The sequence below is a fragment of the Cupressus sempervirens genome, chromosome 6 (genome assembly GCF_028749045.1).
Source record: "Cupressus sempervirens isolate cs-2001-9-10 chromosome 6, ASM2874904v1, whole genome shotgun sequence".
Taxonomy (NCBI): Eukaryota; Viridiplantae; Streptophyta; class Pinopsida; order Cupressales; family Cupressaceae; genus Cupressus; species Cupressus sempervirens.
The window spans coordinates 553,319,402-553,391,490 of record NC_143123.1 but is presented as its reverse complement, the minus strand read 5'-3'; positions in this window follow the sequence as shown (position 1 = coordinate 553,391,490).

Genomic DNA, 72,089 nt, shown 5'->3' with positions numbered 1-72,089 from the left:
TTTGGCTCAACAATTTCAAGAATTGCGAAATTTGGTCCTTAACATGAACAACAAAGGGGTGAAGGATGTCTCTTTTGAGGAAATTTGTCCTTTTCCATTTGATAAATCCATTAATATGGTGCCATTTCCAACCGGTTTTGAAATACCTGAATTTGACAAGTATACGGGAGAGACATGCCCCATCACCCATCTCAAGGAATTTTCCATTTTGTGCCAAGAGCTAACCTACAGTGATGACTATCTTAAGAGACTCTTTGCATGGAGTCTTGGAGTCCTCGCACTTGAGTGGTTAATGAATTTACCTAAGGGCTCCTTTACTTTGTTCAATGATTTGACAAGCAAGTTTATAGCACAATACTCTTACAATGTTGAACATCATGCATCATTGAATGACTTGTGCAACACAAAACAACGAAATGGAGAAAATTTTGCCAACTTCCTACAAAGGTGGAGACATCTTGCTAATCGTATGCCATATAAAATTGAGATTCCCATCTTGTGGGTATATTTATCAAGAATTTGATACCAGAAATTTCCTTCCACATGAAAGTGGCTAGCCCCGAAGACTTTTCCACTTTAGTCAAAAAGGGCAAGAATATTGAAAATGAACTTTTGGAAAAAGGTACCATCAAACATTATAATTCATCATCCTCCAGCAATGAGTCAAAAAAAAATAGAAAACGCAAATTATGGTCCAAGAATAAGGGTGTTATACATGATGGTGTTACTGATGTCAAAAACCCCCAAGGAGGGAACAACAACAACTACCGCAATCAAAACAACAACAATTCAAATCATGACAATCAAAGCAATCAACAATCTAGAAATCAAACACAATTATTTCCACGTAACAACTACAATTGTGACTATGATCGAAATAGAAAATTCACTAACTTTCATGAACCTTTGGAGACCATCTTTCAAAAATTAGTGGATCACAACCTGATGGTATTTCCTAACACATGTCCTTCTGATGAAAATCAACCAAAATCAAAGTGGTATAGGGAAAATGAATATTGTAAATACCACCGTATCAAAGGACATGACACCAACAAATGTATCAAGCTCAAAGTTTTTATCCAAAATCTTGTTGATGATGGCGAAATTGAAGTAGAAGGAGGTCCAACTTCTAAAAATGCTAAATTGAAGATATTTCAAAAACCATTTCCCAATCACAACAATGATAATAACAATACCAATAATGTGAATCAAGCATCCACATCAAATGCATTACCTTATGATTATTCTACTAACCACATCTTAGGGTTTGACTCCTTATGTGGTCATATTGAAGAAGTAGATGGCCATGTGAATACCCTTGTCTTGCAAGCGGCTAATTGTGATGCCACCACTCGACGGGGAAGACTCACTTTGCAAGCTGCCACTCCCAATAACACTAATCCAACAATGCCACATGTGCCTATTGCACCATCCACCTCACAAAGGCCTGCTTCTCACTATGATGTGTTGTCCCAGCTAGGTAAGAATCCTGCACAAATCTCCATTCTTGATCTTCTTACCACATCACCCATCCACAAAGAGATCTTGGAGAAAGCCCTTTTAGAGTCCCGTGTTCTTGAAAATATTAATGCTTCCCAATTTACTCCTATGATTGGAAACCTTGCCGCTCAACAACACCTTGTCTTTACAGATAAAGATTTCTATGGTTCTAATCCCCACCATAATTTGTCACTCCACATTGAAGTCCTTATACAATGACATAAGATTAAAAGAGTCCTTATAGACAATGGATCTGGTTTGAACCTTTGTACATTAAAAATGATTTGTTTCTTGGGACTACCAGAGGATCTCCTATATGTTAATAAAAGGATCACAATAAAAGAATATGATGAAAGAGAAAGAGAATCAAGAGGAGTCATCATGTTGCCTCTAAAGGTTGGACCAGCCATCATAAATACTGAATGCCATGTCTTAGACTTGGATTTTCCATATAACATCTTGCTTGGTAGACCATGGATACATACACTAAAGGCGGTCCCATCCACCTATCATCAATGCTTGAAATTCTCCCACCAAGGAAGAGAAATCACAATCCCAGGGGATCCCACTCCTTTTGAATTTTGTAAAAGATTGGAAGGTGCACCAATGAATTTTTGTCCAATAAGTGAGTTTGCCAAAGTTGTACCTAAACCTCTCACCATAACATAACCACCTTCCACAACAGTACCAGAATTAGCTAATGAGGATTCAAGCTCCCACAAGGGAAAAGAGAAGGTTGTAGATACTAAAATTAACACCACAGGAAAGAAGGTCACTTTTGCTGATTTAGGAATGGGAGAGTATAAGTTTGAAAATGCCTTGTGTGTGGGACAATTACCACTCTCCCCTCGTTCCTTTGGAAAACCTTCTCAATTGTCACCTTCTACTAATAAAGAAACCATGCAAGTTAGCAAGACAACATTTGAGCACATGGAAGATAATATCCTAGATTGGCTATATTATGATGGAAAAGATGAACTTGTGGAGTTTCCTAAAGATAAATATGTTAAGGCACCTCCCATTATTGAAAACATGGGATATCATGGTACCGGCCTTGGATCGAAAGAAGATGGAATTAGACAACCCTTAGAAGCTAATAGGTATCCTAAAGGACGAGGATTGGGCTCCATTAAACCTAAGGTATCCTTTGCTGAAAACTATTGTACGGTTGAACCTGATTTTGAGATTGAAGAGGAGGAATTCTTTGAAGTACCTTATCAATACATTGAAGATGACCTAGATAATTATGTCCATGCCATTACCATAGATTACCTTTCATCCATTAACCTACCTCTCACCAATATCAACATGATAGACTAGGACCTTCAAGATACACCACCAGCTCTCGATATCTGTAAGTCTGATGAAGCAGTGATGGCACCTTTCGGCCTTAAGAATCTTCGAGAATACGAACATGAGATCCAATACAATGAGGAAGCCTACTTTGGTAGCCAAGTCAATTCTCTTAGTCACAAAAGTGAAAAAGAAAATAAAAATGGAAAAACAAAAGACACATCCTCTAGTGAAAACCCCCCTAGGGTGCTTTTGGATGAAGAAAAGGATAAAATAAAGGACGCATCTTCTGGTGAAAATGTCTTAGAGGTGCCAAAGGAGGGAGAGCTTGACTTTCCATTTAGATCCTTGCCACTAGAAAAATCACCTATTTTGAATGAAGACACAATTCTAGTCAACTTGGGAACAAAGGATAGTCCACAAATCACCTACATTACTGCTACCTTAAGTCTTGAGGAACAAAAAGCCATGACTGAATTCTTAAAAAAGGGAAAAATCAATTTTGCATGAACATACAAAGACATGTCTGGCTTAGATATAGATTTGGTTGTGCATCATTTGACAGTTGATCCTAAGATGAAACCAATAAAGAAAAAGTTGCGCAAAATGCACCCTAAGGCAACACTCCTAGTCAAAGCGAAGTTACAGAAAATGTTAGAGGCAAAATTCATCCATCCTATTGACTATCCTGAGTGGGTCTCCAACATTGTTCCTGTAGGGAAAGCATCTGGGGGCATCCGTGTTTGTTCAGATTTTTGAGATTTAAATCTCGCATGTCCTAAGTTTGATTTTCCACTTCCTAACATAGACATCATAGTGGATTTGACTGCTGGACATGAGATGTTGTCTTTGATGGATGGGTTTTTTGGTTATAACCAAATTAGGATTGTAGAAGAGGATCAACATAAAATGGAATTCACCACCCCATGGGGAACCTTTTGTTATCAAGTCATGCCTTTTGGCTTGAAAAATGCCGACGCCACTTATCAACGCGCAATGACTACCATATTCCATGATCTTCTACATGTCATAATGGAGGACTATGTTGATGATATTCTAGGAAAATCCAAGAAAAGAGAATCTCACATTGATGTCCTTACCATTATTTTTGATAGGTTGGAGAAATATAAAGTATGCCTTAATCCTAAGAAGTGTGTATTTGGGGTCAAATCAAGCAAACTGTTAGGCTGCATTGTGTCCAAAAGAGGTATTGAAGTAGATCCAGCAAAAGTGAAGGCCATCATGGATATGCCTCCACTTACCACATTGAAAAAACTCCATAGTTTTCAAGGAAAGTTACAATCTATTAGGAGATTTGTGTCACAACTAGCAGATAAAGTCCATCCACTTCAGCATTTGCTTCGCAAGGGAAATAAGTTTCAATGGGATTGCCTATGCCAAAAAGCATTTGAACAAATTAAGACATATTTGGCTAATCCTCCAGTTTTAGTACCTCTAGTTGAAGGATGACCATTGATTCTATACATTTTAGCTACTTCAGTTGCCTTAGGAGCACTTTTGGATAGTTAGATGATAAAGGGAATGAGCAAGCCATATATTACCTTAGTCGAACATTAGTTGGCTATGAGTTAAACTACACTGCTATTGAGAGAGCATGTTTGGCTGTAGTCTTTTGTACACAAAAAATACGTCATTATATGCTTAATCATACTACATATCTCATTGCCAAGATAGATCCACTCAAGTATTTGTTATCAAAAGCCGCCCTCACTGGCCGAGCACCAAAATGGGTCTTAATTTTGAGTGAATTCGACATTGTTTATAAGGATCGTAAGACCATTAAAGGACAAGTAATTGTAGATCAGCTTGCTGAAGCTCCTCTTCAAGGGAACCATCCCATTATAGCCAATTTTCCAGATGATACAATTATGACCCTAGCCCCTACTACACCATCAAAATTATTTTTTGATGGATCCTTTACACAAAAGGGATCGGGGGTAGGAATTTTGTTTGTGACACCACAAGGGGATCTCATTCCAAAGTCTTATAAAATATCATTCCCTTGCACGAACAATATAGCTGAGTATGAAGGTTTAGTCACAAGACTACTCAAGCTATAAGATGGAATGTCAAAAACATTATTGTCTTTGGAGACTCAAAATTGGTCATTAAACAAGTCATAGATGAATACCACACCAAGGATGATAAATTGTTGCCCTATTGTAGAATAGTTAAGGATCTTAAGCAACATTTTAAAGAGATTATTTTTCAGCAGATTCCAAGGGCTAATAATAAAGCAGTAGATTCCATGGCTACTATTGCCTCTATGATTACCAAGCCAGAATATAGTCCTAAACGTGAGTTTCTTGTTAAGAATTTTTTTACTCTCGCTTATGAGCAAATTGATTCAAAGTTGGCCTGTGAGATTGTTGGTCTTGAGTCTCCATGGTATGCTGACATCTTTGCCTATTTACATCACAAAACCATTCCCATAGCCCTCACCCCAAACCAAAGCAAAACCTTTGTCCGTCGAACTGCCCGCTATACCATCCTAGGTGATACACTTTTTCAAAAACACTTTGATGGAACCCTCCTTCGATGTCTCAGTGCAGATGAAGCCCAAACGATGTTAGAAGAGGTTCACCAAGGGATTTGTGGTGCCCACTCTAGCGGCCTTATGTTAGCGAAAAAAACTTCTTAGGATAGGTTACTATTGGCCCACTATGGAAGTAGATGCATATTAGTTTGTGAAAAGATGTGTTCCATGTTAGCAGCATGGTGATTTAATACATGCTCCCACCCAAGACCTTCAACCCACCATCACTCCATGGCCCTTTTCCCTCTAGGGATTCGATCTTGTTGGTCAAGTATACCCAAATTTCTCAAATGGCCACAAGTACATTATTTCTGCCACTGAGTACTTCACAAAGTGGGTTGAAGCTATTCCATTAACCTACATCACTAGAAAATAGATTTCCAAGTTCATCCTGAATTACATTATTTGTCATTTCGGTATACCTCAAGATATCATGACTGATAATGGAACCCCCTTCAAAAATCAAGAGGTTGCCACACTATGTAGGAAATTTGACATCACCCAGCATTTTTCCACCAGATACTACCCCCAAGGCAATGGCCAAGCTGAAGCTACCAATAAAACCATCCTAAAAATCCTAAAGAAAATCGTTGATGCAGCTGGCTGTGATTGGCACATCCAAATTGCTCCCGCCCTTTGGGCTTACCGTACCTCCATATGTACCCCCATAGGAGCCACCCCATTTTCCCTTGTTTATGGTTTCGAAGCTGTCTTGCCCATCGAAATTGAGCTCTTTTCCTTTAGAATCTCTCTCAAGAATTTGATATTCGAAGAAGATTACCGAGTTGCTCGCTTGCAAGAGCTGACACTCCTTGATGAGAGATGACTGAATGCCCTAAACCACCTCCACATGTATCAAAATTGCCTTCAACTTCAATATCATAAGAAAGTCAAGCCACGGGAATTTGAAGTGTGTGACTTAGTTTTGCAACATAACATGAAGAACCTCCAGAACCATGAAAAGAACGGAAAATTTGAGGCAAATTGGCTAGGTCTGTTTATCATTACAGCCAAATATGGTTCTGGGGCCTATCAGATTGCTACTCCACAGGGAGATCCGCTCCCTGAGCCTGTAAATATCCAACATCTCAAGCAGTTCTATGCTTGAGCCTTAGTAGTTTCTGTACAGTGTTTATAGTCCCGAAAAAATCCAAAAAAAATTAGAAAATCAAAAAAATCCAAAAAAAAAATTTCTCAAAATGTTCTTGAAAAAAGCCCTAAAAAGCATAAAATCCTGAAAAAAGTATGGATTCATCCATTTTCTATAAGGCTTGTTTTGCTTCATTCCATTCCACCATTCCACTTCCCTTATGTAAAGTCTTATCTAGCCTTCTGTGTTTCATGCATCTAATAAAAGACCTCTTGTCTGTGAGGCTCCATTTCACTTCCATCTTTTGAAAGACCTCTAGTTTGCGAGGCATTTTCTATCGAGTGATTGTCATCCCATTACACTGAGCTTTTTCACAACAGTGACCACCCTTGGACTTACATAAAATCACCATTTGAGACTTAATGCTTCAAGAAACTTGTTTGCTTCACAGCCCTTGCCAAAAACAAACAATTTTATGATCATTTGACATTTCAACTTGACACACTTTCATAGGATGCATCCTTCCTATAGGTGACATTGTGACATTCACTTCTAGACCTAAGGTTCTTGGCAGGAACTGTGGACTAAATGACTACTTGGTCATGAGGTTTATTTTTGGTTGATGTTATTTGTGTGTTCATGATAGCCTTTTATGGTGCACCTTGATCTTCCATATTTTGGTTGTACCAGAATAGCTGTCATTAACTACACATGTTTTTGTGGTATGATCTATTTTTGAGACTTTACTTCATATGTGTCAGTTTCAGGTTATGTTAATGCATTGCGTAATGGCGGCAACAGGTTAGCACACGTCCCACCAAAGATCCCTAAAAGACTTTGGGTGTGCCCAGACCTCTCCATTGCATATATGACATTTGATCCATCATGACTATGTAAACTACACCTATTGTCCTAAAGTCTCTATGGTTTTGTATGTCTAGTCCACACAAAAGAGTCATGACATTTATGCTTCTATAGCATATAATGCATACACTCATTTTGCAAAATCAACTTAAGGTGTGCTCTCCATATAAACACAATGAAATCTCTTGATATCATATAGTTAGGATGCATGTAGTCTAGGGTTTCATTTGAGTCATGTTTGAGACAAGGTCCTATTTATATCCCCCCTCCTATGGTAGGCTAGTGGGTTTCTATGAGTGACAATTATGACAGATATTCATTTAGTTCATTTCCATCAAGTTGCATTAACTTACCATTATTGCATTCATTCATTTTCCATTTCATTAGTGTTCATTTGATTCATCTCATTTAGTGTTCCTTAGACTTTTTTTAGTTCATTGCATTAGTTCATTAATTTCATTCATTTTAGTCATTACATCTAGGGGCATATACATCGTAATCACATCTAACATATATATCATGCATCCATAAAACAATGCATACATCTCATAATTGCTCACTAATCTGCATCACACACATGTTAGGCATCATGTCCATATGCATACATCATAAGAAATATCACATAGCATCACATCCTACATCACAAGCATTAGTATCCACATCATAAATCCATACATATGCCTCACATACATCCATACACATAGAATCATCAAATCATGCCATGTATATATCTCAAAAAATAATGTTTGTATAGTTCATATACATCATGTAGAATCATGTAGTACAAATGCATCATCAAAATAGCTACATCTGCACATATCTATCAAAAATACTAATCACCCTATACAATCAAGTAGCTGGCTGTGAGGGCCTTGCCACCCCTGTATCCCCCCTCGAGGAGGTCTCTGCTGTCCTACGGACTGCTCTGATCTGGCTCTGCCACCTAAGATCCATAAGTTGGCTCCCCTCTCAAAATTTGGCTACTGCTGGTCAGCAGGCATGACCTCCCTGTAAAGTGACCTATAATAGGCTGCCTCTCATATGGCCCATGTCTCTGCTTGGCTCACTATGAGGGCCTCATGCATCACTGCGACGGCTGCCCCAGGCTGTACCATTTGTATGGCTATATCTTGCTGCCTGTGGTATTCATCCAGCTGTGCCTGATGGGTGGCCTGCTCGACCTGTAGGGCAGCTACCTCTTCTCGGAGCCTCTCTGCTTGGAGCCTCTCTACCTCTGCCTGATCCTCCACCATTGTCTGGGTGCCCATCCCTGCAAACTCCCCAGCATCCACCCGTGCCTGTAAGGCTGCTAAGGCCTCCTGTGCACTATCCCCCCTGACCCTCTGCACCTGCAGCTCTGCCTGTATGGCCCCCATGGCCTGCTCTAAGCTGTCTGCTTATGCCTGCTGCACCTATGCTACCCCTTATAGACGGGTTACCTCTGTTCGCAAGCTATCCCTCTCAACACTAACCATGTTTGGGTCCTCCCCCTATACCTGTCCCTACGAAGGTGCCTACAGTGGTGCCTGCGATGGTGCTTATGCCTGTGCCCGCACCTGTACCTGTACCTGTACCTGGGGTGCTATCTGTGGTGGCCCCTGTGCTAGTACTGGCCCTGGCCCTCTCTGCGCTCAAACTCTGCGCCCATGTGGTCCCTCCTATGCCCCCTGAGTTGGTGGTGGCATCATGGCTGCCTTCCCACCATCCCCTACTCCATCCCCCTCTCCCTGTGCTTGCTCTGCTAGCGGCGGTGCCCCTGGCACTGTCAGCCTAACCTGTTGGTGGGCTGCCAACCACTGTGTGTACGCTGGTGTCATACCTGCATCTCCCCTATCCTGGCCATGCATCCATAGCACTGCTACCATCCCCATCTAAGAAGCTTGGGCCAATCGTACAATGGTCCCGTGTCCCCACAGCTGGCCATACTCTCGTGACACCACATGATAAAAGAATCTGTCTACCACTGTATCTTGTACCCTGCCAAACTACTGTCGCACTCGAGAGGGCATTTAATGCATGATCACGTGCATGGATCAGCCAATGATCCAATAGTCTGTCTGTGTGTACGAGAGGTACATCTGATCCTCCATGTCATCCTCACCCTTGCTGCCAGTGTTTGCCTCCATCGCTCTACCCCATCATATGGAGTCCACTCAAACATGATGATCTCGTCTATACATCGATGCCAGAACCCCATAGACTCCGTCAAGGTAGACTGGATAGGAGGCTAGTATCTGCAGGCATATGGCTCCCCAGGCTGCCTGGTCTCTCATCGAGTGATCGGTCATGTGACTTTGATGTGCTCCCATGACCAAACCATCAGTAGTGTCAGTCTTGGTCCTACCGTGCACTGGGTCTAATATGCACACATGTGCAGATCGTGATATAGCTCGACTAGGATAGTCTGTCCCCAGTAGTAGACTGCTCCCTCCTCCTGTAGTAGAGTGCTCAACACTCGTGCCCACTCGATCGACCACCTGTATCCTGCGTGATCTAGTAGCATCCACCATATCAGTGAGGCTAGGTATATTGCCAGCCTCAGTAGCCTTTGCTCTAGTGCACCCCTCCATGACAACCATGATCGCTAGATGGGCAATCTCCATCGCGATCAGCCAAAGCACTCCCTTAGAAATGGATTTGACACCTCCAGTACATACTCTGGGTACGCACCTCTGATCGGCACTCGCAGGATCTGCCACACATCCAAGAGTGTGACTGTGGTCTCCCTTGTCAAAAGATGGAAAATCCTAGTGGTGTGTGCCATCCCTCTATGAGAGCCAATAGCTACGCTGAATGGGCCCTCAGATTTGGCCACTCATGAACGTGCTCTAGCCCACATAGTTGTACGTGTCCCCAATCTGCATCCGTCAGCCTCTCTTGTATCATCATGGTTGGAGGATAGTGCTCTCTTGACCTAAACACCACCGTCTCCTCCTGCAACATAGACATGTAGAGCATTAGTTTTGCTAGCCTTATGTCCCTACAGTGGGGCATCTTCCCTTGCGTCCCCCTATTCTACCCTCATTGGCGTGGTCATTTTTGGTGTAGATGCTAATTTACCTAAATACCGATTAGTGGAGATGCTGATCCGCGTAGACGCCAGTTCCATGTTCTGTCATCTTCGGAGACGACGATGTCTATTTTGTCATCTTTTCTTGCCTTTTTTGTCTGCGCAGATGACACGTTATATCCTGTCATCTCCGCGAGTGGTTTCCCTCGTTTGGCATCTACGTAGACGATAGGATGTATCCTATCGTCTTCACAGATGTCGAGATCCCTCCTTTGTCATCTGTGTAAACGACAAGGTAGAGACTGTCGTCTCTGCTTGGACCTCTTTTTAGCACATTTATGGCCTCATAAATGCGCCTAGCCTACCTTAACCTACCAAAACACGAAGAGGATCAGATGACTTATCGATGGGCCCATCTCGGCTGCTCGCTGGTACTCTCGCACGCGTTCACCAAGCTGCAATCGTTCAATGGGGTCCATATCAGCTCTATGTGCTCTACTCGTGGTGTGACAATGACCTTCTTTGGGCCCCTTGGAGGCTTATATAGGCCCCTTGTGGACACCATTTGAGCCCCCTCTTCTCAGAGCCGTATCTGTCCCTTGTTTACTCACAAGTCATGCAAATGTTGTCATTTATTTCCTTTTTTCTTCTTTTCCCTCTTTCTTAAGACCTTTTTCGCAAAAATTGTCAAGAATTTATTTTTTGCACAATTTATGCGAGGGGGCACCCTCCTCCTCTGTTGTCACCATAGGACTCCTTCCTTCTCTAGGGAAACCTATATTTTCTTTTCTTTGATATGATGTTGTTCCAACATCACATCAAAGAGGGGCAAAATGTAGATGCTTAAAATCATCCCTAAACACTATATTAATTAATTTTAATATTTTTTGTGACATTGTAATTAATTATTAATTGATTATATTATTCACATTCTTCTACTTATTTAATTATATTAATTAATTAAATAAGTTCATTCTCTTAGGTATTTAAATTTTAAATACTTCTAGCCTTAATGTGTTAAATTAATTTAACACAGGATCCTCCATCTTTTCCCCCTTCTTAAATAAATTTTATTTATTTAAATCTTCATATCCTATTAATTTCTCTAAACCCATGATTAAATTAAATATCATTTAATTTAGTCTTAAACCTAACCTAGAGCCTAGTCTACACCCATCATTTTCATCCTCTTAAGCCTAATCCCACTTAATCATTCTTAATTATCTCCCTAATCCCCCTCATTAGCCTAAGAGTGTGCTCACACATGTGTGAGATGGCATGCCTACACACTCTTGTCTCCCACTCTTCTTCTCAAGTTTGCTCACACATGTGTGAGCAAACTTTGAATTTTTGACCATTTGCATGGCTTGCATGTCACCTTATGTGGCACTTACTTGGATGCCACCTCACCAAGCCCTCCCTCAAGCCTATAAATAGAGGCCTTGTCTCAAGCATCTGCATCTCCCATTGTTTTGCATTGTTATCATGTTGGTTTGAGATTTGAGTTTGCATTCATAGTTTGAGCTTTTATGGTAGTTTGAGTTTGCATTAGTAGAGTCTTATAGTGATTTTGTAGATTCATACTAACAATTTGGCAGCTGATCTAGTTTATATTATGCATTGTTAATCTAGTTTTTACATGCATTTGTAGCTTCATTTTAGCTTGCATTTTTATCATAGTTTTCATATTTAGTTAGTTCTTTCATTACATATCATCTTCATCTTTGAATGCCTTCAAGAATGGCTCTGTTTATAGCCATTTCTTGAGGTGTTCTTCATCTCGTTCAGTCTAGATTCATACCTTGCATACACACTTGCACTCACTCACTCAAGAGATTCATTTATTGTTGTGTTTGGGAGAGCACATCAAACACCCTCCCATCTTAAAACACCAACAAGGCTTCTCATGGATGTCCTTGTTGAGCTGTAGAGGTGGCTGGAAGGTTGGATTTGTTGGTTGCTTAGGGTTGCAAAACCCAAGCAAGCATTAGTTGGTATTTTATTCTTTTCATTTTGATAAGTCTTTGACGCAATTTCAAGATTTTAAACTAGTGTTTGTTTGTTAACCCATGCTTCTTGCAGGTCAGATTTTCTAGCACACAAGTGGTTCGGAATTATGGGAGCTATTTCATATAGTTCCTTAAATTCACCTACTTGAGAGTAGGTGGGTTCAAGATGAGCCAATGAAGCTCCCACATTATGCACTCGATTGTTTTGTTTTGGCTGAAGTTTACAAGCAATTGTTTTCTGTCATTAAAGATAATCTAGCTCAAAAGAATCAGGAGTCAATGTTTCCTATCAAACTTGGTTCTTTGACTTGTGTTAGCATGATGAATGCCTCAATCATAGGAAGTAATTTTCTTTGTTTTGGTTTTGGGACTTACTAAGGAAGAAGGGATTTTGATAGTAAAAGATTTGCAGTTCAAGTTCTTGGTCTAAAGGGTCGGTCATCCATAATTCCACACTTGGAAGACTTGCGGTAGGATTGTAAAGATGAAGAAGAAGTATTAAAAAGAGACCACTCAAGATTAACATTTCAACAAATGAATTCCCTCAAATTGAAATTTCAACTAGGAGTAGTTGAAGATGGTTTAGACATTGTTGAACCAAGGTGGGAGGAGGCTAGTGAGTCAAAGCAATTGAAAGTGGATTGGAATTAGGAAGAAGAAGATGAAATAAATCTAAGAACTAGATCCATCCTCACCCATATAGATAATTGGCTAAGGAGACAAAGCATGAGAGTGGTCAATGAACCATCATCTAGAAAATCTCCAAAAATGGTTTCTTTTTCTGAACCATTGAATTTTGACACCTAGGTTTCATCTCATGTTGTAGGTGGTGTATCAACTCCTAGTAGATAGAAAGGAATGCCACCTCATAAACAGAACATGACTCCTCAAACTAGGTCTAAAACCAAGTCTAAAGCTCTCATGCAAAAATAAGTTTAGAAGGAAAAGATGCTAACCTAGGGATATGATTTAGGCAACAACCTCAATTTCTTAAACAATACTGATGGTTATGTGCAAGTTATTGAAGCTCCTAGGGTAGGTCAACCTAAATTCATGACCCCTACTAGAGATACTCAAGCAATCTCCACTAGTCCCATTGTTCCATCCTGCTTATCTAACTTAGTCAATAAGAAGAGGAATTTATAGCCAGCATGTACACCTGTGAAAGATATTGTGACTAAGTATACCACTCATGGTTCCAAGGTTAAAAAGCTAAAAATTGATGCTCATTTAGTTAAAGATCCAGTAACTAGGAAAAGCATAGTGGAATTGGCTACATATAAAGAAGAAACTAAATCTGGAGAAATTGACAGTGAAAGCTTCAAGGTTGGTTTAGCTAAACTTGGGACCATCAACAGGAGGACAGGTAATAACTTCTTCAAGTTTTCTACTAATCATATGTTGACCCAGTGGGAGAAAGATAATAGAGAGAAGAAGGAACTCAAAGCCTTAGTGGTGACCATGGCCGCTTATATAGATTTGCTGATGAATCTTAGGGCCCAAACAGTTGTTCAAACTCCTCAATCTTTCGATCCTAATTTCATAGATAGCCAACAACTAGTTAAAAAAATAAAAAAAGGAAAGTTTCTTTTGGATGCAATGCAGGATTGGGTGAATTCCATCATTAAAAAAGGTAAAAATTTCATCGTAGATTTTACCACTGTGTGTGTTGAAGGGGAAATGCTCTTGGGTGAAATTCAAACCCTTACTTTAGGGTGGGAAGTTGATCAAAGTCAATGCTAAGCTATTATGTTCTAGGTCACCAATGTTGAGAAGTATGGGGTACTCAGGTTTCTAGGTGAGAATCCTATGAAAACAATAGACTCTTGTATGTTGTTTATCCTAAAGAATAATATGAGCTAGAAAGAATCAATCTATAGTGAAGCTATTAAAGAGATGCAATCCATTGAAAATAAGATTGATGAGATGCATGAAGAGCTTCTCAAAGATATGAATGTGGTAAATCCTATAGGAATTCCATAGCTCGATAATGGCAATATGGATTTTGAAGCACTGACAAAAAGCTTCAATGATGCTATTGCAAAGATTAAAGACAATGAAACACCTACTGCTACTGATTTCACTACACTAGCAAATATTGAATCCATGCTATATTTGAATAGAAACCTTATGCCATGGTAGAGTCTGTGGATCAAAGAATTTAAATGGAAAAAGGATGCCTATAGGTCCAAGCTGCTAAGTTTAAAGAACCCTCACTCTCATGTGATGTAGGAATTTACCAACACCTTCAGGAGTTGGAAGCTGGTGAGACAAATTGTGGGCAAAGAAGAGAAAATTGACAATGAATTTTGATCAAAGTAGTTACTTTCTATTGTTTCTTTTTGAAATTATTTTAAATAATATTTTTATTTATTGTAACTGTTTCAACCGAAATGGCTAGGTTTTAGTGGAGGCCTTTTGGATATGTAAAAAAACTATAAATGCTGGGGCATTGAACTGTTTAGGGGTTAGAATTAGAAATTAGATAATACTCTGATAAAAATAGGTTCTTTTGTAATAGAAATTGACAAATAGTATGTGTGTGTGTGTGTGCGTGCGTGTGCGTGTGTGTGTGCGTGTGTGTGTGTGTGTGCGTGTGTGTGCGTGTGTGTGTGCTCTTTGGATGACTGTGTGTAGAAAAGAAGCTTCTATATATATATAGATATATATGTATGTATGTATGTATGTATATATTACCTTTTGATCATGCTTTAAAACTTGGCATTTGAAGTGATTTAATCATTGTTACTTTGTGAGCATATGATTTATTAAGTGGGATATCTATTGTTGTTTTCTTACAATTTATACTATTCAATTTTCTTGGATGTTTATTCTAAAGATGTTGTGGTACTCATTTTAATTTGAATAAGTTCATTTTAGTGAAAATACTATGGGCTTTTCATTTCTTTTTGTATAAATGAATCTTCACCTCACTACCTAAGAGTATGTGAGAGTACCTTATGTGCTTTTTGGAAAAAGTGCACTATTGATTTCTAAATTCATTGGTAAATCTCATAAAAGAAGTTGTACTTATAAATACAGAGAGAAAAGTAATAATATGAAGTTTTCTCAACTGTTGTGAACATAATTATATTTTCTAAATCTTGGACATAGAGTAAGTTATCATTGTATAATTAGAAAGACAATCTGTTCACCAATAGATTTTTGGCGACTCTACTAGGGAGAGAGTCCCTGTGAAACAGAACCTAACTTTTGAAAAAGCAATGAATTATGATGGTTCTCCCACATAATGATGTGTTCCTTGTGTTGTAGCCTAATTTTAGATTTGAAGATACACAGGAAGATATAGTCTTAGATTTAATTGCAACTACCTGGACATTGCATTGAAATAACCAACAATTTTAACAAATGTTGGGTGTCATAGAAAGAGAAGAAGATTGGGCTGAACTATTAAGGGGTATGCTTGAAGTTCAAGAAGAAGAGGTTGTCAATAGGCTTGTCCAAGCACCTACAAGACCCTAAATAAAGAAGTGAGAGGTAGAGCTAGCTGCTAGGAAATATACAAGAGGAGAGGGAAAATAGGATCCTAGACAAAAACTTTGAACCTTTAAAGAATTTGAGTTTCCTGCCTGATTTTAATAATCCCAAAAAGAAGAAAACTAAGTCTTATAGTAGACCTAGTTCCCCACCAAAACAATCCCCTTTCTCACCTTTATTGTAGTCTTTACTCCCATTGAAAACTCTTGTTCCTTCTCATTTGAATATCCAACCTCTACAAGTTATATTACCAAACATTGCTATCAACCAACCATGGGGGCATAATATAGGTCCATTGTACCTTGGTGTGAATCCTACAACATTACCTAAAGGTGCCATAGAAGTCCTGTCTAAATTTAGTGGAGATGGTAAAGTTTTAACAGATGATCTCTTGAGTGCTTTTCATATAGCTTGTGGCATTATAAGTATCCCTACCCAAGAAATTGTTGTTAGACTATTTATTTGAATGCTAACTAATGTTGTTTCTGATTGGTTCAATCACATACCCCAACATTCTATCACTAGTTGGAATGATATGAAAACTACATTCAAAAATAGATTCAAAGCTCTTGATAATGAGAGCTCCTTATTACTTGAGCTTAGTCAAATGAAAAAGGAAATGCACAAATCTATGAGAGAATTTGTGGAAAAATTCAATAGGTTAATTCAAAGAATTCTCATAGCATCTAGACCTAATGAAGAAAACCAAAAGATATTCTTTGTCAATGCTATCTCTTTGGATATAAGTTTTCACCTCATTAAAGATGCAGTTGCCAATTTAGCCACTACCCAAAGGCTAGCTATTAAATTGGAAGATGCACTTATTACTGCCAGAAAATGGAGAAGAGAAGTTCAAACTTTTGAGATCACTCCATCCTCTACTCCTATAGATCCTGTCATGCAAAAGTTGATGAATGATGTGGAAATGATGAAAAGATAGCAAAATAAATCTCATGGCCCTTACGAATCTCCTTATTAGGACATTCATAGGTGTCAACAACCTCAAAATTATGGCAAAGCCCCCACATTGACCGCCGCTCAAAAAATGTTGCAAATTGAAGGGGTCCCTAAAGAGACAATATGTTCTTTTCATATGACCATGGATCATGAAGAATGAACTTGTATTGATTGGTTAAATTGTGTTCAATTAGTGAAGGATGCTCTCGCAACAGAACAATCACTTGAAAGTGAAAAATTAGAAAGAAAAAGTGCAGGTGCTTATTTTCTTGAATATGAACCTAATACAGAAAGGGAAGGTGATGTTTTCATGAAACTTCAAGACCCTACTTTTATAGTAATGACCAAGGGTAAAAGAAATAAAAAACCCTATGTAGGGACTGGTCCAACCCTGTCAAATGCTAAAGGAAAAGAACACATACAAGCTGATTCTACAAAAAATGTAGAACCCAGAATATTACCCAGAACAGAATCAGTAGCTAGTACGTTGGCTTTTGATATTGTAAAATTCTATAAGTCTTCTTCTATATCTATTTCCCCAACCAAATATTTGAGGTTGAATCCTAAGGAATTAGACAAGTTAGTCCAATATGTAAAGGGAGGTTCTGTTACTAATGCTCAGTTTACCGATACTATGATTGAAAACCCAAAAGCTTCAAGTGAACCTATTTTTATATCTGAAGGATTAAAAAAAATGCTCCTTATATGGAACCAGTTGTCAATGTTGGTGATGGGAAAATAGAAGAGAGGAAACCCAATACTTTCTATGTATCCTTATTATTAAATAGACATAAACTTAGCAACTACATCATTGACTCTAGAGCATCTGATAATATTATACCAATTCCTATTGAAAAATCCCTTAGCCTAGATCTTACTCAAAATTTTGGGTGTTGTTATTCTATGTATGGGAAACAAGTACCCCTGGTTGGCCAAGTGAAAGATGTGCAAGTTGTTCTTTATGTTAGGATAAACCACAAACAAAAATAAAAAACTACATGCAAATATAACCAATAATTAAAAAATAATAGATCACACAAAAATGAACACAAAGCACCAAGATTTAACGTGGTTCACCCAATCCCTGGGCTATGTCCACCAAACAACAAGTTTGATCTTATTACAATCCAATGATTACAACCTAATTATAGTTCCTAATCCCTTATAGCTCAATACCATCGCAAGAAGCAATTTCACATCACAACATAATGAAAATACCTAACCCTTAACCCTTTTATACAAGTATTTTATCCGTTTTAAGGTTACAACATGTCAACCATATGTCAACCATAATATGTCGGCTACAACGTCGGCCATGGCCCAAATTTTTTTTACACCACTAATTATGAAGTATGTACAGTACTTTCCTGATCAGTCACCATAATCTAACAATGTCCCACTTGGGGACTAATCAGGCTCCACACTAAACAACAATCTCCCACTTGGAGACTAATCCTATAGCAATACCACTACCACATGGAGCTCCCACTAGATCAAAACTACCCTAGACTCTACTATTCTTTTATTCATGTTTAGTCTAGAAGACCAACTGAAATTGAAGAGGAGTTCAACTTCTCTCTTGTTACAACCTTTGTCAACATATCTGATTGATTGTCATTTGTATGGATCTTCTCTAGCTTTAACTGTCCATCCTCCAAAATTGAATGAATGAAATGGTACCGCAACTATATGTGTTTGGTCTTAGAATGCAGAGTTGAATGACACTCTGACTATTTGTGAACAAATAATTATCCTTCTGAGGATGTCCCAATTCTTCCAAGAAGAACTAAAGCCATATTATCTCCTTGTCTACCTTTACAGTAGCAACATACTCTACCTCTATAGTGGATAGAGCATTAATCTTTTGTAACTTAGAAACCTAGCTCATGGCTGCCCCACCAACAATAAAGACATAACCTATAGTGCTCCACCTGGTATTGATATCCCCTGCCAAATTTGAGTCAACATAGCCTTGTAAATTAGTAGTAGAGCCCCCAAAGTGTAAACACTTATTGGATGTTCCTCTCAAATATATGAAAATACACTTGACATTATTCTAATGCTCAAATCCTAGATGACTCATATACCTGCTAATGACTCCCACTGCATGTGCAATATCTAGCCTAGTACATACCACATCATACATTAAGCTTCCTGTAGCTAAAACATAGGGTACCTTGGACATCTTATCCTGCTCTTCTTGTGTCTTAGGACACATATCCTTAGTCAACTTCAAATGACTAGGTAAAGGTGTGCTGATAGCTTTAGCATTCTCCATAGAGAAACGTTGCAACACCTTCTCAACATAATCAGCTTAAGATAGCATTAGTGTTCTATTCTTCCTATCTCTACAAATCTTCATACCAAGGATTTTTTTTGCTTCCCCCAAATCCTTCATAGCAAATGCATGTGCTAATTGGCATTATAGCCCCTTAATATGATCCATGTTAGACCCAACTACAAGCATATCATCAAAATATAAACATAAAATAATGTAGCTATCATTTTCCAACCTGTTAAAATAAACACAGTAATCTAAATGACACTTATTATATCCATGCTCATGCATAAAACTGTCAAATTTTAGATACCATTGCTGAGGTACTTGCTTCAAGCCATGTAAACTTTTCTTCAATTTGTACACTAAGTTCTCCTTACCTTTGACCTCAAAACCCTATGATTGAGCCATATATATTTCTTCATCCAAATCACCATGAAGAAAGGCTATTTTAACATCCAATTGCTCTAAATGCAAATCTTTAGTAGCCACAAGACTTAAAATAGTACGAATAGAAGTCATTTTAACAACCGAAGAAAATATCTCATCAAAATCAATTCCCTTTTTCTGTGTAAATCCTTTTACAACTAACCTGGCCTTAAATCTTTTCTGACCTCCTTCCTCTTCTTTCAACTTGTAAACCCACTTATTCTATAAAGCCTTTTTACCTGCAGGCAACCTGCATAGATCCCATGTCTTATTCTTTAGCAAAGAGTCCATTTCATCTTTCATTGCAGACTCCCACTAAATCTTAGTATCCACCTACACAACTTCATCATAACTTTCAGGTTCACCAACATTAGTAAGTAAAATAGAATATAAAGACAGAGAAAATCTTTGTGGAGGTCTAATTTTCCTGGTTGATCGTCTAACATTCACTGGTGTGTGTGGTATTTTTTTTTGCAATTGTTACACATCATGAGGAATGGCTAGAACATTAGCTTTTAGAGTATCGTCCAACACTACATAATCATCTTCTTTCTTCTCATGTTGCCGCAATAGATCTTTGTACAACACTTTCTCATTGAATATGACATCCTGAATTCTTAAAATTTTATGATTTTCAAAATCCCAAAGCTTATAACCAAATTCCTTAATGCCATATCCAACAAAGACACATTTCTTTTATTTAGCTTCTAGCTTGGTTCTATTTTCAGAGTCTATATGAGCAAAAGCTTCACAACCGAAGGTCTTGAGAAAAGAATAACTCACCTTCTTACCAGTCCATGCTTCCTTTGGAATACCACAACCCAACGGAGTAGAGGGACCTCTATTAATAAAATATATTGTAGTATTGATAGCCTCTTCCCACATGTGTAAGGGAAACCCAACATGCAACCTCATGCTCCTTGCGTGCTCCATTATAGTCTTGTTCATGTGTTCAGCCACTACATTTTCCTGTGGAGTCCTTAGAATAGTTTTCTATCTATGAATACCATTAGTGGAGCAATAATCTTCAAATTCATGACTGCAATACTCATCACCATTATCAGATCTGAGACATTTTAATTTCTTACTAGTCTCATTTTCAACCAAGCATTTCCATTTCTTAAAAGTTTGAAATACATCAGATTTTTGTCTAAGGAAATAAACCCATACTTTTCTAGTTGTGTCATCAATAAATGTAACACAATAATGAGAGCCACCAAGTGAAGATACCTGAGCTGGTCCCCATACATCTGTATACACAAGCTCTAATTTCTCTTTTTTATTTTCCTTCCCAGTCTTTACAAAACTCACTCTCTTTTGTTTTCCATACACACAACTTTCATAAAAATCCATATTAACACATTTCAAACCTGGTAAAAATTTCTTTGAATGAAGTACTTTCATACCTTTCTCACTCATGTGCCCAAGTCTATTGTGCTATAGTGTTGTATCAGAATCTACAACAGCTATTTGTTCTCCCTGTTCAACTGTAACAATTGTTCCTAAACATTCATTTTTTCTCTGAAACAATCAAAGAAGAAGGAACAATATGACCTGTACAAAGATATAAGGTACCTACTTTCACACCTTTTGCTACTACAAGGGAACCTTTTGAAACCTTCTAATTTTTATCATTAAAAGTAACTACACAACCCTCATCACCGAGTTTCCCAGCTGAAATTAAATTCCTACTCAACCTTGGAACATGTCTTACCTCATGTAGTAGCCAATGATTCCCATTCTACAACTTAATCTTAAATTTTCCCGTTCCAACAATCTGACAGGGTTCATTATCCCCCAAATAAACAAGCCCAAAATCCCCTTGGACATAATCAATGAAATAACCTCTATAAGGTGTAGCATGAAATGAAGCACCTGAATCTAAAACCCATGAATCATCAACACTTTCTAAAGACAGAAGAAAAGCATCCTCTTCAGATTTGTTACTTACCATATTTGCCTCCTTGTCTCAATCTAATTTATCTCCTTCATTTTTTCTTTTAATTCCAACAATCTTTCTTTTTGTGCCCTAGTTTCCCATAGTACCAACAGTCGTTTGGTCCTCTCGATTGAGACCTCTTCCCCTTTGACTTTCCTCTTGATTTCCCATGATTTCTAGAGTTACTTCCTCTCTCAGTCATTTTGCCCCTACTTTTTTCATTCAAAGCACTTCTTGATGTAGATCCACCTGAGGATTTTGTATGAGTTTCCTCACTCAAAACAACACCGATCACATCATCATATTTTAGGGTACTAGATCTAGAAACATAATTACTCACCACCATTACCAAGCCGTTCCAGCTTTCAGGCAAAGAACACAAAATCAAGAGAGCCCTAATTTATTCATCAAAATTTATACCCACATAAGATAACTGACTAGTAATAGTATTAAAGTCATTTAAATGATCTACAACAGATCCACCTTCTTCCATTTTCATATTAAATAAACGCTTCGTGAGAAATACCTTGTTTGAAGTGGAGGGCTTTTCATACAGTGTTGCTAGGGTTTTCATCAATTCTTCTGTCATCTTTTCTTTTGTAATATTAAATGCCACCAATGGTGCCAAGCATAACCAAATGCTTCTGAGTGCCTTTCTATCCAAAAGATCCCATTCAGCATCTAACATAGATCCATGATTCTTGGCTTTGCCTTCTAATGCTTTCCATAAATCCTTTTGATACATATAGTCTTCCATTTTCATCTTCCATAACTAGAAGTTGTGCCCATTAAACCTATCAAACCTCAGTTTACCCTCATCTACCATTGCTCCCACTCAACTGTGAGACTCCCACTCAACTGTGAAACTTTCCTGCAAAGGATAACTAAAAAAACAACTAGGCTCTAATACCACTTGTTAGGATAAACCACGGAAAGAAATAAAAAACTACATGCAAATATAACCAATAACAAAAAAATAATAGATCACATAGAAATGAACACAAAGCACCAAGATTTAATGTGGTTCACCCAATCCCTGGGCTACGTCCATCAAATAGCAAGTCTGATCTTATTACAGTCCAGTGATTACAACCTGATTATAGTTTGTAATCCCTTATAGCTCAATACCACCACAAGAAGCAATTTTGCATCACAACATAATGAAAATACCTAACCCTAAACCCTTTTATAGAAGTATTTTATCCATTTTAGGGTTACAACATGTTGGCCATAATATGTCGGCTACAACGTCAGTCACGACCGAACCCCACTAATTATAAAGCATGTACAATACTTTCCTGATTGGTCACCATAATCTAACACTTTATGCTTGCCTAGAGAAAAGGCTAAAACTTACTATCCTGGTAGTTGACATACCAGCTAGTTATGGAATGCTTCTCAATAGGACTTTCTGTAAAGATATGGGTGGAGAAATCAAGATGGATTGGTCTGAAGCTTACATCCCAGTAGGGAAGAAAAAGATAAAATTGGTTTCAAAACTAAAGAGTAAATACACAGTTGTACCTTCAAATAATCCTAAAGCTCAGATACTATATGAGGAGTGTCAATTTGGAAACTATGTAATATTACTTGAAAAATAGTGTGAAGGAAATAAAAAACAAATTGTGAAGAAGCCTTGTGGACTCTAGAGTTTGATGGAAGCTATTCAAATTCAGGGTCAGGTGAGGGTGTTTTTCTAATTTCATCTTTAGGAGACATATTTCTATTTTCCTTTAAATTAAATTTTCATAATACAAACAACATTGTAGAGTACAAAGCATTGCTCCTAGGTTTGTAGGAAGCCAAAGCAAAGGGGGTGAAGAAACTGAAGGTGAGAGCTGATGCTGAACTCATTGTAAAATAGGTAAGGAAATAATTTTCTATACAAAATGATATGCTAAAACATTATAGAAATCTAGTTTGGGATGAGATTGAATCTTTTGAAGCTTTTTCTATTGAATTTGTACCTCACTCTCAAAATACTAAAGTAGACTGCATAGCCGTTTTAGCTTCCTTGTTGTTACCACACCTAGAGTTCAAAAGTGATACCTACAGAATTGAAATGATTTATAGACCTAGAGTCCTTGATAATGTGAATCACTGGTAGGTTTTCAATAGTGATGCATAGTTGAAGGATTTCATTGAACCTGTTGAAAATTTTGTTGAAACTTTCTTTGAAGGATCAAACCATGAGGGTAAACTTGCTAGAGAAGAATCAATCGAATCAGGAGAAGTTGTTTAATTGAAAGGTAATCAGATCCCAAGGGGGTTGGTGTCTTTAGAACATCTCTTTGGAAGAAAAGATGATAGCACCAAAAAAAGGAGAATTGACCTTGATAAAAGTGCAGAGGAACATGAAAAAATAAATATTGAGAATGAAGAAAACCCCAAATGGATTTCCATTGGCCAAAATTGCTCTGAGAAAGAGAAGGATAAGTTCTCTAAACTCCTTGCCTAGTATCATGATGTCTTTGCCTAGGGATATGAAGACTTGAAGAATATTAGAAATGGAGAGTTTGTACATCATATACCTTTAAAGTCGGAAGCTACTACCTTTAGAAAAAAACTCAAAAATTATAATCCTAAGGTATCTAAGGCTATTTTTAAAGAAGTGGAGAAGATGTTGAGAGCCCACATAATATACCCAATTCATCACTCAACTTGGGTACTGAATACTTTCCTTGTGAGAAAGAAAAATGGTGAAATCAAAATTTCTATGGATTTTAGAAATCTAAATCAAGCCAGTCTCAAGGACAATTATGCACTTCCCACTATGGATCATGTTTTGTAGATGGTTGCTAGGTTTGAAGTTATGTCAATGCTCGATGGGTACTCAGGATACAATCAGATTAGTGTTGCACAGGAGGATCAACATAAGACAACCTTCATCACTCCGTGGGGTGCTTTTGCTTACAATTGGATGCCATTTGGTCTGATCAATGTAGGAGCAACTTTTTAGAGAGAAATGAAGTCTTCTTTTAAAGATTTGAGGGATAGAATAATTATAATGTATCTTGATGACTTGAATATATACTCTAAGAGGAGGAAACATCACTTGAGAGATCTAGAAGTGGTGTTGGGCCGATGCAAACAACACGAGATATCCCTCAATCCCAAAAAGTTTGTATTCTTTGTAGAAGAAGGCAAATTGCTTGAACTTATTTTTTTCTAAATATGGTATAAAGATCAACCTAGAAAGGGTGAAGGCAATTTAAAAACTAGAAATTTCCCACTAATAGAAGTGATTTGAAGTCTTTCATTGGTCAAATCATTTTGTTAAGAAGCTTTATTTTTGAATTTTCTAAAAAAGTAAAGCATCTGTTGAACATGATGAGCAAAAAACACCCCTTCAAATGGAAAGAGTAGGGGAAGAAAGATTTTTAGGATATGAAAACAACCATTTCAAATGCTCCCATGATAGTGAGTCTAAATTTTGAAAAGGATTTCATCTTTTACTAGTATGCTTTGAAACATTCTCTGTTTGGTATTTTGACCCAAAGGAATGATAAAGACAATGAAGCCCCAATTGCTTTCATGAGAATTCCCTTGAAGAAGCATGAGTTAAACTATACCCAAATGGAGAAACATGCATTTGATGTGGTGAAGGCATTGAATAAATTTAGGTATTACATTCTACAGTCCCATTCAATTGTCTATGTACCAGAAATAATAGTAAAAAGTATATTAACTCAGTAGGAAATTGGGGTGAATAAAAGAGCTGTATGGGTAACTAAGGTTTGGGAATATGATTTAACCATTGAACCTACTTATTTAGTAAGAGGATGAAATTTATGCAAATTTATGGCCAAAAATAAAGATTCATCTCCTAACAATACTAAAGAAACACCCACTATTTTGTTAGTAAGTTCAACGGACCCTTGGTTCTCCAATGTAGCATACTTCTTGGCATATGGTGAATGCCCTACACATATGAGTTATAAAGAAAAATGAAATATTAGATTGAAGGCTTCAAATTATGTGATTTACAATGATATTTTTTATACAAGAGGGATGGGTGGAACCTTTTTGAGATGTGTAGATGCAGAACAACAGGAAAAGTTGTTAAGAGCATATCATTCAGATGTATGTGGAGGGCATTTCTCATCTACAGTGACTACTTTTAAAATTCTTAAGAATTTTTTCTACTAGCCAGGTATGTTTAAAGATGCTTACAAGTTTGTAAAAAATTGTGAAAAATGTCAACTTTTCACTAGGTGCCCTCAACTGGCAGCCTTACCCCTTAGGCCAGTAGTGATTGATGAATCCTTCCACCAATGGGGTATCAATTTCATTGGACCTCTAAGTCCAACATCAAGTGTTGGGAATGTATACATATTAACAACCACTGATTATTTCACCAAGTGGGTGGAAGCTATCCCAACCAAGAAGGCCAACTCTCAAGTGGTGTGTGAGTTCTTACTTGAATATATATTTGTCAGGTTTGGGGTTCCTCAAAAGATAGTCTCAGACAATGCAACCTATTTTTCATCTAAAGAGATTTCTCTTTTCTACTATGAGCATGGTGTATCCCTAGCTCATTCCTCAAACTATTTTCCTCAAGGGAATGGATAAGAAGAATCTAGTAAGAAGATCTTGGTTGCTACAGTGAAAAAATTAGTAGCCGATAATCCTCGAAATTGGCACAAAAAGCTATATAAAGTATTGTGGGCTGATTGTATTACTCCTAGAAGGGCCATTGGCATGGCTTCATTTGAGCTAGTATATGGAATTAGTGCTTAGGTATCCCTACCTATAGAGTTGTTTGCTTCAAAATTACAATCTGAGATTGAGGATCATTTTTTTCGAGACTCCCTAGAGAAGAGAATAATGTATTTGAACAAATTAGAAGAAGAGAGGGAAAAAATTGTTGATCATATTATTGAACATTAGATGAAGGTGAAGCAAATTTTTGATATGAGAGCTAGGCCTCATAATTTCCTTAAAAATGATGAAGTTATTTTGTGGGACAAGAGGAGAGAACCTAAAGGAGCACATGGAAAATTTGACTCCCTCTGGAAAGGGCCATTTATCATCTTTGAAGCTGTTGGTCCAAAAAATTTCCATCTAAGCTACCCAGATGGCACAATTTTGCCCTTTACTTATAATGGGAAGGATTTTAATTTAATAAAGATCTAATGTCTTAAAGGTTACGATCATGTACATACCTTTTATTCTTGGCTTTGTTTTCCATTTTCTTTCCTCTCCCCATTGTTTTCGACTTTGGTTCTAGCATTGTTTTTGTTTCTAGTTTTTTGAGTTCTCTATGTACTTCACATACCCAGTCCCCAGTCAGAGCCCCTATTAGCCATATTGTGAGTTGCCATATTTTTAACTTTTCCTATATTGTCCATCTAGTTATTAAATCTTCCTATCATCACTTCATATTCTCCTAGTCATCGAAAATATTGTACAAAGCCTGTCGAAGCTTCCCATCATTCCTTGTGTTTGTCTAAACCTCTTTAAACCAATTTGAACCTTAGTTCAAAGTAGTTCAATCAAAGGGTTCTATGCTAACCATTTCTTCCTACAAGCAATTAAAGCAAAGACTACGAAGTGTTCTTTTGAATTACTTCAAACTCCATTGAATCTTGGTTTAAAGCAATTCTACCACTAAGGGTCCTTGATAGAAATTGATTATTGTGGGTTGTTAAAAGCCTCCATTTTCCAAGGCATTAATTACCATGTCAAGAGGTAACAATTTAAAGGAGTTCCTTAATTTCAAGCATGGGAAATCATGATGATGATTTAAAAGTGGGATATCTTTCACCAAAAAAAAGGGATTGGGTGCCAGACAAAGTTAATCATTGTCAGTATAGCCACAAAGAGAAGTATGTAATAAAAAGGTCATGTCAAAAGATTTCAAACATGTGAACCTAGCCGTAGTTGATTTGTTATGAATACCTCATTCTGAGGCTGCACTTTCACATGTATGTTCTCTTTCCCTTAAAAAGAAAATAGATTTTATTTTTTGTTTATTATGCAAAAAAAGGATTTGAAGGAGCTACTAAGAGTCAAGGAAAGAGGTCTTTTTTATCAAAAATTCATAGGTGAGAACATAGAAAAACCTTCTTTTTGTTCTATCGTCTGTGTCCATTTCAAGATAGAATTAGTTTGAGCCTTGCTTTCTTTGTTTAAGATGAAATTTGTGTTACATTTCTTTGGGAATGTTTCAAATTTAGAATGCATGAGACCTATCATTAGTGATATCAATTTAGAAGGTGTTAGACTAGAAAAGTTGTAGTCAAATTTCCTTAAGCGAGCCAAAAAATTGAATGGTTGTATGGAAATTTTGACTAGTGGTTTGATTGAAGCCATAGCTTTCCCTCCTGCTGTGTTAAGCCTTGAATTGCTCTAACTTTGTATTGATCATTATGATGTGAGGAGTAAAAGTATCTTAAACAAAGATGGAGAAACTATGCTATCAATCTTGAGGGAAACTATTGGCTTGGTGTTACATCTACCAAAATGCACATTTGTTGCATTTTCTCCCATTTAATCCCTAGCCGAGTATTAAGAAGCCCCAAGTAAATACCATAACATCCTAGCTAGGAAGTGGAAAAAACTAATTATGGTGGAGGTTCAAGGCTACCTAAGATAGTCATAAAAGATCATCTAAAACCTCATATTCATGATCTTTTAGTACTACTACACTGAGTTAAGGGTTCAGTCGATGTCTTCCTTTTTGAAGAATGGATGTTTCATTGTGTATAGATCATTTTAAAGGGACAAAAATGGATGGATTGGGCTGAAATAATTGCTAGTTCATTAAGAAGCCAACTCAGACATGCTAAGGAGTCTAAGGAAATTTTTTATATGGCCTCTTATCTCACATATTGCATTTCTTGTGTTAGTAACCTTACTTCCCTCCGACATGAAATTTGGAGTGAGGAGATAATAGTCTATCAATATTGTTCTCTACTTCAAAAAGACAAAGTGTTAGAAAATTTTAGAAAATTACTTGATGTGTTGATAGAAAGTGTGCATTTAGCTCTGAAAAAGGAACCCATGCCCACATTTTCCTTAGAAGCCCAAAAATTGGTTTAGAACTATGGGAGCTATTTCATACAGTTCCCTAAATTCACCTAATTAAGAGTAGGTGGGTTTGAGGATGAGCCAATGAAGCTGCCACATTATGCACTTGATTGTTTTGTTTTGGCTAAAGTCTGCAGGCAATTGTTTTCTACCATTAAAGATAATCTACCTCAAGATAATTAGGAGTCAGTGTTTCCTATTAGACATAGTTCTTTGAATTGTAGTAGCATGATCGATGACTCAGTCATAGGAAGTAATTTGCTTGGTTTTGGTTTTGGGACTTACCAAGGAAGAAGGGATTTTGATAGTAAAAGATTTGTGGCTCAAGTTCTTGGTCTAAAGGGTTGATCATCCATAATTCCACACTTGGAAGACTTGTGGTAGGATTGTAAAGATGAAGAAGAAGTAACACTTCAACAAATTAATTCCCTCAAATTGAAATTTCAACTAGAAGGAGTAGTTAAAGATGGTTTAGACATTGTTTAACTAGGGTGGGAGGAGGCTAGTGAGTCAAAGCAACTGGAAGTGGATTAGAATTAGGAAGAAAAAGATGACATAAATCTAAGAACTAGATCCATCCTCACCCATATAGATAATTGGCTAAGGATACAAAGCATGAGAGTGGTTAATGAGCCATCATCTAGAAAATCTGCAAAAATGGTTTATTTTTTTGAACCACTGACTTCTGACACCTAGGTTTCATCTCATGTTGCAGGTGGCGTATCAACTCTTGGTAGGTAGAAAGGAATGCCACCTCATAAATAGAACATGGTTCCTCAAACTAGGTCTAAAACCAAGTCTGAAGCTCTCATGCAACAAGAAGTTCAGAAGGAAAAGATGCTAGCCCAAGGACAGGATTTAGGTGATGGCCTCAATTTCTCAGACAATACTAATTATAACGTGAAATTCATTGAAGCTCCTAGGGTAGATCAACCTAAATTCATGATCCCTACCAGAGATACTCAAGCAATCTCCACTAGTCCCATTGTTCCATCTTGGTTATCTAACTTAGTCAATAACAAGAGGAATTTACAACCAGTATATACACCTGTGAAAGATATTATAACTAAGTATGCCACTCGTGGTTCCAAGGTTAAAAAGCTAAAATTTGATGCTCATTTAGTAAAGATCCAGTAATTGGGAAAATCATAGCAGACTTGGCCATGTATAAATAGAAAACTAAATTTGGAGAATTGACAACAAAGGCTTTAAGGTCAGTTTAGTTGAAATTGGGACCATCAACAGGAGCATAGGCAATAACTTCAAGTTTTTTTTTGATCATATGTTGACCTAGTCAGAGAAAGATAATAGAGAGAAGAAGGAACTCAAAGCCTTATTGGTGACCATGGCTACTTATATAGATTCACTGATGAATCTTGGGGCCCTACCAGTTGTTCAAACTCCTCAATCTTTCGATCGTAATTTTGCAAATAGCTAACAACTAGTTGAACAGATGCAAAAAGAAAACTTTCTTTAAGATGTAATGTAGGATTGGGTGGATTCCATCATTAAAAAAGGTAACAAGTTCATCCTAGATTTGATCACTATGTATGCTGAAGGGGAAACACTCTTCAATGAAATTCAAACCCTTACTCCAAGGTGGGAAGCTAACTAAAGATGATGCTAGGCCATTGTGTTCTAGGTCACCAAAGTTGAGAAGTATGGGGTACTCAAGTTTCTGGGCGAGAATCCTATGAAAACAATAGACTCCTGTATGTTGTTTATCCTAAAGGATAATATGAGCTAGAAAGAATCAATCTACAAGGAAGCTATTAAAGAGATGTGATCCATCAAAAATAACATTTTTGAGATGCATGAAGAGCTTCTCAAAGATATGAACATGGTAAATCCTATAGGAATTCCACAGTTCAATGATGGCAATATGGATTTTGAAGCACTGACAAAAAGCTTCAATGATGCTATTGCAAAGATTAAAGACAATGAAACACCTATCACTAGTGATTTCACCACACCAGCGAATATTGAATCCATGCTATATTTGAATAGAAACCTCATGCCATGGTAGAGTCTAAAGATCAAAGAATTTAAATAGAAAAAGGATGGCTATAGGTCGAAGCTAGTAAGTTTAAAGAACCCTCACTCTCACGCAATGCAAGAATTTACCAACACCTTAGGAGCTAGAAGCTAGTGAGACAAATTGTGGGCAAAGAGGAGAAAATCAATGATGAAGTTTGATCAAAGCATTTACTTTCAATTTTTTCTTTTTGAAACTATTTTTATTTATCGTAACTATTTCAACCAAAATGGCTGGGCTTTAATAGAGGCCTTTCAGATATGTAAAAAAACTATAAATGCTGGGGCATTGAACTCTTTAGGGGTTAGAATTAGAAATTAGATGATACTTTGATAAAAATAAGTTCTTTTGTAATAGCAATAGATAGATAGTATATATAATCTTTGTGCTCTTTGGATGACTATGTGCAGAAAAGAAGTTTCTATATATATATATATATATATATATATATATATATCCTTTTTATTGTGCTTTGAAACTTGGCATTTGAAGTGATTTAATCATTGTTACTTTGCGAGCATATGATTTATTGAGTGGGATATCTATTGCTATTTTCTTACAATTTATATTGTTTGATTTTCTTGGATGTTTATTTTGAAGATGCTGTTGTATTCATTTTCTTTTGAATAAGTTCATCTCAATGAACAGACCATGGGCTTTTCATCCTTGTTGTATAAATGAATCTTCACCTCACTACCTAAGAGTACGTGAGAGTACCTTATGCACTTTCTGGAAAAAGTGTGCTATTGATTTATAAATTCATTGATAAATATCATAAAGCAAGTTGTACCTATAAATATAGAGAGAATGAATAATATGAAGTTTTCTCAACTATTTTGAACATAATTGTATTTTCTAAATCTTGGGCATAGCTTAAGTTATCATAATATAATTAGAAAGACAATCTATTCACCAACACTTTGTAAGCCTTTAATAGGGCATACCTTTCATAAGGTAGATCATGTTTTATGGTCAAAATATTGTAACCTTCATTGGATACACTTTATTACTATAGTAGTGAAGATTTGTGGGTGTCATCCCCACCCTAGTTTTACCTTCTCATTGGAGGGTTTCTAGGTGATCATATCTAGTGCTATATGTTGAAATCTAATTGAAAAAATCATTGTTAAGAGAGATTGTTAAGAGGGAGATTGTTGAAGAAGAATATGTGTTTCAATCATTGTTTTGTCACTGATGTCAAACCTGCTATCTACTTGTAAGACAACTACTTATAAGATTCAAGTACTATCACTTAGTTAATTGATGAAGAGGATTTGATCAATAAGAAGTAACAATAGCACCTAGAGGAAAAGTTGAGTTATGATTATGTAATGAAGTACAAGGACTAGTTAAGACAGTGATTATATGATGTATTTATGATCTACTTAAGATCACAAAGCTGGCTACACTTAGAAAGTTTAGAAGAACAAGTTAAACAAAGTTTGTCTATCAAGCTTGATTGAGTGGACAGTAAATGCCGAGCAAGGTCAATGCAAGCCGAGTGGAAAATATTTTGGAGCCAAGTAAAAGAAAATTCTAGTGGATGCCAAGAAAGACAATTGATGCCAAGTAAACTTTAGTTGATACTGAGCACTAGTAAACTTTAGTTGATGCCAAGTAATACAGTGTGTGCTGAGCATTAGAAGGTTGATAATGTCGAGCTGCTGCATTATTTTAAAGATCAAAGATTCACCAAATCTAAGTTGACAAATTTGTTTTTTTGAAACTTGTGAACTAGGAGGAAGATAAGGTTGATGAGCTGGTGGCACAAAATTTGATATAGACTATTTTCAGGCAAATTGAAATGGATTCTAGGAGAAGTTTCTAGAAGAGTTACGAGATATGGTGTAGATACATTATATCCTACCTAATCCGTCCAAACCATAAATTGGATGATGGAGAATGAGTGGAAAAATATCTAATTTCATATTTATAGGAATGTCTGATCATGATGCAAGATTGTCATGTGTGAAAACCTAGGGAGAAGAAGGAGTTAAGGGTTTTGCTTGATCAAGTAACCCAAGAGAAGAGTCTACAGTGGCATGTTAAGCAAGAAGGCTTAAGGAGATGAATGCTTAAAGGGTGACCAAGTTATCAAAGATGCAAAGTATGAAGGACAAGTAGAATGGAGGATTGAATAGAGATCTATAATCTACAAGAGAAGTTGTAAGTTGTATCAGATTAAAGCTCTACTATTACTCTCTAACAATTGTATCAATCTAGGGTAAATCCTTTGCATTAAGGTTGACCTAATAGTCATTTGAAAATCCTTTAACAAGGTTTCATTCCAAGTGAATGACCTAAAGTCCTCTAACAAGGCTCACTTCTAATAGGGTGATTGAAATCACTTAATCAGGTCACATTTAACAGTGTGTAGTGTAGCCTTTAATAGGGTTGGCCTTTCATAGGGCATCACTTTAGAAGAGTGAAAAAAAGTAGCATGTTACTAGTGTATTTTACAAAATTGGGTTTCCATGTAAATTATTGTGTCAAGTGTGCTGATGAATGTGTTGTGTTTCATGTTTTACATTTCTGCAAGTTGGTTTGATAGTAACTTACAAGTTTTAAGTGATTGCATAATCTTATGAATGCATGCATGAGTATAAATGTTTAATGGGTTTGCTAAGCTATAAAAAATTTTAATTATACATTTGGACCTTGGATAAATAATTCACCCCACCTCTTAGTTATTCTAAAGAATTCCAACAATTGGTATTAGAGCCATCTGCTTAAGAGGACTACTTTGAAGGTACTAGAAGCACAAAGATTGAGGTGTCTAAAAGAGAAGTATCCAAGCTCAATAGAGATAAATTTTTTGCATGGAAAAGTTTGATGAAGCTAAAACTTGGAGGACTTGGAGATCATGCACAATCTACCATTATAGTGGAACATGTTGATCTAGTTTGGACCCCAACTACCAAAGATATGAAAAAGAAGAAAGAACACAATCTGGCAATGTTGGAGATTGCCTCTGCCCTAAGCTATGCTGAATTTGATGATATCAAAGGCTATGAAACTGCAATGAAAATGGGGGGTTCCCTACACAACATCTATGGAGGAGAGAAGAATGTACTTAGAACCAAATCTGAGAACCTCAGAGGTAAGTTTGATGATATGAGAATGGAAGAAGCTGAAAATATCGCTCAATATGTTGCTAGGATAAAATAATTTGTTAGTGCAATAAGAGGAGCTACTGGTCATATAGATGATGATACTTTGTTAAGTAACTTCTTGAGAATATTACTACCTATTTATGCTATCAGAGTTTTTTTAATTCAAGAGTTGAGATGTGTTCTAGGAAATGATCTAACCCATCTAACTTTGACAATTACAATTCAGAGAGTATTGAATCTACTTTCAAAGCTAAGTTGTTATTAAAGGATTCTAATAAGGTGAAGTAGAAGAAGAAGAAAAGAAAGATAAATTATGTATCTAGTGATAGTGATACATATGAGGAAGATGTTGAACAAGTGGAAACATTACTGGCAAGAAGATTCCACAGAGGTAAAGAAAAGTTCAGAGATAAGTTACCCATCATTTGTTTCAATTGCAATGAGGTTGGTCATATTGCTAAAGTATACATAAGAAGAACTATAGTGGTGGTAACAAGTACAAAAGTAGGAGAGAAGATGACAACAAAGATTACAAAAAAAAAGGCAGAAGGAAGCTGGGATGACTATGATGAACATGATGATGAAGTGGTGTATGTTGCAATGAAGGATTAATTTGATGAAGATGAGGAAACTTCACTTGTGACTTGTGTGAAAAAAAGTGATATATGGATCATTGATAGTGGATGCTCACATCACATGAGAGGAGATAGAAGTAAGTTCATTACCTTAACCTGTTATGATGGAAATAGTGTAGGATTTGGTAATGATGCACTATGTTTGATAAAAGAAAAAGGTTCTATTAGACTCACAAACAAGATTTCATGTGACAATGCTTACTATATTGAAGGATTAAATTATAATTGAGTGTATCACACCTCAAAAATTTGAGATGCAAGGTTGAATTTGAAAAAAAGATTGCTAAGATATATGATACTGATGGAAAGCTGATTGGAAAAGTTGATCAAACTAGAAATAATATATTCTATCTAGATATAGAGGATGCTACTTGTCTTGTTGTAAGATTTGATGATGTATGGCTATGGAACAAGAGATTATGCCATTTTAATTTTGATAACTTGGTTAGTATTAGTAACATGAAGAAAGTTAGAGGTTTTCCCAAGTTGTAGAAACCTGATAATGTAGTGTGCAAACAATGTCAGCCAAGCAAAATGACTAAATCAAGCTTTAAGAGTAAAGCTTTTACCTCTAAAGAAATACTAGAGATTGTTCATACTGACTTGTGTGGACTAATTGAAGTGCAAAGCTACAAAGGAGATAAGTACATAATTCTATTTGTTGATGATTATTCTATGATGATAGTTATGTTTTTGAAATAGAGATTTGATGCTTTTCAAATTTTTAAGTGGTACTTGGCAAGAGTTGAGAAAGAAATAGGGAAAAGTTTGAAATGTTTAAGATCATATAGGGGAGGAGAATTCACATCAAATGAGTTTGAGATGTTTTGTAATGACAAAGGAATAAAAAAGAAAAACATTTTCCCCTAAGACCCCTCCACAAAATCGAATTGCTAAAAGAAGAAACAAGTCTATAATGGACTGTGCTAGAACACTCATGATGGAGAAGAATGCAACGCTAAAATACTCGAGAGAAGCGATAAGTACAACTATCTATACTTTGAACTGTGTGAAAGTCAAGAAAGGTACTCATTTAACACCTTTTGAACTATGGTATGAACACTCACCTAATGTGAAATACTTTAAGGTATTTGGAAGTAAGTGTTACATTCTTAAAGATGTTAGGAATAGAATGCTTGATGCAAAAAGTGAAGAAGGTCTATTCCTTGGATACTCCACACGAAGTAAAGCTTACAAATGTTTAAATACTAACACTACCAAAATTGTGGAAAGTGCAAATGTGGATGAATTTACAAAAGTACATGAGGCTGAACCTATGAAAAAATTAGAAGAATACAAATCATTTTTATACTTTTATGAAGGAATTCCTATTGAAGATAATGCTGCAAATTAGGTTGGAAATCAATAGCAAGTATCAGTAATTGCCAAGTCACATCCTGTAAAGTCTGAGTTGCATTCAGATGCTAAGTTGCAGAATGAAATGGGTGTACATTCTGACTCTGAGATTAGTACACATGAAAGAGATATTGAGATACCTAACAAAGATATACACAATGATTTTGAAGTTGAAAGATAGAGTGAAGAAACAAGAGCTAAGCCAAGATTGTCTACATATGTCAAAAGACATCATCTTGCTAATCAAATCATTGGGGATAAAAATGCTAGGCCAATGACAAGAAATAGATTGAGAAGTGAATCATGTTTGGTAAGCATGAAGGAACCAAAAATAATGAGAGATGCATTAGAAGTTGTAGACTAGTACAAAGTCATGGAAGAAGAGATTGAACAAATAGAGAAGAACAAAACATGGAGTCTAGTTCCTAGACTAGAAGACAAAAATGTGATTGGCACCAAATGGGTTTTTAGAAGTAAGCTAGATGAGAATGATTAAGTTGTTGGTGTTTGAAAATGTTACAAGTTTCCAATTACTCCAATGAGAATATGGTACATCTAGGGGCAGTTAACTCCCATCCTTAACATATCATTTTAGACACCAAGCCAACTATAAGGCTTGACCCTTCTTCTACTTTAGCTGGGTGGACCTCAGATTCAATTAATATGGTACCAGTGCAAAACATATTACTGAATCTCTTATAGTAGATTTAACCCTTATATCTCCTAATACTTATGCAATACCACAGATCTACAGTAGAAAATTGCAATTATATGATATTCACAAGCTAAGTGAGGACATTCTATTTTGGCTCTTCAACATGAAAGGGGAAAAGTATTTGATTAATAATGTTGAATTCAACAAACCCTCAAATATGAAACAACATGAACAAGTGATCCTATAATTGATCAGTGCCTTAACTATTGGGAAATTCCATGAATCAAACACACACATATGGATACCTGGTACCTATTCATATATTTAGATATTTGATCTATCCATTCACCTTGTAAATAGACATTTGTGTTCAATCTAAATCTCATTCATACCTAGTATCCTCATCTGTAAACTTGCAACCCTATTAATTTTCTTGAAGCATTTACATAACCCCTTGAGTTATAAGAAATAATGAAACAACATACAACCTTAAGGGACTGTAACTATGACCTAGGCTCTTTGTTCAAAGAACATAAAACATTGAAAATATACTGAGAAAAGAGACAAGATCTAAAATGAAAACTCTAATGCTTGTTGTTCTTTGTATTAACTTCCTTGAAATAATACATTCATATGCCTGAATTTAAAACAAAGAAACACCTAATGGATTTAAACTATCTATATTTATCTTACTACTACTGTTCATACAAGAGAATATGTTGGGTGTGTGGCTTTCACAGCCTAAGCAGAGCTCCTAGAACTAGAAATTGAAAACCAACCAACAACCTTTTTACAGAGGAAAAGAAAGAATATATATGAAGATGGCAATTCCTGGATTGAATTTGCAATTGACATGTGTCCCTTTAGAATTCTCCCTCAAGATGCTGAAAAGAATCTCTCTACCTTCTCTCCTCAACTACTAATCATATCCCATTTTGTTTTGCCTTTTCCAAGAGCAAAAATCTCAGCAAAAGGCAAAATTCTCATAACTGATTTTGGATATGTCAATTTTGATCAAATTGAAGCCAAAAAATCATAGAATCAAAACATACTACAAATAAGACATTCTGAACATGTTCCAAATGTGTTGTCACTGAATTCTATAACTGGATAATCAAAACACCCCTTAGAACACACAAAACACTTCTAAAGACAAAACCCCTTTTTAGCATGTACTAAGGAACACCTGTACAAAAATTGACCTCAGATTTGGAAAATTCAGATTATTCCAGTTCCAACAGTATATTGGAGTGCCCATTTTGGATAAAAATTGCCCCAGTTATGCCCTTCTAAAGTTGAGGCTCCCATTCATGGCTTCATCATTAAAAGATCAAATTTGAATTTTAAAAAAAAAATCCTATAGTTAGAAGTGTAGAAAATTATAACTTTAAATCAAAATTTCAAACTTGATTTTGGTTTGCATGTACATTTTTTGGAAAAAAACATAAAATATTAATTTATGGTTTTTGACCTTTCCCTCCACATTTTCACCCAGGTCAAACCTAGTTTGACCAACCTTGACACATGGTGAGATGTGATTGGCTTAGACTTGCATAGCTGGAGCCACATGGCATCACATTATTTGTCCTTGTCACTGCCACATTAGCACGCCACTTGGATGCCATGTCATATTCGCTATGTCGCTATATTAATTGGCATGCAACTTTGCCCTAGCAACATAGTGACATCTGTTCAATCTACCATGTGGCATGATCTAGTGCGTCTACTAGTTCTACTCACCATTTTGCAACTTTCCTTGAATTTTGTGCCACGTGAGACCTTATGGTTGGTCCGATCGTCGCCACATCATCATCTTGTTGCTGAGTGTCCTTCTCTGCTTTGTTCCCAGGCTACCACTTGTCCATCAATTATTCACTAACACTGCCACATCATCACCACACGGGACCCACCACTATCTTGCCAAATTTTTAGGTTTTTCAGCAGGTCGCTATGTCGCTACCAAAAAACCTCACCATTTTTTGATGGAGAGGTAGAGACTTGCCAGATTTTGGATTTTTTTGACGACTTTGATCATGTTGAAGTCATCATTCTTCAGGCATATTCATTCAAAATTAAGGACTTGGTCACCTCCAACTGTCAATGGTCAGGCCCACAAGCAAGCATTGGCTTTTCAAAAGCCATTTTCTCAAAGACACCTTATGCTATGAGTGCTATTGCATTTAAAGTTTTAAAAATGTCCCTGTATCCCCAATGTGGGATAAAACATTTTAACTGTTTCTCCTACTCATGTATTTGAACGCCTTCCTACATTTTTGGCTTGACTACAACTTCCATGGTGTTAAATAATGTAGTTCAATTAGATGACTAGGGTTGAAAAAGAAAGTTTCCTTCTTATTGCGTGTGGCTCTACTGTAGGTTCTGAGCAATGTGGACAATTGGCATTTGACTATAATGCTAATTGGATATTTTGAGAAGGATGTAGGTAGATCGCCACCAACTATCCTACATAGGTCCATTCCACTCACACTGTGGGTTGTCTTCTTTTTAGCAGTTTCCTCCACCCCTACACCTGGAACTCCCCTACCACTAGTTACCTTTTGCTCTTTTCATGGGCTTCATCTTGCTATCTATGCAGGCTACCTCTTTCTTATTCCTTAATATCCTTGCTGTTCACATGGATTTTCTTTGGTGCGCATTGAAAAATCTCATAAAAATTTGGCTTCTATTCGTATGTGAAGCAGTTGCATCTTGTTGCGGATTCCATTTTATATGTTGACTCTCTCCTCAGACATGGAACTTTTTTATTGTGCTTGCATACTATTCACATGCTGGCTTCTTCCTACTTTACTTTCTAGCATGGAAGGCTTTGGCAGATCCTCTTTTGTTATAGGAACTTGTGATAAAAGCTTGCCTTTATCATTTTTTTAAAGACACCTGAGCTGCTCTTGTTCTTATGCATTTCTCCTTTTGAATGCACTGGGTGCTTCTTATTTTCTAGCTACGGCTCCAAAATGTCATGTGCTCTATAATGCGTGTGGATTCTAGCCTTCTATTCTTTCTTGACATGATAGAAGGAATATTTCCAATCATGAAAATGTCTTTGTTCACAAGATCAAAGTAAGAAAGATTTCTTACTCACGCATGGGCATCTTCCTTATTCATGCATGGGCTGTCCTACTTGCTTGGAAACTTTGTTTGCTGTGGATTCTCATGAATATTAATTCTTTTGCCCTGTTTGATGGCACCTTTTTAGTGCACATTGTCATTTTTAGTCTTTAAAACTTGCCATTTGTAATTTAAATTATAAATCTTTAAAACCTTATCTAACTCAATCAAGAAACCAGAGCAAAAGTCTTTAGAACTTGGGGTGGACTCTACATAATACTTATTTGCTTTTAATCTCTAATCCTCTTTACTTGCTTCTTCATCTTTTTCTCTAGGTGCCATGAGTTTTCTAGTTTTGGGATGACCTTCAGCTTCTTTATTGGCTTGGTGGGGTCAAAATCATTCAAAAATTCTAGCTTTCTCTGACTTTGAATGTTTATGATTAGATGAGATATTCCAGTAATGAATGTTTGAAGAGTCTCTAGCATGTTATTCTCTTTAGCCACTTCATGTAATAGAGGTACAAAAATTACAAATACTTTAGGAAGAGAGGCAACTGGATAGCATGTCCTATCAGGATATGTAAATGCATTCAAGGAAGTTTGTAAGCTACCTTTCAATAACTCAACAAAGGTTCTTTGAGAGGACATTACTTTGATCCACATAACACACTATGCTCCAAAATGTGTTGTATTCCAATTGAATCGAATAACAATCCAAAAACTTTGTTCTCATCATCATTTAATATCGACATTACTTCTACACCAATTTTCAAATGTCAAAACAAAATGGCAGTTGACTTGTATTCATGGATACAATTTGTGCTTTGAAAGTCTTTACCTTGAGTAAAAGCTCCAAGTCTAAGAAGCATTCACTTGCTTCTTTATTCAAGAATTCAATACTAGTTTCCAAACATCTTAGAAGCCCATTTTTATTATATGTCCATTCATTACGATGCAATTAGTCGAGCCCCCCCAAAGTGGGTCTGACTAATTTTTTTTCCATTTTCTAACACCTGATCCTTCAAATTGGCTTATTTGAACATTTGGCACTGATTTGAAATAAATTTGACCACTGGCAACAAACTTTGAAATGAACTTTATACTTGTTTGTAACTTGTCAACTTAGTGCGAGGAGGTCCTTTATTGGCCTTAAAAACTGACCAAAACACCTGATCGAGCTTTGAAATTTGACACACTGATTCTTTGTTCCACATTCTTGCACCATGTTGAATCTTGTCTCATGATGAATTTAGGGTCAAAAAATATTTATCATCAAAGTTGACCTCTCATAACTGCCTGTTACAAAACATGTCAAAAAACATAAATCGTGTTCGGATTTGGTTTTGAAAACTAGGTAAACTGACACTTGGGGAAATGAAACTTAGGAAATTGGTTCAATGTCATGAGGAGAGTATAAATCTAGGATTAGGGCTCATTATTGATAACTAGGTGCAAATGGCGAGTGATCAAAGTGGGCTACTTAGATTTTGCAAATTGGAAACAATGTTAGAAAATCATTTTTTGCGAATGGAATTAAGCTAAGAAAGTGCGCAGACAGATTCATCAAGATTTGAAAATTGAAAAAATTAAAGTATTTTTGGAGTAAAACATAGTGGTACAATCCATTTGATCTCACCAATCATAGATTTCAAAATATGGCATCACGAACAAGGGTTTGGACAAATCTACACTTCTTGACACCAGTAAAAAGTTAGAAATTGCATTTGGAATCATGTTCAAAAACTGATCAAACAGATTCATCATGAGCTAAAACTTGAAACATAACAAGTCTCTAACCTCTAAAATTTAATGCAAAAGGAATTTCACCATTTTGGTCAATTGGTCAAAAGTTATATCTCGTCAAATGGGGCCTTCTAGAATTCAGAACTAATTGCATCAACATGACAACATTAATTGACCAACTTTGAGGGATTCAAAACCTAGTCAAAAAGACTCAAAATGACTTGAACTATGAAACATAGGCTCTTTGGTATGGAACCTAAATACTCCCAAAGCAGAAAGTCATGAAACATCACTGGGTGCAAGATATTCAATTGCAAACATAGGCTCCTATCGCTGTTTGACACTTGAGAAAAAATGCAAATTTGACAAATGCTCAAAACAGGACGTCATGAAATGAGTCAGAATGGTAGTTTAATTTCATGGGATACATAGAAACACTAAATGAAAGGTGCTAGAAGCATTAAACACCTTATAGGGCTAAAAGGTACATTCAAGTACATATGCATTAAATGTGCTTATAGGGCTTGATTTCTTCAATGGTACTCAAAATTGGGGCTACAATTTTGAGCGCCAATAGAAGTCACAAGGAAAAAAGCAAGATTAGTTTGCAAAGGATATGCACAAGAAGAAGGAATCGACTATGGAGAGACATTTGCCCCTATTGCTAGAATGGAAGGAGTAAGAACTCTACTTGCTTACTCTGCATACAAAGGTTTCAAAGTTTATCAGATGGATGTTAAATCTGCATTTCTAAATGGCATACTAGAAGAGAAAGTTTACATAGAATAGCCAGATGGATTTGTTGATGAAAAAAACAAGAACATGGTATGTAGATTGCACAAAGCCCTATATAGTTTGAAGCAAGCACCAAGAGCATGGTATGAGAGATTTCATACTTATCTTGTGAAGATTGGATTTTAAAGGGCTGATGATAACAACAATCTATACATGAAGATAGAGAAAGGAAAAGGTATTTTTTTGTCTAAAATATTTGTTGATGATATCATAGTCGGAGGTCAAGATGCTTTATGTAAGGATTTTGCAAATTAGATGAAGTAAGAATTTGAAATGTCTATGTTTGGAGAAATCAATTTTTTTTTGGGATTACAAGTATATCAGATGAAATATGGTATATACATCACTCAATCAAATCATGTTAGAGAAATATTAAAGACTTTTGGATTAGAGGGTTCCAAACTAGTAAGTACACCTATGGTGACATGACACAAGTTGTCAAAGAATGATGATTTAGCTAAGGTGAATCAAACATTGTATAGGTCTATGACTAGCAAATTGTAATATGTAGTATATAATAGACCTGACATTGCATTATCTATAGGGATAGTTGCAGGATTCTCTGGTAATCCAAGGGAGAATCACTTGATGGCTGTGAATAGAATAATGAGATATCTGAAGGGAAAATAAGAGTTTGGTCTATACTACAAGAAGAATGAAAAGTTTGAATTGAGAGCCTACATTGATGCTGATTGGGCTACAAACATTGATGAAAAAAAGAGTACCAATGGAGGAGCATTTTTCTTAGGTAAAAGACTAGTGACATGGACTAGCAAGAAACAGAGTTGTACTTCCCAATCTATTGTAGAAGAAAAATATGTTACTGCTGCTATAAATTGCACAAACATTGTATGGATCAAATAGCTACTCAAAGGAATGAATGAAGAAATTACAAAACCAGTGATACTTTATTGTGATAAAACAAGTGCTATCAATATATCAAAGAATATAGTGATGCACACAAAGACAAAGCACATTGCAATCAAGTATCATTACTTGAGAGAGTTAATTCAAGATAAAGAAGTGAAGATGGAATATGTTAACATAAAGGAGCAAATTGCTGATATCTTCACAAAAGTATTACCTTAGGATTCTTATGAGTATCTAAGAGGTAAATTAGGGGTGATACCCCTATCAAAGGCTATTTATGTAATAGAAGGAGTACCCTGCATCAAACAAGCTAATGTTCATATAATACACATTGATGTAGAGGATCTTACTTTAGAAGATTGCCTAAAGTAATCACATAGCTGAAACTTCAAATCAGTCATGAGAAAAAGAAGAAGAAGAAGAAGAAATTGCAAAATCCTATATCTGCATGTATTAAACATGACAAGTTTTTGCTATATGTCTTTGGTATTGTTGTCAAAGAGGGAGAAAGTACATAAAATTGATCATCATCAGAAAGAAATAGGAAAGAAAAGGATTTACTAATTAAGAGCCAAAACAAAAAGAGGGAGAAAGTAGAGAAAGATCATCATCAGACGAAGAGAGTATAAAATTTGAGAAGTGTTATTGATCTCAGAAGGAGATCAGACAATTTCTAATGAAAATGTTAGAGAAGCATGCAAGAACGAGGGAGAAATCCTAATCCACCTAGTAAGAGGGAGATACAAGAAAGAACTTAGAGGGAGTTATAAGAAAGAGTTTTGTAACCTAATCAAAAGATGGAAGTTGCTAATAGAGGGAGAACACTTCAATACAAGTTTACCATTTGGTATTGCCTTATTATTTTAACTCACTCAGAATAGTTTTTGGTTGAACAAGATGTTCATCATTTGATTGAATTGGTTGATTAGTTTGGTTTACCATCAATGCCAAAGAGGGAGATTATTGAAATTTGATTGAAAAGATCATTGTTAAGAGGGAGATTATTGAAGAAGACTATGTATTTCAAACATTATTTTTCCATTGATGTAAAACCTACTATCTATTGGTAAGACAACTACTTATAAGATTCAGGTAATATCACTTTGTTGATTGATGAAGAGGATTTGATCAATAAGAAGTAACAATAGAACCTAGAGGAAAGGTTGAGTTATGATTATGGAATGAAGTACAAGGATCAATTAAGAAAATGATTATGTGATGTATTGATGATCTACTTAAGGTTATTAAATGTTGGCTACACTTAGAAAGTTTAGAAGAATAAGTTAAACAAAGTGTGTCTACCAAGCTTGATCGAGTCGATAGTAGGTGCTGAGCAAAGTTAGTGATAGTCAAGCAACAAACTAGTTGGAGGCAAGTAAAATCAAATTCTAGTGGATGTCGAGCAAGACAGTTAATGCCAAGTAAAGTTTAGTTGATGCCTAGCACTAGTAAAATTTAGTAGATGCCAAGTAATTTTGTAGTTGATGCTGAGTAACACAGTGTGTGCTAAGCATTAGAAGGCTGATAATGCAAAGCTACTACATTATTTTAAATATTGAAGATTCACCAAATCTAAGTTGGCAAGTTTTTTTCTTGAAACTTGTGAACTAGGAGGAAGATAAGGTTGATGAGCTGGTGGCACAGAATCAGATGTAAACTATTTTAAAGTGAATTCAAATATATTCTAGGAGAAGTTTCTAGAAGAGATACACGATATGGGGTAGATACATTATATCCTACCTAATCCATCTAAACCCTAAATTGGACAATGGAGAATGAGTGGCAAAATATATAATTTCATATTTATAGGAATGTTTGGTCATGAAGCAAGGTTGTAATGTGCAAAAACCCAAGGAGAAGAAGGAGTTAAGGGTTTTTCTTCATCAAGTAACCCAAAAGAAGAGTATGCAATGGCATGTTAAGCAAGAAGGCTTAAGGAGATGAATGCTTGAAGGGTGAACAAGCTATCAAAGTTGCAAAGTATGAAGGCCAAGCAGAATGGAGGACTAAACATAGATATTTAATCTCCAAGAGAAGTTGTAAGTTGTATCATATCAAAGCTCTACTGATACTCTCTAACAATTGTATCAGTTTGGGGTAAATTCTTTTGATTAAGGTTGACTTAACAGTCATTTGAAAATATTTTAATAGCATGGCATTCTAAGTGAATTTTCTAAAGTCCTCTAACAAGGCTCACTTCTAATAACATGATTGAAATCTCTTAACTAGGTCACATTTAACAATGTGTATTGTAACCTTTAATAGGGTTGGCCTTTCACAGGGCATTGCTTCAGAAGAGTGAAAAGAGTAGCATATTACTGGTGGTTTTTCCTAAATTGGATTTCCACATAAATTAGTGTCAAGTGTGCTGATGAATGTGTTGTGTTTCATGTTTTACATTTCTACAAGTTGATTTGATAGTAACCTACAAGTTTTAAGTGATTGCATAATCTTATGGATGCATGCATGGGTATAAATGTTTTATGGGTTCACTACGCTATGAAATTTTTTATTTATACATCTAGACCTTGGATAACTATTCACACCCCCCCACCCTCTCAGTTATTCTAAAGAATTCCAACATTATATGTGTGTCAATGTTTACTTGCTTACATGTTTTAGATGTACATGGTTTGCATGATATTTTAGTTTACTTAGTAAATGTATGAGATGGATGTGTGGTGAAAGTTTTTATGGGTTTAAGTTTAAACTACTAATTCACCTCGCACACCCCCCACCCCCCTCAAGAAGTTTACATTTCCTATTGTAATTCCAAGAATTGGTATTAAAGCCTTGTTCTCTAAAAGAGAAGCTTTGCATCTTTGAGGAAAGATCTTGGAAATGGAAGTCTACAAGTTGGGAAAGACTATTAAGAATTAGGGAATTGAAATATAACTCATTCTACATCAATTGAATGAAGAAAGAGAATAACTAAAGAAATTCTTGAAGAGAAGGAAGGGAATTTATATTGAGGATAATGATACACAATACATAGAGATAGACACTACTAAGCTATTTGTTGGTGGAGACTTTAGTGAATTTGATGCAGTAGTTGCAAATCTAATGGAAAAGAATAGAGCCAATATAGAGAAAATTTGAAATCTCAAGTTAGAGCAAGAATCACAAGCCATACTATAATGTGAGGTGACTGAATAGAAGAAGTAAGCTATGGAAGACAAAGCCATGATTGAAGAAGACAAAAGAATTTTGAGCAATAGACTAGAAGAGAAATAATTAGACCTAACTAAGATTTCCAACATGCGATTTGATACGCTAAGTCAAATGATGAATGCTAACTTTGAGTTGAATGTCAAGGACATTGAGATAACAACATTGAAGTTGCAAAATGAGAAATTACAAAGTGACCTAAAAAAGGAAAAGGAATTTGCTGAAAGTTTCAATAAACCAAATGAAGCCATCAAATAATTTGAGCAATTATTAAGATCCCCTATTTCCAATAATGACACATCTGGACTCGGATACACAAGTACCAAGAAGGAGAGTCATCCAAAGGTGTTGAAGAAAGGAACAACAAAGATAAGGATTCCAAACCTACTTATCATAATTATGGTAAGAAAGGACATACTACTAATATGAGCAAGAGGAATTGCAAATCAAAATGTCAAGCACAAGAGTATGGTTTACTATCATAAGTGCAACAAACAAGGCCATCAAACACATGAATGCAGAACCAAGACTGTGCACACTCAAAGGTTTGAAGGATACTATTACAATTGTCAAAAATATGGACATAGAGCTTTTGAGTGCAAATCCAAACCCATGTGGTCATCAAAGAGGCAAGCAAAGGTAAGGAACAATGGAAACTCTTATAACTAGGATTATAATACAAGATATAGCTGTAATTATTGTCAAGAATATGGACATGTTCCTAAGAATTATATTAAGACACATTTTAGAGGTGACTACAAAAGGTGGTTGAGTTAAACCACATGTTTTAGGTATTTGAAGACTAGCCATATCAGTTGATATTGCCCAACAAGGTCAAAGGCACCAAGTTGTGAGTTTGATAAAGGAAAAGGCAAGGCAAATGTTGAAAATGTTAGAAATGAAATGAATAAGACATGGAAGAAAAAAGATGATTGTAGCACATCGAATGGAGAAGGGATCACTTCACCCAATGGGTTAGGTGATCACACCTCATCAAACTAAGCAATCAAGAGGTATGTACAACTAATATTCAAAGGTTATACCATACATCAATTCCAAAGGATTTAGTACTAAAAATATTATATTAGCATGATTAAAGATGCAAGATGTTATTAAAAAACAAAATTCTTTAAGTTTTTCATGTTGTTGCTGAGCATGAAATATTTCATATGTGTGCCAAGCAAAATGCTAGAAGATACTGAGCTAATAGACTGGCTAGTTGATGTCAAGCTTGTAATGCATGCCGAGTAAACCTAAAATTGGTTTAGAGCTTATAGCTGTACAAGCACTCAACATTAATTACAAAGTTTCAAAGGGTATTTGATTGATTTTTGATTCATTTTTCATCATTTCAAAATGAAGTTCAAGAGCAAGGAGAGAAAGAGGTGATCATAAAATTTATTCAAAGTAATTGTAGAAGACTTGAGCGGCAATTCTACATCATTTCATCAAATCTTACAGAGTATTTATCAAGAGCCGAGCTATGCTATTTATATTTTCATAAAGCCTAGTTTCACACAATGGCATCTAGTTCAAAGAATGTAGAGGGCAAGGAGGTTTTAAACATTCAACTGGTTAGTAATAAAATTAAGCAACCTATATTCAAAGCTATTCGTAATATTGCTTACAAGAAAGACCCCTTCGGTGCATTATCCATGATACCATCGAAAGTTGTAATGGTGCAAGATGTTAAGAAATGTTACGACTAAAAAATAGGAAGTATTGGGGATATGAAGATAAAGGAAGCATACAATATATTTTGTGAGAATGGTGTATTGAATGAAGAATACAAAATTGTAGAAAAGAAAGGGTAAACATGAGCCCTAGATTTTCTGAATGTGTTCAAGATCGAATGGATTAGGATAGTTCATTATGGCTAGATAATGGACCTATCAAGAATTCCAAAAGGATAACCCTTAGGATTACTTGTTATCCAACCCTAGAGTGGCCTCAAACACTGAGGAGTGATTTAAAAGAGGTGATTGAGAAGAACATTGGATTTGTATGGAAAAAGAGAGGCATAACAAGTGACACCATTACTGATCCTCTAATAGAGTTTATAGTAAGGGTTATTTCACACAAGTTTTACCAATCTAGCATATTGAATAGTGTGCCCTATATAGTAGTAGATGTTGGATATAAGACTGTTAAGAAAGATCATACATATGATCTAGCAAAGCAACAACTACAACAATTGCTTGAGAATCTAGGAGCTATTAGAAAGAATAAAAGTGCACAATGTAAATTTGGTTCTATTCTGATATGCATATTCTTTTATGTTCAAAACACTTTTCCTACATTTGGCATAGTTGGTTGGAAAAAAAACAAGTTAGTTGCAGTACAAATTGGTGAATACATTGAATGATTGGGTGAGAGTTTTGAATTTGTGATGACAAGTTACTATGAGGACTTCAAGTAGTCAATGAAGAAGAGATTGAGCATACCAATATCTCTGGTAGAAAAGCATAATGATGATGTATATTTTGTAGTGGATGCTGACTATACAATTGTCCAAGCTACAAAACCAAGGGTGAGATGGCTAAGGCCACTTGGATATGACATAAATGTGGACGAGGCCTTTGTAACTATTAATTGAATTACTTGCATAAGAGGTGGATAAAAATGCTAAGGAATTTGGAAACTATGAAATGATAAAGTCCAAAATCATAATGGAACTAAAGACTGCCTTAGTTATTAAGAAAAAAGATAAGTCGATGAAGAAATTAAAAGCTAAATTTGGTGAGGGTGCTGAGTAGGAAGAAGAAGAAGAGGAAGAGGATGAAGAGGAAGAAGACATCTAGGCACAAGAACCACTTGCAATTACTTGAGGAATGAGAGAAGACCAGTAGGAAGAGGAGACTAAAGTTGCTAAAGGTACTAAGGTAGAAGAAGCCAAGGAAGCACCTACTCCCATAGAAAAAAAGAAGAGGAAGGCTAAGCCCTAACCAGTGAAAAAATCCAAGAAGGTAGCCAAGCCGAGCTAGCCCAAACCAACTACACCTACGACAAGGACTAGTGGAGGTGCAACTACACAAAAGAAAAAAGAAAAGATAAAACCTATAGAGTAGGGAGGACAAGTGTAGAAAAGACAAAGGAGGAAGTATATTGCACAAGCTGAATTTGATGAGGAGAAAATAGAATTAAATGATAATAGCCAATTCAAAGTGGTGAGTTACAATCCTCTATCAGATCTTTAAAATCTATGTGAAAATGTAAAGAATAGTGCAGATTTATTAGGATTCTCTCATGTCGATTTTGATAATCTTGATAAAGTGGAGAAAAATCAAGTGGAGGAGGCTATATATGCCATGATGGAAAAATTGAAGAATACCCCACTAGAAATTGCCAACTTAATGCCCAAAAACTTATATGATAGAGTTGAGTAGAAATTGCACTATTGTCTGAACTTGGAGAGACAGATAAGAGATACATCTCTTGTAGGTGATGCCTAAACTAAGTAAGGCACAAATTACTAAGGCTATGAAGAAATATACAGTTGGGTTTGTACCTAAATATAGAGCCTTTAGCATTTTTCAAAACAATATTGAATATGTGGTTAAGAAGTCCACACAAATGTGGAGATTAACCTATGGGCTTGCTATAGTAAAGGAAGGGGAACAAGAGCCTATTGAGGTGAAAGATGATGAGGAAGATGATAACAATGAAGACACCATTGAGGGAGGGACAAAAATGTAAATAGATGACAAGGCAATAGCTGAGGTAGAGCAACAAGAAGAATAGATTATACCAAATACACAATTGGCTAATGTTAACCCTCCACATATAACAAGTTTAAATACTAAAATAATAAAAATTAAGGATATTTCTAATGTCATAGCTCAGAACATAAATCCCCTTACAGAGGAAGATCTCAAGAAGATACTTGATTAGTGCACATTTCAGGCAAAACTTTGTGATAATCCTATAATGGTGAGTATGGATGAATTGCAAAAGATAATGACTGATATTGAAAGGGAAAAGGTGAATACACAAGAACCACATAATATCATCCCTCAAGTCACTAATGTACAACCTTTGGAGAAAATACCAAAAGATACATCTAAAAAGGTTGATACAATTGCAAAGGACACAATGGAAACACAAGTTACTATTGAAGAACAAAGTCAAACAGGTCAGATAGTCCTATTTACACCTACAACACAAGTACAAGGTGCATCACAAGTCATTGTAGAAGTTAAGGAAAAGACTAAAGAGATAGAGATGACACCATAGCTAAAGGAGAAAACAACAATTCAAGCCCTAGTAACCTTACCAGTATTTGGCACTCTTTCAAGTCACACTCTTTAGAAGCTAGGCACAGATGCAACACCATTGCAAATCTCAGTGCCAAAGTGATACAATATGGAGATGTGAGCCTTGATGAAGAAATTGTGTTAGAAAAATATGATTATAACACCATGACTATTGAGAAAATGGACATACTTCAAGAAGCCCTAACCAGGAAGAAGCATCAAGAAATGCTTAGAAGGGAGCACAAGCATAAGCACACATTGCAGGATATCAAAGACATCTTTTTAGATGCATTCAATCTACTAGTTCTATATGAGACCAAGCCATTGATTGAAAAAATGACAAACATAGTGGAAAAGGTTAGTGATGTAGACCTAGACACCAATGCAAAAATATTAGAATGGTCAAAAAAGAAATTTTAGAGTAAAGTAAATAAAAAGATATCAGGTGCCATAACATTAACACAAGTTGCACTGGAAACTAAGGTTGAGGATGTAAAGAAGGTACTTGAGAATATATTCTCACTATACAAAACATTGTATCCAACACTCTTCACACAAGAGACCATAAGTCACATTTTGTGTCTGGAAAGTTAGATTACTTCATCAAGTGCAAAACTACCTTTGACACCACCTCAAAGTGAGAAGCACTTCAGAACATTGTTACAAACCCAGAGTCAGTTAGCTAAATTATTAGTAGATAAGGCCAATATTAGGGCCAAATTGATTAGCATCTAGACAACATTGACCCCCCATATGGAAATTTTACATAAGGAACTAAGTTATGCTAAAAGCCTTATGAAGAAAGACCCAAATATTTCAATATTAGATGGCCTAGTCCACCTTGCTACTGAGCTAGCTATCCAAATCATGTCTTTGGATGTAGCATGTGAGAATTGGGACACCACTCTCAAGATTATCCTAGATGTCCATAATTTTTTTTTGGACAAACACACTATAAATGTCTAGCCCATTAACATAAGTGTCAAAAAGGGGGAGAGTGAGATAAAGGGGGAGAGTAAGAAAAGTGAGAGTGTAATAAAGGGGGAGAAATAAAGATTTTGGAGAGATAAAGAGGAGATAGAGAAGAATGAGAGGAGAGTGTAAGAAAAGGTACAAAGAAAAGACAGATTAGGCTAAGGGAGAGAAAGAAAAAATAGCATGAAGTCAAAGAGTATCAGTACTTACTCAGTAGGAGAAAATTTTGGATATAGAATAGACTTATCAAATCAAGGGGAGTTATTAGATTTTGAAGTATACAATTTGTTACAAAATTTTGAAAATTTGAAGTTGTGTACATAAGCCGAGTTAGAGGTATGCTATGATTTAAAGGTTAAAGATATTAATGCATGACCAAGTGTTTTTGACACTCATGTCAAAGGGGGAGATTGTTGATCTCATATTGGTTTTGACAAATGAGTGTCCACAAACTTAAGTCATTTACTTAGTTCATGCCAAACAAGTAATACATACCCAACACAACATGTATATAATAGTGCATGCCAAGTTCACAGTGAGTGTTGAGCCACTCATGTGCCAAGTCACTCAAGTGTTGGGCAGATAGTGTATGCCGAGTGATTTAGGAGTTGAGAAAGTAGTGCATGCTAAGTGATACAAATGTTGAGTCTCAGTATAGAAATCAATATATGTTGAGCATTAGAGACTTCAGATGCTAAGTAAGACAATTTTTTTATAGTTGTTTGTAATGACACAATGATACAGACAACTATGTAAACCATTTTTGAGCCGACTTAAGGATAAATTATGATATTTTGGAGATAAGGACAAATCTTATGTTGGATTCCTAATGAAATTACATGCAGGCAATTAGAAAAAGGGAAGGTTTAAGCTACAAAATGGATGAATCATATCCATTGATTCATACCTAACCCTAAGTCACCTAAGTCTTCTTAATAAGGACAAACCCTAAACTATCTAGAGTGCTGAAGGAGAGTATAGAGAAGTTTGCATGTGCAAACTGAGCATTCATGGTGGCTAAGGAGTTATGATCTAAAATTGCATTGTAGAATCAATTAAAGGAGAAAAGAGGAACGAAAGAGCATATAATAGAGTGACATCTGATCAAGAAGGATTGAGAAGACATCAGTTTAGAGGTGATCTATCATTAGTAAAGAAAATGCTAACCACAAGATCATTATTGAATTATTCTAGTAGGTGAATTAGTCAAATATCTTAACAGAGTAGTCCTAACAGGTTGTATTGAAATCCTTTAATAGGGTGCTTACTTAATTGTGAGTTAAATTCCTTTAGCAAGGCACACTTCTAACAAGGTGTTGAAATCCTTTAATAGGGTGAGACCTAACAGTCTTTGTAAGCCTTTAACAGGGAAAACCTTTTACAAGGTAGATCATGTTTCATGGTCAAAACATTATAACCTTAATTGGATACACTTTATTATTGCAGTAGTGAAGATTTGTGGGTGTCATCCCACCCTAGTTTTTCCTTCTCATTGGAGGGTTTTTGGGTAATCATACCTGGTGTTATATGTGTGTGAATGTTTACTTTCTTACATCTTTTAGATGTACATGCTTTACATGATATTTTGGTTTACTCAGTAAATGTATGAGATGGGTGTGTGGTGAAAGTTTTAATGGGTCCAAGTTTAAACTACTAATTCACCCCCCAAGAATTTTACCTTTCCTATTGTAATTCCAACATACTATTCATCTTAGAAAATCACATGCATTACTATACATAAGATTTTGACTTCTTTGAATTCTTTTTGGTTTTGCTATGTCAAAATTATTACACTTACATACTTGATCACAAATCAAATTCAATTGCTCCTATAAAGATAATTTTGTATTTTATTTGATATATTCGATTCTACTACTTGTTAAACTTTCCTTTACCATTATATTTTAATTTCAAGGTTGATTCCTCATTCTAGGACTTGACCAAGGCAAGGCCTCATCCAACCAAAAAATAGAAATTCAAATTTACTATGCCCAGGTATAGGATAGAAAATTTGTAGTTGCAAATATGGAAAAAAACTCTCTAAGACCTTTCAAAAAAAGATGTTTTGACTTGATTATAGGGTCTTAGGATGATAGGACCTTGTGGAATCAAGTCTAGACACTTTCTATCCACCTCAACCTAATCCAGAGGCTTTGATATGAAACAAGTTTTAGAGTTTTTCTAAGTTTTCTATTTCATTTAGGTATTTGGAAATAGAATTCCAGAATCAAGTCAAGATATGTACTTTTGGAGCCAAAATACACTTTCCTCTACATATTTCAAGGTGAATATTTTATCTTTCATTTCCATTTAAAAATAGTTTCATATCTAAATTGGGTTGATAGAATACTTTTGATATTTGGATCTATTATGCATATCTTACTTAGTCAATTAGTTCAATTACATAATCACATTCACATATCACACATAGGACAAAAAGCATTTTGTTGCATAAGGACAAAGAAAATTTTGTTGCATAACATTGCTTTTAGCAATTCAAATTCAGTATTGACATCTCATCCTCTATGTGGGTTTTGCTAATCTAATTTTAATTCAAAAGTAATTTTTTTTGAAAATTCTCCTTCTCTCCATACACATATTGAATGCTTTAGCGCATGAAGTGGAGGCCTTTACCCTATTTGAGCACTTAAATTTCATCGTGAAACATCTTGGTGAAATTGACATTGTGCCCCCTTTTCTTGTTGGAGTTATATTATGTACATTGGGTGTCTACCTTCTTTTGGTGAACTCAACATCTTTCACCCTTCTTGTCAATTTTGTAATTAGATCCTTGTTGAGCGGTCATTTTGCATGATGCTTATTGATAGAGATCCTTTCAAATCCCTCTCTTGAAAAGTTGATTAATGACCAACTCTAAGGTTCTGGATGACTATTTTTTAACCTACTAGGAAACTCAATTAAAGATAAATGTGTATGTTCACAAGGAGGCCTTTGCTAGTACCCACCAATCTACACAACTTTGCTATTTTTTTTTTCTATTTTATGTTTTATGATGAATGCATTTTTCTCAATGCAATTATATGAAATATTATTTTAACCAAGTGTTTGAAAAGTAAATGCAAAGATAGAGTAATGAGAGATTAAAGAAAATTAATGAAAGGGAAATTCCTAACAGACATAAACCAAAGTAACAACATGTATGTGAATTAAATTATCAAAAGGATATTGGTAGGAAACCAATAAAATTAGGAGCAATGCTTCCTCAACTCCACTAATGCAATCATCAATGGGAATTTCAATAATAACTGAAAGATGTTTCACATTTTATCAAATCTTGAGGCGATAGAAAGTGCACTCACACGAGACAAAACACTATCTAATAACAAAGATGATCCTTTCTCCAATTTTTCAAAACAATGGAATTCATTAACATAAGGAAAATACTAGAACTAAAAGATCGCACAATAATAACAATGCAATACAAACATTGGCTCCATTATTATTCATGAACATGCATTCACAAAAATAACACACTTCAACAAGAATAAGTACACATAGAATGAGAGAACCAATAACATATATTTTTGCATCAAAATATTGACCTAGAGTACATATTACATCCATGTATATAGAAGAAATTCTCTCCTTCCTTTGCATTAGGAGTGAGCTCTTTTAATGCATCTTCTACAAAAAAAAAAACTAATAAAATAAAGCTATTTACATAAAAAATGACTCTCTAAATGGTGCTAAGTAGGTCTCCACCTTTGTTTATATCAATTAATGGGTGCATGGAATGATCTAAATTTCTAGGATTTCAATTCCTGTCAAAATGCATTTTCGATGCATGGAATGCTCTAAAATAGTGATTAGAAGTTAACTGTCGGTGCACCTTTGAGAAGAGTTCACCTTGGAAAAGTGCATCTTCAAAAGAGAATCTCTGAAAAGTACACCTTCAAAAAGTGCACCTCTAAAAAGTGCACCTTGGTGAAAGGACCCAAAAATCTAAAAAACTTCTAAGTGTCAAAATTGAATTTCTAGCATCTGGGTTTTCTTCCCCTTTATAGAAAAATGATGTCTAGATGTTTGCTTTTGAATTTGTCTATTATATCCACCACTTAATTAGCCTTTGGTAAATCCAATGAATCATACTTATTTTTAACCTCTTGTTGATAGTTGCTCACTTCTATTCTTGTTTTCACAAAATCCTCAAGCTTAATATCCAGTTCTAACAAAACTTCTTAAGTTTTAAATGCTTGTCTTACATCATCTTCTGAAGAAGTATTTTCAAAAGTATTTCTAAATTTTTGAACTACTATTTGTACTAAGGAAAGCTTGGTCTTTGACTCATCTTCAAAAATATCAATGCTAGGGGCATCATAGTATTTATTCGCTTTCAAAAATTGCTCTTGAGCCTTATTCTTAATTTGCTAAATTCCATCATGTTACCCTTCCATGAGCTTATTCCTCAAAGACATATTTTCTATCCAATTGTCTAATTTATCCAACTCCTCTACTGAGTATATCTGCATCAACATCCTATACCTTTGCCTTTTTATAGATTTGAGTTCTTGCAAATCATTGACCTAGTTATGCACTTCATCCATTAACCCAAAATCTTGGTTTATAATAGAAACCAATTTGTCAGTGTCGGTCTGGATGTTGTGCAATAGGTTTAAATTACCCAGTATTATTTTCATTCCCCTTTCTTGAAAAATGTGATGACATTACTAACAAGAATCCCAAAATGAATCCTTTTTTGGTCCTGCCTACTTCCTTTTCAATGCTTCTCCAAGAGCAATCTTAGGAATAGTTAGGTTTATCAGCCCTACCACCTCATTCAAGTATCCTCTCAATGGCTTATTTGCTTCAAAAACATTATTAGATCTAACTCATCTTAGTCCAAGCATGAAAACACTTGCTTGAGGCCTGTGGTAATCAAGACCTTCACCATATCCCCTATGGGCTTTCCCAATATAACCTCCTTTAATTGATAATCCTTTGGAGTCATTTCTTTGGTGTCAACATGAGGAGGTGGAATGCTGATGTGTGCTAGAAGGTCATGATCTTGATTCTTCTTTATGAAGGCAAGTGTTTTAGCATTACCCTTAGGTGGCTCTGGCTTCTTAATTGCTTTTATCAATTCTGACATTCCCTCCTCTTCAATCACTTTCATCTACCACTTTTTCTTGAACATGGTCTCCTTCTTCATCCATGACAGTGTTGTCCCCATTGGTGACATGTGTTGTGTTGAAGATATTAGTTATACTATAGGATCCTTTCCCTTATCACTCCTCTCTAGAGTCTTCTTATGTTGAGAGAGATCTTTAGAGAGAGTTTCTATGTTATGTTGGGCTAAGCACCTATCCTTTGTATCTATAGGAACTTTTTAACTTTCTTCTATTATCTATCCTTTCTCAAATACTTCATCTACATGCAACTGCACATATTCACCCTCCTTTGTATTTTCACTCCATCTCTATTTCAAAGATTAGAGGAGGTGGAGCCATTGATCCTTGATCAACTGTGACTGTTGTGTCCTGTACTAATGGAGAAGGGATTTCCAAAGGTCCTTGAGGTAGAGGAGGTAATTGATTCCAATCCTCTCCCAACATCTCATTCTTGGGAGTGTCCCTTATTTTCTCCCTTACCAGCTTAGTGCCTATAGACATGAAATCAAAATCTGAGAGGTCAAAATATCTGCTCGCTCACCCTCCATTTCTACAATCCATTTCTATTGCTCATATTCTAAGGTCTCAACCTAGATGGGCTCCCTAGGGATAGATGGAGGTGCCTAAATTGAGCTTCTCCTCCTCTTTTCTTCAACCATATTAGTTGAATAAGTCCTTTTATTTGAAAGAAAAAATTTAATTTGCTCCCCTTCCTTCTCATCTTCAACCTCTAGGATAGTTTCTGGCACATGTGGAGAGGGAGTTCTCTTCTTATTTAGTCTTATCCTTTTTACACCTCCCACCATCATCTTTATTTGGGATATTTTGGGCACCAATAGGGAGGCTTCTTCTTTTGAGGCTTAAGGTGTTGGAATGTTTTCTTGCTTTGGTTGCACCTACTCTTACTCCTAGTGAGATTGTTTGGGCTCTTCTTGTGTTCCTTCTTGAGCAGTTAGTTTTGCTTGACCCTTGACCACTTTCTCCTTTCCTTAGGGTCTCCTTCTCTCTTCTTTCCTTTTCCTTTTCCTATCTCAAAATACTTGACCTCCCGCTCATGTTGGTGTACCATTTTTGGCCTCATTGGTGATTTGGCAAGGTAGGTCGATATAGTGACCTTCATTCCTTTTCCTCTATTTAGTCAGGATGTAGCCTAAAGAGGTATGGCTTGGGGAATTGGATCCATTTGGAAAGGTTTCTTGATCCATTCCCTTGTAATTTTGAACACATATTGACCTTGATGATCCATATCATTGTTCTATTCTCACCTAATTAATGCATTCGTGATGGGCCAGTCATAGATCTTGTCCCTATTTTATAAAGGGATCTATTATCTTGGGGACATATTTGTCCCAGGCCTTTAGGGTTATCTCCATGTTTAGTACATTTTCTACCAGTTGTAGACTCATTCTACAATAGTCCCTAATTTAGACATCATAGTCATCTACTGCATTCATCTAGTGATCTTCCAATGCTTCCTCAAGTAGAAATTTCTTCCCTACTAGATGTTGCACCATCCCAATATTATAAAAATATGGACATGGAGCCTAATAATCCTCTAGAGGATATTGATCCCATTCTAAGTTGAATATAGAAATATCTTGTTTCTATTTCACTTTTTATGCTCTAATGGTGATCAACCATACCACACCTTCTTATGTTGTTTTCTCACTCTGTCATATGTAGAAGTGAGTTGGTGTGAGCTGTCTCAAGTAGTATAAGACTTTTGGATGGATATCATAGGAACTTCTTGGGACACAAAAGAATACCAACTACCCAAAGATAGAATAAAATCTTAAATTATATCTAGTAGCCACTATTGGCATCCTCTTCACATAATCCCCTTCCATGAATCTAATGATAGAGAATATGAAACCATCATTGACAACCCTATATTCCACACTTTGTAGTGGGACCTTATTTTTCATTAGCTATGGGTATACTACTTAGGGCCAATCTTGCATGCTTCCCTTTCTATACAATATAGGATAGTCTATGGTTCTAGCTACTAGGAGATACACCATATGTGAAGTTATATATAATCAAGGGTCATTCTTAATCAAGACTAGTTTCTCATCTAGTTTTTCACTGATAAGTATGGCCTAATCAATAGGCATCTTGGCTATTCTGATGGTTTTGATGAAGTGTACCATCCATGTCTCTAAGTGACTTGCTATGGGAAGGCCCATGGCTCTGCTAAAGAGAACAATTGAGTATACCATCAGTACTTAGGTACTTAGATTGTACCAACTCCTTGATCTCTACTTCATTCTCCCTATACCATCAGTTTGCACCTTCATAAGTGATATATAGGTATTGATCTACCCTTGGGAGGTGGAAAAATGTCTCAATGTTTTGTGGTCTGAGATCAAGAACTATCTCTGTAGTTACACTCTTGACAATCTTCTCTTTAGTTATGTAGAGTTGGGCTAATGTCATGATCAACTTAGATGATTGAATGAATGTTGGATGAGAAGTGACATTCACTAACCCACTTTAGATAAGAGGAGATACCATAGCTGACCTCTCTCTAGGCTTTTTGTAAAGGGCTAGGAAGATGTTCAAATCAATGTGGCCTAGTTCAGTGTCTCAAATCTCTGTGTGTTTGTCCTAGAATTGAGACCTCTTTGGTACTCCTTGTTATTTGAAAGCCACCAACTTTGGTGCCATCTTTTATTCAATAAAATATGATGATGATTCTGTTACATTTGTACAAAAGAGGAGAAATGTATGTATTATGATGTCAAAAGACCATGATCACACTCAATCGAGACTTGTAGTGATGAAAAATAGAGGAAAAACCAACTAAAATGACAAAAAACCTCTTAAGGGGCATGATTTGTGCACTAGCACACCTAGAACACTTTCACATGATGTACATGGTGCATGTCTAAATTACTTTATTTGACACAATGTGTGCAACTACTCACATTGTGTACCTGCACATGTGCACAACTGTGCACATGCAAAGAGGAGAGATTTTTTAGCTATGAGGGAGGTGTTTTTGGGTGCAAACATGCACACTTATTGAGGGTGTGCACATGCACACCTTAATTGGTGTTTACCTTTGAGGAAGGCCTAGATGTTGATGAGCAAGGAGCAGACCTTGGGAGTAGAGAAGTTGCATAGTTGAGGAGGGTGTAAAGATGCATAGTTAGAGAGGGGACAGAGTAACAAGTGAGGATAGTAGAGGGGGTAGGGGCATTTATAGGCCTTAGGACACATTGCATACCTTTATTGGTGCATAAATGTACACCTCTGATGGTGCGCATGTGTGCAAGTTCACATATGTACACTTATTACTTTAGAATCCCTCAAAACTAAACCTTTTGCCCCTTTTTTCTGCTCAACACTACCCGATCAGAGATCAAGTTTGACCTAGATCTAAAGGAGTGTCCTAGATGACTAAGGCATCTGATTGGGTGTCTTGTAGAGGTTTTTGAAACTAGGAGGTCCCCATTTTGTGACTCAAAATGGGGTGTGCATTATGAGACCACAACAAATAGCCCCAACAAAAAGGGAAAAAATGACAAAGACATTTCTTTAGCAACATGCATTCTTCTAACATGTGTTAAGGTACAACTGGATTCCAAAATTTTCAAACAAATTTCAATTCCTTTCAAAGATGAAACTTTAGAATCTTGAATTTTAAAGCTTAGTGTGTGTTTCACTATGTTCCCATTCCTTTGATGTCTTAAGGTGTCATCTATCATGAGTATTTAGCAACTTGAAAATGATATTTTGCTTTATTGACACAGACATTTAAAATCCTTGTAAACCACTTTACTCATCATTGTATGACTAGATGAGATGATCTTTTCAGAGTGCTCTTGACAAGTTATTAATTCATTTTCTTTGAGTATTTGGTACCCTTTTTAAATTTTCTTCATAGAGCTCATGTATTTTGACTTGATTCTTCCTTGAAGTCTTTTCATTCATTTTATAGAATAGGATAGCCATTTAGGAAGGCATATTTCTATATTTGATTACCTTTTATAATTATCTGGAATCTTTACATGTAACACCTTTTTGATTCTCTTTTCTTTCTTTTCTACCTTGACCACATTTAGATTGTGTGGTAAAGGCCTTGGTGTTCTTTTCCAAATTGATACTTAGTTTGATAAGTCCTCCATTCCTCTTTTAATGAAATTTTGAGAAACTCTCATGCCAAACAATGATCTTAGTAGGTCTTTGAAGAGACCCTTTATCTAAACTAGTAATTTTTGAATCATCCCTTGCTATTTTCCACTTAGATTTGAAGACAACCTAGAGGATCAATATTTTAAATTTGCAAAGTGTCGAAAGTGATCAATCTTAGATTATGACTTTAAGGAAATAAGTCCTCTACAACTATAAGTAACACCTATTTTTCAATTGGTATGAGAATTTTTTTTATATGAATGCTTTGATAAATAAATACTTCTTCCCTAAAATCAAAACCAAAAGGGGTGGTCTTGGTTATGCACCAAGAAGGAATCTTGATGACACCTAACCCTGGACTGACAAGAAAACAAAGATGCAACTTAAAAGAAAATACACAACTAAAAGAAAACACATGCTGAGAGTAAACACACATGCTCAAAGTAAATACACATTTTTTTTGAATTATTTTTCTATGTTAGGCTTTGAAATAATGTTTTCTAAGAAACTAGCCATTGATTAGTAATGGGGCCAATTCCCCTTGTAAAGAACTTAGCCTAAAAGTATTTTCTCCCAAAATCTCTACAATATGATAAGGACCAATCCACAAGTGTTGAAACTTGGTATGACTACCTATTTTTTCTTTTGCCTTGTCCCATAGAAGAAAAAGGTCTAAGATTTTGAAAGATTTTATTGTGGATTGCTTGTTAAACCAATGTTTTATGATAGATTGAAGTTTTTTCTAAAGATGCTATCCTCTTCTCATCCAGTTCTAAGAGATCCATCAATCTGATTTGGACCCTATCAACATCCTTAGCATACCCTCTCATGAACTTCAACACTATAATCTTGAGATTGAATGTAAATATTGGTTCTTATCCATTGACTCATAGATATGGGGATGTTCCCAAAGCACTCTTTATCATAACCCTATGTATCCATAATGTGTATTTCAATTGGGTGTGCCAATCTTTTGGATTCTCTATGAGTAAGAGTTTTATCACTGTAATCAAGTTCTTATCAATGGACTTAGTCAAACCATTCCCTTAGGGATAGTAATTGGATGAGAGCTTTATTATAACTTGATTGTCCAACACCCATTGAGTAAGGGAAATTGATGCAAAAGATGACCCATTATCACATATCGGGAAGAATGACATTCCAAAGCTAGTCACAATGTGTTCTTCTAAGAAGTCAGTAACCACTTTTGTTGTACGATTTTTGAAAGTTTCAGCTTCAGTTCACCATGTGTAATAATCTGTAGCTATAAGGAAAAACATATGTCCTATTGATGATGGTGGGTTTACTAGTCCAATAAAATCTAGCCCCCACTTGGAAAAGGCACCTCAAAAATTGGTTGCAATGGCATAGTTGGGTTTCTTTTTTTTTTGGCACTTGTTTGAAAAGTGTGGTAGGAACATACATGTTCAAACATGTCTTTGAATATTCTAGGCTAAAAATAATCTGATCTCAAAATCTGATGGATCGTAGCCTTTGTTGATCCATGTCTAGTGCTGTACTTGACATGATATTGTTCCAATACTTCTCTTGCTTCTTCACATTCCAAATATTTTAAATAAATCCCCTCATAGTTCTTCTTGTAAAGTTTCTTATCTTGAAGCATGTAGGATTCATATATCATCTTGAGTCCTCTATATTGGGAACTATTCATCCATTCAGGGTATTCATTTAAAAAAAGCTAATACAGAATATCTTGATACCAAACATCTAATATTATCCCTTCATTAGTGTCTACTTGATACACTATGATTTGTTCTTCATTGTCAAATATCATCTTGGTCAGCCCCTATCCTCTCAATAGCTTCATTAGTTTAATTTCCAAATCAAACTCTTGTAATATAGCCATCCATTTCTCTCTTCTTTCACCCAATTCATTTTGCATTAGTAATGATTTTACTATAGGATCTGGCATAATAACATATACCTTACTCCTAAGTATGTAATGGAGAAATTTCTTGACTACCTTTATTAGGGAGAATGATTTTTTATCAAGATTGGAATAGTTTAATTCAACATTCTTCAGTGGAAAACTCATAAATGTGACAGGTCTCTCATCTTCTTTATCCTTCTTTTGTGTGAGGATCTCTACACATGAGTGTTCTGAAGAAAAATAATATATTTTTAAAGGCAACTCATAATTAGGACTTATGAGTACTAGGACTATGAAAATAGCCACTTTGATATCTTCAAAAGATTTCTTGACTTTAGGAACCTAGACAGTTTTTGCTCTCTTCTTTAGTAGGTCATTGAGGAGGCGAACTATCACAAAAAACTTGCTAATGGATTTCCTACAAAATTAATCTTCACAAAGAAATACTTAAGCTCTTTGTGACTATGGGGAGGTTACAACTTCATAACCACTTATATCCTCTTAGGATCAATGGAAATACCAACTTCTAAAATGATGTGACCCAATAGCTTTCCTTTAGTAATTTAAAATTAACATTTCTTAGGATTAAGAGATAGACTATTTTTTTGCATCAACTGAAAACTAATTTTAGATTAACAATATAAGTACTCTTGTCTTTTGAAAAGACTATTAGGTCATCCATATAGATAACTATAAATCTCTCCATTCTTTTTCCTTACTAGTAACAAGTTAGCTACCCATGTAGAATGCCAAATTGGAAAGATAATCTTAGAATCAAGAAACTTCTAGATCTCTTTGATTATTAATTTTTTAATAATCATGTTAGGATCATATGTCTTGAGTTCTTGAGGGTTATCATTCTTTGGGATTACATGCCTTCCCAATTCTCACCAACTTGGGGTTGTCTTTTGTGCCTAAATTATAAGAGTCACACTCTTCAATGGTCCTCTTACTTCATGTTGACTCATCTTGGTCAAAGATATGCTCCAACTCTACCATGCCCTTTGGAATAGTATTAGTTCCCAAACTCATGATACCATCTTCATCTTCTAGTTCATCTTCTTTAGGTTTATCATCAAGTGTATCATCAATTTCTTATATTTTGAACAAACCATTGCACATAATGAACTCAAGAATATATTGATCATCTTGGAAGACCTAAAAGTTTGTAATGTTATTCAGAATAGATGGGGAAACCACAAGTTCAATTGAAAACCTTTTGAGTTTTATTCTTTCGACAGACTATAATGCACTAGCTGAAATTACAAGGGCGTTGGCTACCATATTTCTTCTTCTTGGAATAAACCTTATGTTTAGGGCTTCAAAATATTTCATCAAGTCCCAAACTCTTTTTCGATAAGTAGTCTTCTTTCATTGCAAGAGTAGATCAATTTAACTTGTCAAATCACCAATTGGGAGTCTCCTTCAATTATAAGATCTTTAACACCCTTTTCTAATACGAAGAGATGTCTATGGATAAGGGCTTCATGTTCTGCAACATTGTTAGTACACCTAAATTGTAAATGATATGCAACATAAAAAGACCTACCTTTGGGATTAATTATTTCAATACCTATTCTAGCTCCTAACTTACATTTAGAACCATCAAAATTGAGTGTCCATATTGTTTGTTCTTTCGACTTCCTTGAATTATGTTTATTTGTCCAAAGCTTTTCTTTAACTTGGGCTTTGAAAGGCTATTTCTTACGGACCCATTGCATTCTTTCACATGTTAGAATTGATGAGTTACTATTGTTTCCCTTTGATATAGGGATTATCCCTTTTTTTTGTTCAACTTCAATTTCCATAGTACACTCTGTGATTTTATCAATTTTTGGTTTAGGTTGAATGACCACGGAGGTCCATCCTTGACCGTTCACAAATTATCTTCTTATAAATTTAATCATCCCTACTAGAGGGGAAGACAAATCTCCACCATTTGAAGAGGTGTCACCATATGACACATTTATATCTTCTTTCTCCTCTTCTTCATTATTCATGACTTCATACATACACATAGAACTTGAATTTCCTTTGGGTATTTCATCTTTTGTTTGACCATTTTTTTGTGTGTTATTTGAGTTAATACCTAAGCAATCACTTCTTGAAAATGTGAGCATTCAAATTATGAATGAATAATCACTTTGTGAAACTTGCAAAATCCTAGAAGGAGCAAGATGTTTGGGTCTACTTCTTCCCTTGAATAGTGCAAATTATTCTTCCCATGGGGTAGGGTTTAGTGGTTCTTCATATGGATTTTACATTTTCTCAATTGAAGTTATGTCAAGAGTCATTACCCTGTAGGATCCTAAGTCTCATTGAAGAAACGATACTTCATTTAGGGCATTGTACTATGTGATCATTGTCTTTAATTTTTTCTTGACATCTATCTTTATCTAGTTATTCAATCCCTTTTAGGGCAACCATAATTGTGTAAAGTCAATTGAGAACAACCCTCTTAGGCATTAGGTCCATTCTCTACTTAGTAATGTGTTGTATGTTTATGAAATTTCCACCACATGTATGTTAATGATATCTTGAATTTGAGGGTCCATAGTCAACTGTATGTGAACATATTTCAACACTCCTATAATCTTCACTTCTATTTTGTCAAGTTGAATTACTATGTGATTTGTGGGTTGTGGTATGACTCCCAACTTTTGATCTATCAAAAGTGGCATGACATTGCAAGAAGTTGCTAAATCTATGAGATAATTGTGAAGGTTCATTCCAAAAATTCTAAGACAGAGCAAGAAAGGGGGAATTTTAGCCTGGTCTTTATACATGGTATGCATAGCCTCAAAAGTGTTAACCTATGGTGATACCATCTTCTGAGGGCCTCTGCCATACATTGTCTTTGTATGATCAAGAGTTTTTAGTAGTGCTTCTTTTTGGCTAGGGAAACTTTGTATCATATCAAACATGGATATATTGGCCTTTTTCCTTTTTAAATCTTTAACAACACTATACATTTTAGTTGACCAAGAACAATTCTTTAGTATTGTAGGTATATTTCCTCGGTTCTAAATTTGTTGTCCAATATAGGGTGCTCTTGCAGGTGCTAGAATATTATTTTCTCTTGGATCTGGAGGCGTTGGTTGCAATCTAGGAGGAATTCCATCAGTCATGAGTTCCCTTTAATTTCATAAGTTGTAAATATTCTAGTTGTCATTCTGAAAAGTGAACATCTCAGTTGGTTGAGGGTCTGATTCTTGATTGAATGGAAAGACAAATTCTTCATTGACTTGCTCTTCCATTTTAGTATTCTATAGAGAATCATAAGATTCTAACAACATGGTATTGAACTAAATAGGGGGTTCATTATTAGTGCATTATGAATTTTGGTTTATTTCTTGATTTCTATTGAAAAATGAGGTGTCATCATTTGGTATGTTTTGACTGGTGTAAAGTTGATTGATGTTTATGAATTGAGCATTATTATTGTTGTCTGCAAGAATACTTCCATTATTTGGACATGTATTCCACTTTCAATTCTCATCTTTGGAAACCATTGTTCCTATCCAAAGGGTTGAAATTATTCCCCACATTTTTATTTGCATTGATATTATAATGCCCCATTCAGGAACCCAAAAGAAGTAAACCTAATATGTTACAAAGTTTACTGAACTTTTTTTTAAATAATAAGTTTAAGCAACATAAAAGTAACAATAAAGCAGAAGCAATATATACATACACATCAAGTACACATAAGCAATTACAAATACAATTTTCCAATCCTCAAGAGTTCCTTCACATTGAGTCACATTTAAGAATTTTATAATATTTTTAAAAACTCTTCAGTACATGTTCATGAATCATAAAGAAATAACATATACAATATCACATAAGAAAATGCACAAGTATAACTAATAATATGAAAGTACATCTAATGAATAACATCCACTACACATGTCACAAGGTATGTGAAAATAGATACAAGTACATCAATATACAATACAATATCCTATAGGATCTCAAAACACATAATACATACATACATCAAATGAATAGAAGTATTCAAGATAAGAGGAAGAATGATAATGATACCACTGTATCAATGAGCATCCAGCTACTAGCAATGTAAGGGGGACCCAATTGCTAAGAAGACACTACCTCCCAACTGCATGGTCACCTAATCAAGCTCCCACTCCCACCATGTAGGAGAGATAATGTACGATCCACAAATAGATAATCAAATTGTAAAATATCCTAGGGAAGGAATTAGGATAGCCAAATCTACCTCAAGAGTACACAAACTACTAAAGAAGAAAGATAACCAAGTTGAAAGAACACTCATCCAATACTAACATCTCATACCAAGTCAATATCCAGATACCAAATATAAATCAAGTATCAAAACTCAAAAAGATACAACCACCTCCAAACCAATGTCAAGTGTCACAAGCACAATAACCAACAGATAACAACTATCATCAATAAAAGTAAACCACCAATCACTAATTCCAACAATAAAAATATCACCAATGAATAACTGATTATTCATTAATAAAAGTCAACTATCAACAATAAAGACATCCAATCAATAAGTAACAACTCACAATAAATACATCACCAAAAGTAATATCTAACAAGTACACTACTAGAGGCAAGTATGAAAAAAATATGAAGGAGACTCAGGCTACATACTATGGAGTGTCATCACATGAGCCAATTTTAAGGTTACTCTGGTAGTCTCTCAGGACCTTGGGCCCCTAGTGACTCTATGTAGAACTAGAACACCCTCTTATGAAGATGAGGAGACTAGTCATACGTCTTAATGTATCATCTCACTCTCATCCTTAGTCTATACATGCACTCAAGACATGGACAAGGAAAAATCTCTAACTTATCTTTTTAATTTATCTCAAAGCATGGGGTAGAAAAGTATTTTAATTACTATGTTATCACTTGTTACACAACTTACAATGAGTTACCCTAGCAACCACTTTGTGCCCCGACCCCCATTGCAAGCCACTTTCATAGACATGCATTTAGACTACCTTCCCAAAACTCACAAACCACAATTGTATCCCATACCACAAAAGTAATATTGATTGAATTCGGTTCCTTAATAAGCAACCCAAAAATAATATTGGTTCTTAAAACCCAAGTTTTCGTAAATACTCAATAGCATAAAGCTCATAAAACATAAATCTAAATTCAAATCATAAATTTCATCATGACATCCATTCAAATAATCATAAAAGAAATCTCAAAAACACCTCTAGTTTACATCCAAACTTGGCCAACTAAACAACCCACAAAGAAAAACCATCACGAAAATAAACATCACAAGACTATAAATAGAATATTAGAAAACACATAGTTTTTAGCCATATGATTTAATTCCATTAATTTCTCTTGTTTAATTTGGGTCATAAGGATGTGTTTAGAAATAAAGTAAGAATATACATGTCAATATAAATAGTTATGCTAATATGCTTATTTAAATAAACAAGTATTTAAATGTCAAATCTCTTTGTGCATATAAAATATCATGCAACATTATCACATTCTTAATTTAAATAATCTTAAATCATAAATGATTTAATTAATAACATAAATGTATATTATTAGATTAAATCTTAATATCAATTTCATTCCTAAAATATTATTTTACTTCTATTTCAATAAGTAAATCTGAAAATTAGATTATATTTTTATAAGATAAAAATAAACATACAATCACTATTTTACATTCCTTTGATATCACAAATCATGCAACCATAATATACTTAGTTTTTCTATTTTTAGTATTTTTTTTTCACATGCGTGTATAAGTTTAGTTATAACATGATTTCCTCTCAATTAATCTTTATCTTTTTCCAATAAATTTTGTAACCAAATCATTTTAGACATAAGTAGAATATTTATCTAGATTTAAAAAATTCATGATAATCACATGATTCTAATGAAAAATTTAAAGTTGAAACCCTAATTGTTCAATTTAATGTTTTCTTTCAATTTTCTACAATCGAATTAGAAAGGGTTTTAAAAGAATGCAATCATAATAATTTTCCATACTTTTTTCTACAATTTTCCTCAGTCAAGTTTTCTTGATCAATACATTTTCCTTTTCAAAATCTACAACACAATTCTTCACTCAAAATTAGTACAATAAATTAATAAGTATTATGCAAGCACCTAGGAAGACATGAAGTAGACAAACCTTTCAATAAAATTCTACACTAGGTTTTCAAACCCTACCTCAAAATCATAAATATGAGACAATCTGTAAACACATGCAAATCCTAACCATCTGTAACTTTCAACAATTCTTTTGACCAATTCCATATTTTTGCTCCCAAAACCTGTGTGTCGAAATGAGCTCAAATCTCTTAATAAAGAGTTTAACTCTACCTAGGGTTTCTGATTTTCGAACATGCAAAGGCCTCTCCTTAAAATAAACTTTTATTATTTAATCCTTTCAGTCACACTTAAATAACTTTTTAAAATTAAAATATTCTTTTATATTTTCTTTTCCTCCACTTTATTAATCAGTGCATGCACTATTTAAAGTGTAGTCTAATAATAATAATAATAATAATAATAATAATAATAAAAGCTCATTATTAAAATACAACTCTAATTTAATAATTATTAATTAAATAATTATAATAAAATAATATTAAATCTTTAATCTTTTAATCTTTTAATTCTATTTTTATCCAACTTCTTAAATTAGACCATAAAATTAAGTCTTTTGAACTAAAATACATATTATAATCAATTAAATATTATCATATTCTAATTTCTTTTTAACCAATTTTCTAAATTAGACTTGTAAATTAAGTCTTTTGAAATGAAGCACATATTTTATTACTTTTTAATTAATTAAATATTCTCATATTTTAATATTTTATTTTTGATCAAATAATATTTAATAATTCTCAATATTATATGATTAACCCAAATATTATATTTAAATTATTTACCAAATAAATCATATAGCCAAATCAACATAAAAAAAAAAAATACCAAAATTGATCAAAACTGATCAAAACTTAAAATTAAACAACATGGACAAAGATAAACTCATGGATTTAGAAAGGGTGGAGAGTCAAATTCATGTCCTCCTTCTGAAGATAAGTAATTATGCTATAGCTGAGATTAGATCAGAACGTTCTCTCCAATTCTTACCATTGAGTTATTGTGATGGGGCACACTCATCCTAAAAATTCAAGGAAGTCGATGCCTAGTACCTACAATCTTGCATAAAAGATGAGCATGTATATGTGCATATATTTCTAAGCTAAACAAACAATGGAAGAGAGTTGTACATCGTGTAGATCCTAACTAGTAGGTAATTATAACTCCCTCCCTTGACCACATAAGACACGTTAGATAGAAAAGTAAAAAATGCACACCATACACATGCAAGTATGTGGTAAGTGTAGACACCTAAAAACCTTTAGAAAATAAAGTATTTTTATTTTCTGAAAAATTCCTGATGACATCATCATTTATTAATTAATTAATTATTTTATTTTTATGCCATTAAATCCCTTTATCTTAATTAAAAATATTTAATTAAGGAATCCCTCCCAAAAATGTTTAAATCTTATTTAAACATTATTTCCTTATTTATTAATTATTTAATTAATAAATTGACCAAAAAACCCAAAATAAAAAAAAAAATTATTTTTTGCCCAAAACTTGGCCAATTTCCTTAAGACCACTAACCTCTTCCAAAATCTTCTAATCCTTCTTTAATTTTGATTAAAGGCTAATCCCATCATTTCCTACCCCTAATCCCAACTCAAAATATTTAATTAAGATAAATATTAATCCTCATGTTTATTAAAAAAGTTTTAATAAATATCTCCTCAACCCAAACCCTTGAAATAAATAAAACTTTATTTATTTCCTAAAAATCTAATTTATCCTCATCCTAAGAAGTTCTAGACTCTTCTAGAAAGTCTTCATCCTCATCCTAGGAAGTTCTAGACTATTCTAGAAAGTCTTTATCCTCATCCAAAGTCTAGACTCTTCTAGAAGATGTCTTTAAACCTAATCCTAATCCCCTCCTAACCTTGTCACATTCTCTAAACACGGGTTAAGACTTACTAACCCAAGCCAAAGTTAACAAATATCTCCTCCTTCACCCACCCTCATTAAATTCCATCCACTTGCCTATCCCTAAGCTAATCCTAAACCATCCTAATCCATCCTCTAATCATTTGCACAATCCTGAGCAAGCTTAAAACCTTCCTAATCAAGCCCAAGTCAAAATTTCTCTCATCTCCTTCAAAATATCCCAACCATACAACTTTATGAAGTCCACTAGGCCATAAATGACTCTTCCAAGCCCTTTTATTGCGCTTACAAGCCATTATGAGGGTCTTTATGAAGATTTTATCCCTTGAGCCTCCTTTGTTGACTCATCCTTCCCCTTTCCTCCATCCTCTCACTCTGTGACATGTGTCACTCCCTGATTGGCTGTAAGGAAGCACAATCCATGTGCTCTCCTCTCATGCAATCTGAGCCCTCCATGAGCTTTTTCCAATACTTGCATCTTAGCCCTCAATCCCTCAAGCCTCTTGCCTATAAATTGGATCCTTCTCCTTTGCAAAATAACACAATCCATGAAGTAAAGTCATAATGCCATTTTAAGAAGCCATTTTACATCAAAACCATACACTCACACCCAAATTCCAACTCCATTTGAAGCCCTTTTTGAAGCATAAGCTTGAGCATACATCCTATCTATTTAGACAAAGCCACTCAACAAGAGAGCTTCTTATTGAGAGAGCCCATTAATGGCTCATATTCTTAATTGAGAGCTCATCTTAGTCTATCTTGAAGTTTATGAATTTTGTTTAGTTTGTAGAAGCTTTATTTAAATTTGGTTTCTATTAGCATACTAACATTGCTGATATACAGTAAGTATTATAATATGTCTTGAGTACAAATCATCACATATTGAAACATGAAAATTCATCATTGTGAATATAAATTAGCATGAAATCAACCACATTTACTAAAGTATCATTAAAGCATCACTAATGCGCTAGTAATCATAATCATCAATCATTATGTGAAATATAATCAATTAAGTGATTCTTTACTGATATATGTAATTTGAGTCATGAAATAATGTCATATAATTGTAAATCAAATATCCTTGAAACTAACACATGCATGAAATAGGCATAAAAGGGTTTGGTCAAAATAATGGAAAAATAAACTATGGGCGAGTATTACATAAATTCTTGTTATAATTTTGACCATAGTTGTTGTAAGGGGCTGCATTCATTCTTTGGAAATTGTAAATCTTGCCTTGTGATAACCCCAGATGGGTTATCTCATTGGTTATCTAAGACATGGTCTTTTTCATTTGATCTAGCTTGGTTGTGACATTATTCTCCACCTCAATGAATGTTGTTGCCTTTTTCTCAAAGACGACAACTTTTGGAGGTTCATATCCTATGTAGGTTATAGCTAGAACTAGTGCAACTAGTGCATGTTGTAGTGATATTGGAGTTAATGGAATGAACTAACTAGGCATTACTTGCACTCTAGTAGGATATGTTGGTACTGTCATACTTGCATGAGTTGGAACCATCATCTCTCCTCCATTTGGGTTAACCTACTTAGTGAAAGTGACAACTTCTTCGAAGACCTTATCTAATGTATCAATATCTATAGTAAGTAATCTCCTTAGGAAGATAGTAGAGAGTTGGTCCATAGCATTTAGATAAATCTAAATTGCAGGCCCAACTGGTATAGTTTAGGTTTCCAACTTGTGTTATGCCATGTGAAAGCGATGATTGAAACATGAAATGGTCTCTACTAGATCCCTCTTGATAG